This window comes from Gossypium hirsutum, chromosome D07 (genome assembly GCF_007990345.1).
Source record: "Gossypium hirsutum isolate 1008001.06 chromosome D07, Gossypium_hirsutum_v2.1, whole genome shotgun sequence".
In the NCBI taxonomy this organism is placed as follows: Eukaryota; Viridiplantae; Streptophyta; class Magnoliopsida; order Malvales; family Malvaceae; genus Gossypium; species Gossypium hirsutum.
The window spans coordinates 57,469,733-57,541,821 of NC_053443.1; the positions used below are offsets into that span (position 1 = coordinate 57,469,733).

Here is a 72,089-nt window from a genome sequence, read left to right on the forward strand (position 1 = left end):
TGAATGATAAAAAATTAGGTCAAACAAAAAATAAATTTTAAGCTAACCTATACCGTAGTTTAATTTTAATTATTTCGTGGATTCAATTCTAAGTGTTCACTTTTCAATCCAACATGAGTAAGTTAAAAAATTTTAAAATTTTATATTTTCAGTTGGATTATTTAATTGGATAAATTCTTTTTTTAGGTTTTAAGTGTATTAGATTAGTGATTTAATATAAACATAAACATATAAATAATTATTATTTAACATATATAATTAATATATTATTTTCTATAACATAATAAATATTCAAGCCAAGTCAGATCAGGCTCGAGTAAAAAATATATTGCCCAAGACTCGACCCATATAAAAAATATCTTAATTTTTACTCAAATACATTTTTCAAGCCTCATATTTTGTCCAATTTTTTTTATTTTTCAGACGAAGGTTAATTCAACCCATGAACAGTACTGATAGCTTTAGTTTTCACTAATATTAAACCTGCTACTAAATTGTGCATCCCATCTCACTAACTTCGAATCCATCTTGTCTCAATCCTGCTGGCTTTAATCCTGTAAGCTTCAGATCCCATAACCTTTCATTTATCTTATTAGATTCCTACTAAAAAAGAGATTAAATTTCTTCAACTCTTTAAAACTTTTTAGATTTTTTTTGGTTAAAGAAAAAGAAAAAGAATATATATCACTCCTTAACATATAGTTTCTTTTCTCATATTTGATTAAATTCTATAAGCAATATATATATATATATTCCCAAGACCTTGGAAGTGTTTTATTTTCTTCTTTTTTTAATAAAGTGAATTTATCTATTTTTTAAAAATCATTTTTTAGAATTCTTTTTCAACACAGCCTCAACTTTGCGGGCCGCTACATTCAAATGTCCAACTTTGAATCTAACTAACTTCGATCCCACTAGCTTTAATCCTGTTAGCTTATAAGGATGGATATTGTTGCGATTTCGCAACTCAATAAAAGTCTACAATGGATGGCTACATATGCAAGCTTCAATAACAAATCCTACTGTCAGTTTAGCATGACTAATTCCCAGGCTGTATAGAAAAGCTAGAAAGTAGACTGCAGTTTACCTCCTCCTGCGCTTCCTCTTCAAGCTAGGCATTGCGCTTAGACCACTGATGAATGTTGTTCCGACATCACTTGCCTCCCGAAGTGATGCACTTTCCTTGGAATCATCTTTATTTGCAGCATTCCGGTGGTTTAGATTCAGAGCATCATTTGCTTCATCAGGTGTCTTCCCTCCATTTTGAAGTTTATCCAGTAGTGATCCTTTAGCATTGACAGATGGTTCAGCTGAATCAATGTTATCGTCAGCTTTGTCCATAAAAGCAAAGCAGTTTGAAGACTCAGTAGCTTGTACAGGATCTTCATAGTTACCGGCATCTGGGTTACCGATCGTCTCACTTTCTTCCATGCAAAATCCACCTCCCATTTTCAGGTAATCATTGGCTGATCCGGTTTCAGAAAAGGGATTGACATCTTGGCTTGTATCAGGTTGATCAATGTCTCCTTCCATGCAAAATCCACCTCCCATTTTCAGGTAATCATTAGTTGGTTCAGTTTCAAGATCAACGTCTTGGTTAGCATCAGGTAGATCAGTTCCTCTCTCGTCCATACAAAATCCGCCTCCTGTTTCGAGATAGTCTCCATAGATGTTGTCAAGAGAAGGCTCTCTAGCTTCACACTGAATCTTTTCCTTTACATCTTCACCAGCTTCTTTCTCCATTGCATCTTCACCAGAGGATTCTTTATGGCTCAAGCCACCCTCGTCTTCTAGGTCCTTCACAGTGTAATTCACAGGGTTTCGAGTACGCATGGACTGAAGAAACGAATGGTGTTGAAGCAAATCATTATATCCCAAAAATGAATTCAATTGGAGTCCTTTTCAGGAGCAATTAAACCAAGAAAATGAAAATAGCTTACCCTTCGCACTTCCCGTGGCTGATCTAACTTCTCCCCATCAACTTCCTGGTTATCATTGCCGCTATCACCACCAGAAGAGCTGGTTTCAAACTGCTGAAAACCAGAACTTCCTTTACGCCTTCTTCCTTCCCCACCACCTCTACCTCTTCCATTCCCAGCTGATTGTTTGTTGGTTTTTCGCCTGCGCAACGTCTGCAGTTGTGGTTCTGGAGTTCTCATCTCAAATGAAACATCCTTTCCAGAGTTCTGCCGTTTCCTTGATGTCTTAGGCACTGATTTGTCCGTGGATTTACTCTGACATCGAGAAGCAATGTCCTCTTTCTTGTTTGAAGGTTCCCCTGATTTATCATCTCCACTTTGAACTGGACTAGCTCTTCTCTTTCTCCTACTTTTAGAAACTTGTTGCATGCCTTCATCTATCAACTCCGAGGATTGGTTTCCAGTGATTCCTTTAACAGCTTTCTTAATTCTCTTGCTACGTATTTTAGCAAATCTTTCATTGAAAGTGTAAAAGGCTTCCATTCGCAATTGAGTCTTCATTAAACAAGTACAAAATTGTATCAGGGATTTCATCTATGACAAGCCCTTGAATAAAAAAAAACCATGAACAGTCACCAGAACTGTTCGTGACTCTTTACTTGGTGCAGCTGCAAATGCTTTTGAGTGAATCATGTTGACATCATGTACATATGAGAAAGAGAAGTAATCTAACCTCTCGTTTTTCGTACTCTCTTAAAACAGGCAGTAGCAACTCATCTGATTTCTGACTACCCCATCCAAACTTCTCCCAGCACAGTCTGCATGCAATCGAAGCAAATCAGAAAATAATTACCACATACTTTCATATCCACATAGCAGACTCCAGTAAGAACCAAAAAGGTGTTTATATTTAGAATTGTTCTTAAAACGTTTGCTAAAAAGCAGAGCTTCAAACATACTTTAAGGGCATGTTTTTAAAAGATAAGATCAAACTGTAAGGTAACTCACTTGCGAAGAACAAAAAGATCTGGCCTTCCCCATGTGAATGGTTCAGTTGACTTATCTACTTGTGGCAAAGAATATGCAGAAATAACTGCTTCACTTGGGAATGATGAGGGTATGTGCCAGTTTTTGCTCACATTTCTCTGTTAATTATAGAATAATAAATTCATAAAACACAGAAAGAAAAATGATAATTTTGTGACAAGGCAATAGAAAATAATGAGGAAATAAGGTATTCACATGCTTATCCATGAAAATCTGCTTTATATCATCGGTACAATCTGTAGACTGCATGTTCTTGTCAGCTTGAAAACTGTTCTGGTCAAGTGAAGACGTTCCATTGTTGCTTTCAGATCCTCTCCTGCTGGTTTTTGTACCATTTACATCTTTTTCTGTGGATTTTGGCCCTCTTTTCCTTGCACTAGATCCTTCTTGCACATTGAGCTTCCCCAAGATAGTAGGATCAGGGGACTCAATCCACTCCCGGAATTTATGAAGTCCATCTTCTTCTGAGAATGCATTCACTACCTCAATAGCATTAACAATACCAATTCCACTGCAATTTAATGTACATCAGTGAGCGGACTTTCAATGCAGAAGATCATCAAACTAAGAACTAAATACTGACAATAAATGCAACCAATAAAAACATAAACAATTCCAAAAGAAGCAGATCTAGGAAAAGCGTTGGGAATGAAAAGGTAAAATTGTATTTCTTTTAATTCATGAATTCAGTAGAGTCAAAATGCCTCCATTATTCACCTAACCCCTTCAGTGTAGTCACTCCCAAGAAGCAATGCCATTCGCATTAACTTTTCCCTTGTCAAACCAAGTTCCTTCTCAATGTCCTGGACCAAGAGAGAGAGCACAAGAGAAACAAGTTAAACCAAAAAAAAAAAAAGAAAAAACAGAGGAAAAGGGAGGGGGGAGAAGAAGAGAAACCTAATAAACACACAAGCCCTAATAATGCAAAAAAGGTCAACAGTGAATGATCTTTCCAGGAAAAGAAAATAAAAATAAGAAAAAGAAACATAATCACAATAAGGCAAAAGATGCCCAGATTGTATATGTGATAAAGAAGCCAGAAGACCAAGGAAAAAGGAATAGGAAAATTATCAAAACCTTCGAAAAGTCCAAATCCACCCAACTGAATAGAGCCTTTTCACTGTTATGAAGCCCCCCCAAAAATGGTGTATAAAATTAATCTTACTCTATGAAAGAGTTACTTAAAATGAAAAGTAATTGAGGGACAAGAAGAAAATAAGAACTGCTTGATAGCTTTGTCGAATCCTGACCTGCATAAAGTAAGTCTCCACATATTTCCTATCATCAAATATATTCTTGTAAATACTTCGTGCCCCAAACAAGAATACATCAGAATCATCAGTGACAACACCATCAACAAGGTTTGTTAGCTCCATATAAGCACATTGAGCTTCTGCCTCCATCGGTGCAATAATGTAGGGTAAGCCAAACATTTGCAGCAGTTCCTGCAGAGCATTATGTCACCAAATATTAGGCAGAGAGCAACTAACATTCAAATACACCTAAATCTCTCAATATGAACCACATCAAGTTAGATACAGTTTTCATGTCTGTTCTCTACCATGTTATACCCCTTTTGTTAAGCAGCTAGCACACTAGAAAGTACATTATAAGAAGAAAGCTAACCAAACATGAGGGGCAGAGCACATTAATTCCAACTTTCAAGCAGAGTGTCTCATGGATTTTTATGTGCAAACTAAATGTTCAGAAATACATAATCATTAACTTTTTTGCCTAAGACCCTTTCCACAGTATTATAGACTTCCAATGCTATCTTACCAAATATTTGGCTTCCACAACATGTTAGTAATGACTCCAGAATCCATAAAGATAAATAACAAGCCAATGCAAGAGATCCGTTGATCATGAAAATGGATGTTCTAAAATGTAAACAGAAATTCAGAACAAACACCTGACACTCTGCGAACATTTCACTACTGACAGATTCTGCATTACGTTCAAGCTTCCTCTGCTCATCTACCATATTGATACATTCCTGATCTAGAATTAGCAGCTCCTCATCCAAGCTAGCCTTTGAGAACTTAATTTCTTCATTATCATTGCCCTTAATGGTAGACATGTCTGTATGCTGCTCTGCTTTGTTGACACAATTTTCATAAGTTATATCCCCTGACAGTTCTTGCTCAATGTGAAGATCAGATATTACTTTATTTGCAGATGACTGCACCGTGGGAATGGATAAGTTAACTGTGTCAACTGATTGCTGCGATGGTTTAGCTTCAAAATCAATTTTCTTATCTTGATCCAGAATTTCAGCTTCAATACTACTTTTATTGTCACTGACCAGGTTAGATGGTTCATCTTCAGAACCAGTTTTCTTATCAACCTGAATGGTATCAGGAATGTCACCACGTGCTGCATCAAAACTATGAGAATTATCCTTAAACCAACTGTCAGAGATGGTAGACAACCCGTCAACCTCCTTAGAAACATCCAAGTGTTTCCCAGTAGGAAAATCGACCTCCTTCTCCAGTGTTGCAACAAATTCTGCAGTTTCATGGTGCCTTGATTGCTCAGAATGAGAACCATCAGATCTTTCAGAAAATTTACTCAATATTGTCATGTTTTTATCAGAATTATGTACAGGTGATGGGCTCTCAGGAGAATTAAAGGTTTCTGATATACTTGGCTCATTCACAGTACATGGCTTCCGGGGTCTATCTAAATTTTCACAAGACTTATTCTGCCAATTAACAGCATCCCCTGGAAAACTACTTGCACCTGTATCACCTTTCTCGTGCAGAGATCCAAAATCTTCATCCAAGTTTTCTCCTAAGTTTTTTGATTCAATAACATCAGAAGGAAAAGAATTAGATTTTTCAACACCTACATCTGTTAGACTTCTCCTTATTGCCTCCTGTAGATCAGACTCCTCTTCCCAGTAACCTTTAGAGAGCATTCTACCTGATTCAACAGGTCCAGAGGAACTCTTGGGAGCATCAGAAGGCTCTTCCTCCCATTCCACTTCACTATCATCAGTAATATTGCTTTCCTTATTCAAAAGATTATGTTCAGCATTCATACCAGGAGTAACACCATCCCATTTTCCTTCAACCACTCCTTCCTCCCACTCAAAATCTGAATCAGAACCCGAAGGCTGCTTTCTCAAAGATTTTTCCTCAGGAGAAGGTAGTGTTACAGGTTCACCTGCTGCTAAGCGTGCAAAAATATCATCATCATCAAAATACTCCGTCTTTCCATCATCCTCAAAAGTTATTTCCATACAAGATTCAGTTTCAAAAGCAGACTGCTGATTGCTCTCATTCACATTTACAGATTCACCATTATCATCATGTGAAGTTTCTACAAACTGATTTCCATTAGATACACTCTTTGAAGCATCAATTTTGCTCTTATCTGGAACAGACTGCACATTCACACCCTTATTCAAATTTGTTCTTTCCTTCTCAATCTCTTTCATCAAATCTAAGTTCCTTTGTAAATCACGAGTCATACGAATTCCCATACCTCTCACTCTACTGACACGTATACGGCCTGTCGCATCAACATATGTCCCAACATCTTCATCAGGAGCACTAGTAGATTCATCAGGGACTGATTCTGCCGCCACATTGGACTTACAGCTTGATTTAACACTACCCAGAAAACCTGAAGGATGATCTGAATGTCTCTCTGGTTGCTTATCTTCATCAATCTCTTTTCTAGCAGACGTAAGTGCCCTGGAAAATTTAAGAACGTACTACCCGACATAGTTAAAATTCTTGTAAAAATGCCAAAAATTTAAAAATTAATGAATGAAAGAAAGAAAGAAAAGAGCCAGTCCTTGTTAGAAGAAGTAACAAATAGAGCATTAAATTCTGGTTTTAAATAATAAGTTCTTGGTCACATGGAAAACAACAAAATTACCACTTACTGTTTGTCTCCAGTAAATGATGATGAAAAAATAAATTCTCTGTTGGCTTCAGAAGCTATCCTGGAAGTCTGTACACCAGCAACCCCTCGCCCAGCAGCAGCTCTCTGAACTTCATCTATTTCTCGACGGAAAGCAACAGTTTTAAGATAAGACTGTATTTGTAGCTCAGAGAACTTTTCAGGTGCCTAGAGCAGAAAAGAATAAAAGAAATAAGACTCATAAGGCTCAAAAAAAGCTACCTAATCAGAGTGACTATGGTAAAAATTTCATCAGTGAAGTGGTTCTCATAGACATTATTAAGAAATTAAAATCAAATGGTATCCAAGCTACTGTCCAGCATCAACCGAACTTTCAGAAATATTTCCCAATTCTGGCTAAATTTGATGAAATATAAATATGTAGGCATACCAAAATTTTCCTGTGTTAGGTTGAACCTAATGTAATCATTAGCAATGAAACAAATCCTCTCTAAGTCTTCATGGTATTAGTGATATAAAATTAACTTGTTGCTTCCATCATACAGAAACAGCTCAGCACTCAATGTCTGGAAAGAGATGGGGCCAGCTTCTTAAATATAAACCAATAAATATGAATCTAGCTGAGGTTATTGAGTAAATGACAGTCCATCAAGTACACCTTCAGCAGAATCCTGTAGATTGGGTCATTCAATATGGTATGCATTCCCATTGGATATTACATCATCAAAGAATGTACCTTTTTAACTTTTTGATACTTTTGTCTATTTTCAGCCATCAATCTTTCCCGCATCTACAAAAAAGAACATTGCAACAATCATCAAAATATATTGTGAAGAAGCTAGAAATCCAGAAATGACAAGAACATATAACCATATTATATATATTTTTTCACCTGACCAAGAAGATCAAGTTGCAGAGATGGAGGCAAAGCAGCTAAAACAGCTGGATCAACATTCCCATGCATTGCTGGCTAATATTAAATGAAATTAAAAGGTCAATAAAGAAATATATAAAAATAAGCTGTCATGAAAGGACTAAATCAATAAAGAAATATATAAAAATAAGCTGTCATGAAAGGACTAAATTAATAAGATCAGGTAACCACACAGAAAGTCTTGATTTAGCAAATAGGGCAATAAAAAATTCCAAAATAATATTGTTCTCATTATTTTCCAAAGGGAAAACTTACAAGTATCATCTCTTCATCTTCATCACCATCGTCCTCAGAAGGGATGGCTGCAACTGATGTTGATGCATTAGCTAAATTGCTATCTTCCTGGGTTGCAAGAGATGCTGCCAACCTAAATTGACTCATTAAAACAATCAAAACAATCTAGTCAAGAAAAATAGTTCGTCTAAATTCAACTAAAAATGTTGCTTACATTTCATCCAGCTTTTCCTGACTGTAACTAGTTGATGTCATAGCATCATGTTCTGTGCCACTCCTCTCCTTGTTAGATTGATTCAGGTCATTTAATAAAATCTTCTTACCCTTAGCATCAGTCAGCAATTTAATCAAATACAGGATGTAATCGATATCAAGCATAATAATAAAAAATTTAAAATAATGAAAAAAATAAGTAGAAAACAAAACCTGGAAGACGGACACAACAAAATATCTCAACCAGCCTAAATACAGTTCCCTACCTGCTTAAGAAGCTGTCGTTGCATTGATTGTGGCAATGCCGCTAAAACATCAGGATCAATATTTCCATCAATATCTGGCTGCAAATGCATCAAGTACAATAATCACCATAAACTACATAAGTTGAAAATATCAAAAGCAATGAGCAGTTAAAACACACTTTATTTGACATCCCAAATATAAAGTACTTCTCCAACAAGAACTTGGATAATACTTCCATTAAAGTGGTTCAATCCAGCAGATAACCATGAAAAACAATACTTCCATAAAGATAGTAAATATAAGTATATAGATAGTAAGCTCTAACCAGTATTATCACTTCATCTTCATCTTCATCTTCATTGTGACCCCCATCCTTTCCAATACTAGGCACTTCCAATCTTTAAACAAAATAAAGAAATAAAAAAAATGAGAAAAAGAAAGCACATTTAACAACAAATATGGAAAAATATCCTTAAAACAAAAGGTGTCTATTCAACCGGCAGCTTACTTTTCTTTCAGCTTTACGTCACCTTCTTTTGTCAATTCCACGTTGGCATTACATCCCACAAAGTTAGTGTCAGATTGGTTATCTGAAGAAACCATCTTACGCTTATCCTTATTATTATTCTTTTGCATTTTCCTCTGGTTGTCAAGATCCTTTGCCAACTCTTTCAGTCTCATTTGCTTTAGCTATTAATCAATAAAACATAGAACAACAACCCAAAAATGAATAAAGTTTAATCCAAACAGGAAAAGGAACAAACATTTTCTCCACCACACATTAGAAATTATATCTTAACAAGGAAACAAATAGAAAATAAAAATGAATTAGCAATTTTCATTCAATTCAGTTGCTAGAAGTGTTTTTTTTTTCAATCTAAAACTTAAAAGATGCTATATTTTTAAGGACAACATTTGAATTCAATTATTCTTTTTTAATTAAATACTACTACTTTACTTTCATTTTGTCAACTAGTAAAAAACAATAGTAAATGACCAAATTTAGCCTAAAAAATCAGCATTTCAAATTACAAAGTTGATAATAATAATAAAATGGGGAAAAAAATAGTACTTGATTTAGGAGCAATTTTTCAGCCGTTTTACGGATCTTAGCCTGAGCGTTTTCTCTCTGTCGACGTCGAGCAATGACGGTGCGGCGCTTGAGAATAGGTGTGGCACCGTCGAAGACGAAAACAGGTTTAGTTTTTAGATATAAAAGTTTGCAAATTCTCCTAAAAAACCCTAACAAATGCGCGTTTCGAATCATTTCTCCCTTCTCATCTCGCATCGCTTTCATGAATTGAACCATCCAAATACTTGCATCTTCAAAAACAAAACACACACACACAAAGTAAATAATTTGTTAAAACAATTTAAAATTGCAAGTGTTAAGGATTCAGAGTTCACCGATGGCGAGTTTCTTTCCGGCTAGGGTTTCGACGGACACGCGGCGGCCGACGGGAGCTAGCAGTTCCCATAGACCGTGAACTCCCATTTTGGCTTGCTCAGTAAGAATTCAAAATCTTTTGTTTTTTTATCGCCGACTTGTATAAGTTTGACATGAAGTTGGTTACCATGGCCGCCAAGAGGCAGAACGATAAATAAACGACGCCGGTTAAGCTTTCTGGTGCTTTTTCATTTTCATTTTCACTTTTTTTTTTCATTAAAAAAATTTGTTTTAAGTAGACAAGTAGTACTATTAGCTTAAATTTTTAAAGGGATTTAATTTTTTTAATATAATTAATTGTATATGTTATTTATTTATGATTGAATCACTCATCCCATTGCTAAAATATAAAATTTAAAAAATTATATTTAATACCATAAAGTATTTATTATATTTATGGTAGTGTTTTTTAATATAAATACTTTTTAATATATTAGAAAACTTTTATTTTAACATTTTTTTAGTAAATTTAGTCATTATATTTTTAAAATAAAAATTAATTTAAAAAAGTCAAATATGGACAAGTCAAGTTGAGTATAGATTACTTATCTTAAATTGGATCGGGTTTGATAAAAAAATAAGTCATTTTTAGACTGAATCAGACTCAAATTTAAAAAATTGATCTAGATTCTAGACACTTTATATAAACCTAACCTAACTCAACTGGGCCCAACCCATTAACACCATTGATCGTTCGAAAAAAACATGTTGTACTAGTTAACTGACTGCGAGTGTTACATGATTTACATTTAATGGTGGGCCACATGTCAGGTTAGATATGCTCCATCAACTGTATGGGTGAAGAGCTTGAGGAAGATCCAAGAACTTGTGTCCTCGGGTAAGTATTTATTGTTCTATTTAGTGTTTTCCTTGATAGTAGTTTTAGGAGGAGTTGAATTTGAGTTTTTATAGCTTTTGAGTTGGAACTATAGACGTTTCAAACTCTTTGATCTCCTCTAAGGATACGGAGCCTCGTGCTCATGGTTCCAAGGTTCCTTGGGCATGTTGCCGGGGGAGACTTAACTCGTGGTTTGTTACAAACTCTTTAGACCTTTTGGGTATGCAAGAAGATCATGGTTAGTGCTCATACGAGGCTTTATCTCCAAGGCACACTCCGACACTCAAGTTAAACAGGTGGCTTATTAGATATTGCATGGATGCTTGGCAACTTGATGTCACGCATCTTGATGACTTAGAAAGTGTCAAGTGTCATTCATTTGTTGGTGGTCTAAGAGCTACACCAGTGAGTGTACGAGATCTTTTTTGAGTCTAGAAGTAAAGGGTTTCTGATAGGTCATATGAAATTCCGTCCCCAATAAAAATAATGTATTTTTAACAACCTAACTCAACTCAACCTCACCCCTTTGGTTTTATATTTGTTGTAACAAGACCCATATATCAGAAACACTGAAATCATAAGAAAAGTTTGACATTAGAAACTATAATAATATCAGCTTCAACTATCAAAGTATCATTAACAATGTAGCCTTTTGATCTGTCTTGTAAATCCCGCAGTGAAATGAAGTGTCGAGAACCGAATCCAATAGCTGATGCAGTAAACCAAGCTGAATCTATAAAAAGTGGGGGAAAGTTAAAAAATGTAATTTTATATATTAGAGAAGTATTTAAATTGTTAAAATTTATTTAAAGAAACCTTTGTATTTTTCTTTTAAGTTAAATAAATTTTTATTCTATAATTTTTATGTATAAAAAGCCTGTGTTGTAGGTTGAAATATTTTTTTATTTTAAATCATTTTGCATTTTATTGACACAAAAATTGGCATGACAAATCTATTAATTATTAATTCGATTGACATAAACATTGTTGTCAATGTAGGAGAATGTGGGTTCGAGTGCGCTCAACATTTATAGGTTGAGAAAATGTGATTTAGTAAATCCTATTTTAAATATTAAAAAATGTATACAAATGTTTATATCTATATTTATTTATATTAAGTTTTTAATTAGATTGGTATCACGGGGCAACCAAACATCAACTTAGGGTGAGTTTGGATGAGAGGTGTGTTTACCTATAGTTAGTGTAAAAACAGTGGTGGCAGTGAGATTAGGTAATATAGTGATACTGTACGGTGAGACAAAAAGTAAGTTAAACGCACCGCATCACGTCCAATCACCCATCCAAACCCACCATTAGTTGAGAATTATTAAAATATCTATTTATATACAAAGCAAGAAATATTAATACGAGAGTATTTTTGTCTTTTCATATTTTAATAGAATAATATTATGATAAGTTTTAAACTTTTAATTTAACCATTCAATCAAATAGTTTTGGTTTTAATATAATTTTTTTTAAATATACTTCTTACGTATATATTTTTTCACCAATATTGTGGAGTGTGTCCTAATCTAGTATCAATAATTTATTGGAAAAAAATACCTCTCTATCTCTCTCAATTTCAAAATTGAGAAAATGGATCTCTTTAAAAAAAATCAAAACAATTTAATCCTTATCAATTTTGAAAGTGAGCAACTAAGGACGATTAATCATGACATTAATGTCTTCCTTCAATTGTATATGTTTTTATTAGTATAGTAACAAATTTAGCATTCGATGTTTACATATTTTATCATTTTGGCCTTAATTCTAAATAATTCAACAAATTCAGCCTCAACATTTACCCATTTACACAAATGTTGCGGGATAAATTTGTTAAATGAGGACTAAATTGATAGAATATGTAAATTTTGAGGGCTAAATTTAGTATTATACCAATCAAAATCTTGTACAATTGATGGAAAATATTAGAAGTCGTGATTAATTGTCCTTAGTTGCTCACTTTCGAAATTGACAAAGATTAAATAACTTTGTTTTTTTTTTTTGAAAAGGACTAATTTACTTAATTTTGAAATTGAAAAAGAGATTAAAAAAGCCTTTTTACCTTTTTTTATGAATATTATATTTATTTCAATTATTATAATTCATATTATAATTATGTTACTTTCTATGTTTTATTTGAATTATTTTCACTATTATATTCAAAATTATGGGTGTAAAAGAAAAAGGTAAAATTACCTGTAAATTCCCTGGTGTTAATGGAATTGAAACTGTCTCTGACCCTAAACTTGTATTTTGCGTACACTTTTCCTTTAGGTGGAAGCTTTTGAGCCTCAACCAAACCCAAGAACACAGAAAGTGCAATGTTCTTTGCTGTTCCAATTCCTCTAGGGTAAACTATCAATTCCCTGTATTTTTAGTAACCAAAAAGAAAAAAAAAACACCAATAAGAGATGATATCTAAATAGACTCACGATTTAATTCCTAATATCGATTTGTATGGGTATAAACGAGATATTTGTGCTTGCAAACTACTTAAATTTGATTTAGTCATTATCAGGTTATTTAGCAAAATCGAACTAATGCTTGATTCAAGTAAATTGCAAGCATGATTGAGGTCTTGTTTTTAAAAAAAAAAAGATTAATACAATTTTTAGTCTCTTAATTTGACAATTAAGTCCACTTTGATATATATATAAATATATATTAGTTCACGTTGGTACCTAAACTTAGTAATTAAATTCATTTTGGTCCATGAACTTAGATTTCATTAAGAGTTGATGATGTGAGACAATCTTGGAATGTTACATCATCAAACTTGTACATTTGTCAAGTTTAAAAACCGCAATGAACGTTACTTGTCTCGTTCAGATACTAAATTGAATAATAAAAAATGCAGATACCAAAATAGACTTAATTGTTAAGTTCATGAACCAAAATTTATATTAATTTTTTTCATAATTAGTATTGAGAAAACGTAATTTGAACATAATAACCGAACTTGATGTCAAGCATGGAAATAATGACTATTTTTGTATTGCTTTCAATAAACAAACTTAATCTAGTTTATTCAAGCTTTATATTAAAATTTGAATTTTAAAATTGAAATCCGATCAAGCCGAGCTCGAATAGGGAATTATAGGGTTACCATTTTGAGTCTCCAATAGTTTGAACATCAGAGGTATAGCGTTCATAGAATGGCATTGAATACTTTTTGTTGATAGTGTAAAACTGTTGTACCAGCATTTGTATAGTTAGTTAGAAATTAAGTAACAATATGTAATTAGTTATAGTGTTAGTTACATTTTCTGTATATATTTACTGCATTTTTACTCAAAGGAATTAACAGTTATTCATTCAACTCTTTAAGCTTCTTTTCTTAACATGGTATCAGAGCTAAACCTTTTTCCTGATTATCTTTGATCTAGTTTTCTTCTTCATTCTTCTCTTCTCTTCTTTCTTTTTTTCTTCATGGCTAATCCTTCCTCTTTCAATTTGCCATTTGGCCATCCTCTTTATTTGCATCCTTCTGACATGCCAGGAATGCTTTTGGTTTCTCATCAGCTCACTGGAACTGAAAACTATTGCGTTTGGAGCAGGTCTATGCGTATCGCCCTTCTTGCCAAGAATAAGCTTGGTTTTATTGATGGTTCATGTTCCTGTGCTGACTTTGATGCTGATCTAATGCCTCATTGGGATAGATGCAATGCTTTGGTTCTTTCTTGGATCCTTAACACTGTTACTTAGGAACTTTCTGCTGGAATTGTTTTTGCGTCCAATGCTACCATTGTTTGGAAGGATCTTCAGGAACGATATGACAAGGTTGATGGTTCTCGTATTTACTATCTCTATCGTGCTATTTCCACTCACACTTAGGGAGCTTATTCTATTTCCACTTACTTTACTAAGCTTCGATTATTTTGGGATGAATATGATGTTCTTGTTCCTTCATCTACCTGCGATTGTGATCTTATTCGCCGAAATGCTCAACTTCAACAACAACGTCTTTTTCAGTTTTTGATGGGTTTAAATGAAACATATTCTAATGTTCGATCCCAGATCCTTTTGATGCAACCTTTGCCCACAGTTAATCAGGCTTACTCACTTGTCATGCGTGATGAAACTCAACGAGAACTTGCTTCTCCACTACCTGTCTCGGAACCTACTACTCTTCTTAGTCAGCAATCATCAACTTCTTCGGTTTCCAAGAAGCGTTCTGATTTGTCTTGTAGTTATTGTCAAAAACGGGGTCACATTCGAACCGACTGCTATCGCCTCAATGGCTTTCCTGCTGATTTCAAGTTCACCAAGAAGAAATCACCAACTGTCAATCAAGTTGTTGTTCCTACTTCTGATTCTCCTGCTATGACTGCTTCTTCACCATCTATTGTTTCGGCTCCTACATTTACTGCTGAACAGTATCAACAGATCTTGGACCTATTACACAAGAACTCTTCTGTGCAAGCTGTAGCTCACATGGTAGGTATATCTTATGCATCTGATCCGATTCATTGGATTCTTGATACTGGGGCTTCTAATCACATGACACATGCTTTTAATGCTTTAATTCAACCTGTTGCATGTGCTAACAACACTTTTGTTAAATTGCCTACTGGTAACACAGCCACCATCACTCATATTGGTACTCATAATCTTACACCTCATCACACTCTTAAAGATGTTCTTTACATTCCCTCATTCAATTTTAACCTTCTCTCCATTTCTAAACTCACCAAAGATCTCAATTGTTTTGTTTCCTTTTATCCTACATTTTGTGTTTTACAGGACCTTTGCAGTGGAAAGATGATGGGGATTGGTAAGGAACAAGATGGTCTTTATCTACTCCTCCCTCAACCCTCCTCAACTCCCACTTCCCTACCTCCTGTACATTCTTCAAATGTTACTTCTTTATCTGTTTTTAAGCATGTTGATTACCCTCTGTGGCATGCTAGACTTGGTCACACATCTTTTTCAAAGATGAATAAAATACGCTTTTTACATAATGGCTCTGTGCATTCTCATAACATTCAAACATGCACTGTCTGTCCATTAGCAAAACAAACACGATTACCCTTTCCACAAAGTACTTCAACAGAATCAAAACCTTTTACTCTTGTCCATGTCGATCTTTGGGGTCCTTATCGCACTTCAACTCATTCTGGTCATAGATATTTTTTAACCATTATTGATGACCATACTCGAATGACGTGGATATATCTGTTTTTAAGCATGTTGATTACCCTCTGTGGCATGCTAGACTTGGTCACACATCTTTTTCAAAGATGAATAAAATACGCTTTTTACATAATGGCTCTGTGCATTCTCATAACATTCAAACATGCACTGTCTGTCCATTAGCAAAACAAACACGCTTACCCTTTCCACAAAGTACTTCAACAGAATCAAAACCTTTTACTCTTGTCCATGTCGATCTTTGGGGTCCTTATCGCACTTCAACTCATTCTGGTCATAGATATTTTTTAACCATTATTGATGACCATACTCGAATGACGTGGATATATCTTTTAAAACTTAAGAGTGATGCCCTTTTTTACCTTAAGCAGTTTATTATGTTAGCCAAAACACAATTTTCTGGAATTGTTAAAATTGTTCGCAGTGACAATGGTCATGAATTTTTACTAAAGAAGGTACTTTCTTTTTTCAATCCCTTGGAATCATTCACCAATCATCTTGTGTCCACACACTTCAGCAAAACGGTGTGGCCGAACGCAAACACCGCCATCTTTTAGATGTTGCCCGAGCATTAAAATTTCAATCGCATGTACCTGTTAAGTTTTGGGGGGAATGTGTTTTAACAGCTTGTTACTTAATTAATAGGTTACCTTCTACAGTACTTCGCTGGAAAACACCTTTTGAGCTGCTGTATAATAGGCCACCAAATCTTTCTCACCTTAAAATTTTTGGTTGTCTTTGCTATGCCACAGTAACCAATCTGCATGATAAATTTTCTCCCAAAGCTACACCATCCATTTTTATGGGTTATTCTCAAGTCCAAAAAGGATATATCCTGTTCAATCCTGTTTCCCAAAAATTTTTTGTTAGTCGAGATGTTCTATTTCATGAATCTGTCTTTCCTTTTACAACACCCTCCAAAGATCAACCCCTCTTTCCCTTGGATGACAATACATTTGGTTCTTTGCATGATCCTGATTTTCTTTTTACCACTTCAACACCACCACCACCACCTTCCCTCCCTACTTCCTCTATTTCTTCTACCCTACCAACATCTTCCTTACCCTCTTATCCTTCTCGAAGAAGCACCCGAAACACCAAACCACCTGTCTGGATGCAAGATTACATTTGTCCTACTTCTTCATCATCTTCTCCTACTGCACACGGTCAGTATTCAATCTCCAACTTTATAACATGTCATCACTTACCTTTACACACTCAATGTTTCGTTGCTTCCATCTCTACCACCTCTGAACCTCGAACCTACCAAGAGGCCATTCAACATGATTGTTGGAAAGCTGCGATGCAACAGGAAATTCAAGCTTTAGAAGCAAACTCAACTTAGGAGGTTGTTCCACTCCCACCAGGAAAACGTCCCATTGGCTGCAAATGGGTGTTTCGAATCAAATACCATTCAGACGGCACTATTGAACACTATAAAGCCAGATTAGTGGCTAAAGGCTATAGTCAAAAGGAAGGTATTGATTTTCAGGACACGTTTTCCCCAGTTGTTAAGCAGGTTACAGTCCGAATTGTTATTGCTCTTGCTGCTTTATTTAACTGGCCTCTCATTCAAATGGATGTCTATAATGCATTTCTTCAAGGTGACCTTCATGAAGAAGTTTACATGCACTTACCTCAGGGATTTGGCACTCTAGGGGGCAATCATGTATGTAGACTGCTCAAATCCCTTTATGGATTAAAACAGGCCTCAAGACAATGGAATTTGAAGCTCAGTGAGGCTCTCATCAACACCGGTTATGTTCAAAGTAAGCATGACTACTCTATGTTCATCAAATCATCTGGTAGCAAAGTTGTTATTTTGCTCATTTATGTTGATGATCTCTTGATCACTGGGAATGACAAATCCTTAATTGAAGACTTACAAGCAACTCTTCATCAGAATTTCAAAATGAAGAATTTGGGTACTCTCAAGTATTTCCTTGGCATAGAAATAGCAAGATCTAAAGAGGGTATCATTATGAATCAGAAAAAATATGTTCTTGAACTTATTAATGATCTTGGTTTGACAAATGCAAAGCCTGCAAATACACCCTTGGAGCAGAATCTAAAAATGACAAGTCTGGAATATGATGCAGCACTAGACATACACGATGCAGATACAGAATTAGAAGATGCAAGCATATATCAAAGATTAATAGGAAGACTCCTATATCTCACCAATACTAGACCAGATATTGCATTTGGAGTACAGCACCTTAGTCAGTTTATGCAGAAACCGAAGAAGGAACATTATGAGGCTGCTTTGCGTATTGTGAGATACCTCAAGAAGAATCCTGGTCAAGGTATTTTTCTCACAGCAGAAGGAACGACAGATATACATGCATATTGTGACTCTGATTGGGCTTCATGCAACATGACTAGAAAGTCAGTTACAGGATATTGTGTCAAATTGGAAAATTCTTTGATTTCCTGGAAATCCAAGAAACAGAATACGGTATCTAGATCATCTGCAGAAGCAGAATACAGAAGTATGGCTACCACAGTTGCAGAGCTAGTCTGGTTGAAAGGTTTATTAGCTGAGTTGGGAGTTAAAATTTCAAAACCAATGTTGTTACATTGTGACAATCAAGCTGCCCTTCAAATAGCTTCAAATCCGGTCTTCCATGAAAGAACAAAGCACATTGAGATAGATTGTCATTTTATTCGAGAGAAAATTCAAAAAGGTGACGTGGAAACAAAGCACATCTCAACAAATGAACAAATGGCAGATTTACTCACTAAAGGATTAAGCATTCCTCAGCACAAATACTTAGTGACCAAGTTGGGAATGAAAGACATTTTTCATCCTCCAACTTGAGGGGGCATGTTGATAGTGTAAAACTGTTGTACCAGCATTTGTATAGTTAGTTAGAAATTAACTAACAGTATGTAATTAGTTATAGTGTTAGTTACATTTTCTGTATATATTTACTGCATTTTTACTCAAAGGAATTAACAGTTATTCATTCAACTCTTTAAGCTTCTTTTCTTAACACTTTTGGAGTTGGAAGGTTATGGTATTGTTGGGTGGCTGCTTCATCATTGAAAGACGTTCCAATTTCCCTGTTTGTTTGATCACAAATACTTCAACCCCAAATGAGCAACAATCATCAACCAGGTATCCATTTGAAGTTTCATTAAAATGATCCAAAGATAGCAATTGAGCAATGCCCCATTCAGTTTTCATTTGATAATATCGTTTAATCACCCCATCACTTTCTGCCAATATTAAAACAACAACAAATGTTTATTAGAAATATTATTCATGAGCCAAATCCCATTTGGATAGGTATTCACCTAATCTATAAAATTGTTGATACATGGTACCAATAAGAGTAGAGAGGAGCAAAAATGTTGAGGCAATTCACTCAAACAGGGCAGAAAACTGTCACAAAGAGAGATGGAGAGAGTTCCATGTACTCTTTAGGTGGAGTGGAAAGGTTTTTATATGAGGGCCTGAGGTGCCATGTGGGAAAGTCTCATTGGTAAAGGTACGTATGTCACGTGGTGGAAATGTTGCGCTGGCGAGAGTGTCCACAGAGGTGATATAACAATTGCACTCCACCAAAAGAGGATAGGAACTCTACTTTCTCTCTAATCCCTCTTCTCTCTTAACAGCTCTCCACTTTCTCTAGATGAATCGACTTAACACCTTTGCTTATCTCCCTACCCTTATTAATACTCGAAACATATTAAAAATAATTCATAAACCAACATCAATTCGAGCTATAAACATGTTCAATTTTTTGCATGCATGCACGTATAAAAGAGATACACCTTCAATGGTTAAGTATTTGTCACGAATTTGATCAAGAATGAAGAACCTAAAGTTAACATTTACTTCCCAAGTACGAGGAAAATATTGGGTGTCTTCAATTTGTAAGTAAAGAGAGATGAAGCCTTCGCCATTGCTTTTCTTGTTTCCACTGGGGTAGAGTGACAACCTCCTGTAGAAAAAAAAATGATGAATTATGTTTGCCCATCTAACCTAGATTTATATACAAGAAATTCTTATGTAAAACAGAAAAGCTACCATTTATAATTCTGAACATCAAATGCATGGGATTCATACTTCTCCACCCCTGTATCAACCAATAAAGAGAATGACTCTATACTGAATATATAGTGAGCTGGTGGAACATCTCTTGTAATTCTTCTTATTTCTACAAAACATCATCAACAATTTTAGTCATGATATTAACAAGTTTAAAAGAATACCGAAACAAAAAGAATTTTTTGATTAAAATGTATTTATTTGATCGATCATTCAAATAAATCGTTAAATTATTTTAGAAAAAAAAATCAAAACATACCAGGTTTTCTCAGAAACTCTTCCATGAAAAAAAATTTTATCGCACTTAGGATATTTAAGTTTTAAATTATACATGAAATATTGTTTCTTTTTGTAAAAGAGCCTTAGGTATTCCATTGGATTCTTAACTTGCAAAACTTCATAAAAAAGACCTCTTTGAGAGGATATTCTTGTCCCATAAACACAAATGACTTAAGGAAATGCCTATGAACATCTAACCCATTTTGCTTAACTTCTTTGCATTTAAAAAGGAATAAAAACAACTTCTTTATTTCAACCATTAGAATCTTATCTTAAGAATAAGGCAAAAGAATTTTATGCTACTTATATATAAAACAAAAAAACACAAATACAACTGTGAAAAATTTACAATTACATTTAAGTTAAGAATAGTAAAATTATACCAATAACTTTTTGATTTAGGGATAAAATTATTTATTATTTGATATAAGAGCTGGGTTTAATTTTTAGCAATCTCACCTCTTACCTTCAATTATAAAAAAAATTTTAAAACACTTTATTTTTTAATGCAAAATTCTCTAAAATAAACATTAAAAACATCAATAATTATTTTATATATTGATGATGGTTTTTTTTTTGGTTTTGTTTAAAAAAGTGAGTATTCTAAAATATTACATAATAATTAATCTAGGAACAGATAAACCAGTAAGGTCTTCATGTAGCACATTCTGAGTAAAATTAGGGGTTGGGACCAAAGGTGAAAGCCAATGTCCATTTCTTCTGCAATTTTTGCTAAACAATCAGCCAACCTATTGCATTCACGATACACATGAGTTAAACTAGAATTCCAATCACACCTCAACAAATCTCGAGTTGCATTTACGACGTGCGATTTCGGCTGATTAATTATCACATTTCCCTTAATATGGTGCAACGCTTCCAAACAATCTGATTCTAACAACACATCTCAACAATCAAGCTTCCAAGTCTGTTCAAGACCATCAAGTATGCCCTAGAGTTCTACCTCACATGCACTACACAGCCCTATGTTCTTTGTAAATTCCAAACACCACAAACCATCTGCATCTTAGTTCACACCACCAGCCATACATATTCCAAATTCCAAATTCTAGCCACCATCCACATTAATTTTTCATTTTCCCACCGGTGGTGGGGACCATGAAAGTTGTGTCCATCTTCTTCAATAGAGGTGATCATGGGTTGGGCTACCCAGCCCGACAGCCTGTCAAAAAAATGGGAGGGTTCGGGTAAAAATATAGGCCCGAAATATAAGTTTGGGAAAAAAATGCCCGTTTAGAAAACGGGTCGGGCCTCGGGTAAAACTTTTTTTGCCCGAGCCCAACCAGGCTCGGCCCGAATTATATATTAAATATATATATATATATTTTAATCAAATATACTTTTTAACTTTCCTGTTTTTAATCAAATTTTTTATTTTGCAGGTTTTTGATGCTATTTTGGTGTTGTAAAATTTAATATGGGCCGAGTTCGGACTTAGCAATTTTCTTTTGTGCTGGACTTGGGCCTAAAATTTTGTCTGAGCCCAACCCAAACTCGGCCGGGCCCGACTCGTAATCACCTCTATTCTCCAACTCCTTGTGGACCCTTGCCCATGATTCAGTCGACTGACATATATAATATCATCTTTATATCTCATGCAACGACAAATGAATCCTTCATTACCCACATAATCAACTTTAAAAATACAATATTTTTTTCCCTCAAAGGCCAGCATGTGACCGCAAAAAGAAAAGGAAAAAAGAGACTGATATGATTTTTTAGCCTCATATAAAATTAAAAGCATTAGATGCAATCTTTTTCTTTTGTTAAGAGAATGGCATGTTGTTTGAGTTCGACCAAACCGTTCAGTCAAATTAGGAATTAATTTGAGTATCAATTTAGAGAGAAACATAAAATCAATTGATTTACGAATCGGTACAAATCAATTTAATCAGGTTAAAAAATCAATTGAACTATTTTTTTATTAATTTTTTAATGATTTATTCAATCAAACCATACAAATTAATTAAACCAACAAATCTTATTGGGCTAAGAATCCAAATTTAAAAGCCTTTATTACTTACTTGATTCCAATTCTAGGAAATTACAACAACAACAAAAATGTCATTTTCAGTTCATTTTCATCCTTTGTCATGCCTAAGTTTTATAAACTTAAATCTCCATCAAAATAAAGGAGAAATATTTTTTTAAAAAAATCAAATATAAAATTAAACCGATAAGGTCTGTAGGTCACGGCTTCAATTCCTTTAATTACTAGAATATATATAGATTGAAGCAAAGAGTTTAGTAAACAAAAAAAAAACTAATATTAAACAAATAATCTTAATTTAAATAAATATTGAATATAAAAACTATATTAATAAAAATTAATCGGGCACTAACTCAATTGAGTATAACAAAAATACCCTTATTTTACAAAGTAAATTGTATTATTTTAAACCTGGTTTTATCTTTCTTATATTTTTATATAAAAAAATCATACACATAATAATATTTGAACTCAAACCTCGATAATTTTCAATATTTGTACCTTACATTCAATTGAAGCCTTATTTGTTTTTTCACCCAAATCATGAGTATACTATAATCTGATATACATTTAATCAAATAAACATTAAATTTATAATAGAAAAAGAAAAAAAATTGACATTGTCTTCTAATTGACATTTTTTTTTTATGTTCTTCATGTCTGTTTTACATTCTATGTTCGGGATTCATAGCTACCCTTCTCAACAATATTGTCTCCAGAATTTAAACTTGTATCTCCTCTTAAAAATATATCTTACCATTTTATTATTAACGGCTTGTAATTGACATTTTATCATTAACTAAAATAAAAATGTAAATAATATAGTAAAAAAAAAGTTTACATCTTATTCCATCCACAATAAATCAGAATTAAATGTTGACATATGATGTCGAAATTATTTTTAATTTCAAAAAAAAAAAGACAAAAAAGAAAGACAAAGTTTAAAACACACTGAAAACCTTCTGTATGATGATGAATATTCTCCATTAGAAAAAGACAACATTAAAAGTTCAATCTTCCCTACTGTTGCCGGCTTAAGTAAAATTTGAAGGCAAAATGGCTTAAATTTCCAGCTCTATAACATTAATCCAATCCATAAAACTACAAATTCTTGTTGTATATTCAGTCAATGAATCATTACCATTTATTTTGTAATAATTACCTCGAGATTTCCTCCATCTTCCACAATCAAAACAATGAAATCCACTCTCATTAAACTCTAACTTGAATTACAAGCTTGTTTGAATCAAAGTTCCATCCAAAAAAAAAACATGAAACCAATCTCAAAGAGTATTGTTATGTTCTCAGGTTATATTGCTTTGGGATTGGTCATTATTGGTTTAATTCTTTGCAGGCTGAAAAAGAAGAAAAGAGAGAGACTTGAAGCACCAAGTCCATGTAAGGTAGCATCAGTTGATGATATTGTTGATACCAAGCCTAGTTTTACGTCGACGGATTTTAAGACCGACGTAAGTAAATCCGATTATTCGATCTATTCAACCGAAAGTGCATTCGTCCCGTCTTCATTAGTGGTTCTAACCAGTCCTATAATAAGTGATTTGAAGTTTGAGGACTTGCTTAGTGCACCAGCTGAGTTGCTTGGGAGAGGCAAACATGGTACCCTATATCGAGTTATCTTCGAAAACGGGATGGTTTTGGCTGTTAAAAGGATTAAAGGTTGGATGATTTCGACCGATGAGTTTAAACATAGGATGCAGAGGCTAGATCAAGCGAAGCATTTGAACGTCCTGCCGGCTCTCGCCTTCTATTGTTCCATACATGAGAAGCTTCTGGTTTATGAATATCAGCCTAATGGAAGTCTCTTCAGTCTTCTCCATGGTAACTATACTCATTTCTTCATTAAAAAATGTGACAATACATGTATGTATGTATGCAGGCCATGACATGATTGCTTCTTTCATGCATGTATAGGTGTGCTGGTAGAGTCCAATAGTCACATAAGCTACACTCAAGTACAACATCATGTAACCAATGTTAAAAATGTTTGTAGTTTGCAAGGCTAGTAAACCCACAAACAGAAACACAATATAAAAAAATAAATATTAAATTATTTATTTATTTATTGGGCTTAACTTGAGCCATTAGGACTTGTCTGGTGTTATAATAATAATTTTTATTTTCTAAAATCGAAGAGACAATATTTTTTTTTATGAAATAATGTAATGGAAAAGCATACCTTATGTCAAAAGGTATGTACCAAAGGACATTTTTTGTGTGTGTGTGCAACGATTCGGTACCTATACAAAACTCAGATTATGTCATTTTCACGACTTTGCTTTGTTGTTTTATGATTTGTTGTATCTTAGAAGCAAAATAAAAATTCAAAGAAAGTGAATCACGCCTCAAATCGTATTTTACTTTACTTAACAAAAAATTCCTACAATTATCTAAACATGATAAACATTTTTAGCAACTAGCTGCATATGTATTCCAGGAAAGCAACCGAGACGAAAATTCGAATGGGCCAGCAGACTCAAAATTGCAGCCAAAATTGCAGAGGCATTGGCATACATGCACCGGGAACTGTACGTTGATGGCATCCCTCACGGTAACTTAAAATCCACAAACATCTTGCTGAAAAACAACATGGAACCTTGCATAAGTGAATATGGACTTATGGTCATGGATCCTCAAGATCCCTCTTCAAGCCTTAATGGCCTAAATTCAATGCAACAACAAACCAAGGGCACTTCAACCAATGGTTTCAAAGCAGACATATATGGCTTTGGTGTGATTCTGCTTGAGCTACTAACTGGAAAGCTGGTCCAAAATGATGGTATTGATTTAACTTCATGGGTTCATTCAGTGGTTCGCGAAGAATGGACCGTCGAAGTTTTCGATAAGTCGATAATTTTAGACGGTGCGAGTGAAGAGAGGATGCTGAATTTGCTGCAAGTGGCTATCAAATGTGTTAATCAGGCTCCTGAGTCTAGGCCAAGCATTAGCCAAGTTGTCTCCATGATTAACACCATAAAGGAAGAAGATGATAAATCACTAGTCTATGAACCATAAGAAAACAGATTATGAAGGAAATTTGCCAGTTCCCCATGTTTTCTTCGAAATCTTTCATTTACAGTTAGTCCAGCTTTGAGTAATATTAGATTTTGCTGAGAATATTTGTACTGTGAGCTGAATAATTGACCAGCAACTCCTGCTTTTACTTCCATATAATATATATATATAATGCTACATTGTATTGCATTGAAGAATTCAGATAACTGAACTATAGAATCTCCTGGCTGCTAAGATTATAAAAACATCAACTAAATATGTGTCGGACATAGACTTCAAGCTTGTGAATAGGATAAATATCATTTAGAAATTATTGATCGTAAATATAGGTAGTTAGCACATGTGATTAGTTAGCTTTAAAGTAGTTAATTAGTTTGATTTTCACCATTGTATATAAACTAGAGATTATAACTTTATTTGGGTGAATGAAAATACTATGCATTTCAACATATCAAGAACTTGGTAACCTCTAAGGTGAGATCTTATTAGAGTGGGATAATTTGGGATTCTTTTTAAATCAATGATTCTGGGTAAAAGATAGAAATGAGAAAACTGTAGATATTTGATCGAACGACATCAAAAATTAGAAAATTGTGCTAAAGACCTTGAACTTTTTAAATGAGTTACAGAATACATTATTTTTATCCAAAACCAGTTTCTCACATTCTTTAATGTTAAAACTAGTTAAATTAATTAAAAGGTAAACTCACGTGCAAATCTTACATAAATTTGTGTTTTTCTTTTATGGTACCAAAAACTTGGTATTAAGATGTGAAGTACATCCAACTGGCAATAGAGGAAGTGCCCAACACTACAAGTGACATAGAATCATGAGTTTGAGCACTTACGTTACGAGTGCTGTGTTAGTCAATCAAAGAATTATGGAAACTTGAGACATATCCTTCCACAAAATGAATACATACAATGAATGATTCTCATAAAATATATACAGTTAGAATCTACCCTTCAATGGTTTTATTCAAAAAGGTGAATCATAATATCCAATAATTCTAGAATTGAATGTTTAAACAGTATATTTATACCTACAAAATATTATTTATTTGATTATTAATAAGTAGTTGACTGCAATGATAAAATATACTGTACTTTTAAGGGGAGTACTCAAGTTTAAACCTTATAAACGATATTATTAAAAAGGACAATTAAGAACCCAAATATGGATCATAAAGCAGACATGAAGAATATAAAAAATATATATTTATTTAGTTGGATAGGAAATATTATTTTGGATATGTTATCATGAAATCAAATAGGGAATATTTGACTTGATTAATATACAAGTTTAATCGATTTTTTCCTTTATTTTTTATTAATAATTAAAGTTGAACAGTAGCACAAATATAAATAATTTAATTTGAAGCCATATATATGAAAACTGTTTTGAGCAATTCGATTTCTAAACACAATTGCAAAATCACTATTTGTGGTGTGTTATGAAAACTGTTGGAAACTTTGATTCCATTTTTCACTTCATGTTCAAATAGGAGATACAACAACAGTTGTGGTGCTATCAAAGTTCTTTGGTTGGCATGTTTGATTGTTACATGGACCTTGATTATATCTTGTTTAAACCAATAAATGAGGATAATTTCATACAAAGTGAGGAGCCCAAGCTTATCCATTCAACAACTTTTAAAAAAGAGTTTAAAATATAGGACCCTATCTTTACCTCTTAAAGAGTTTTAAAGTTGTTGGGAGACTTTTCTATGAAGGCTCTTACAAGACAATTACTTAAGATAATTCATGAGATAATTTCAGCTTTTATATGAGAGTTTAAAGCTTACCAAACACAGTTGGATGATCACTTGAAAAAGCTTATAAATATGTAGCAGTGTGGTGTCTCTGTTTATCAAATTTCGGAGTGTTTTTGTCAACTGTTTTGTTGTAATTTGTAACAAACTGAGTTCGACTTTGGAGCTGCAATTGTTCATTGTGAGGGATTAGATTGGGTTAAGCTATAACTATACCAAATAAATTGTTGAGTGAAAATCATTTTCTAAGCAAATCTCCATAGACATAGGATTGTTGATCCGAACTGCGTTAACAAATATTTTGTGTTATTTATCTCCTTACTTTGCTTCTTGTTTTACCTTATAATAAATTGTTACTTCCCAGATTTGTTCCAACAGAAGTTCGAACAACAAAGTTGAAACGAGTGCAAGTTGAAGGCTTTTTCAAAAATCTTTTGAACTCCTTTTCAATACCTACGATTTTACCCTGCATGCATATCAATCACCTTCAGTAACAACCCTTTCCCTCCCACCCCACTGCAAAACTCAACCCTCATCAATCATCCCTAGCCTACATTATTTTCTCTTTAAGCTCACTAGATGGAAGAAGCCAATAAAGTATAAAGAGCTACGACGAGCATCTAGAAACTAGGAAATTTATTGATCGGCCCAAAGGAAAGTTGATATTTAATAAAATTATATGTACGACTGTGATAATAAACATGTGACAGTTATTTGGCTTTACATGTGAGTAATAATTCAACTCAAAGGAAGATTTATTGCTCGACATGTTCTTATTGTCAATGTTTGATTGCTTCAACAAGATATCACTTACAAGTTAATATTTTATCCAAAGATAAAATATCAATGTAGTGACCAATATCTTGAGATGGGATTTACCATTATTCAAATTATTTTGGTTTAAAATTTGAGGTCTTATACTAGTTTGTTTTAATTGATTCAACTACTATTATACTGGTCAACGTCACTACATGCATTGAAACATTCAGGGGCACTATGTCAAGTAAGATTATCTCGGCTAAGAATTTCATGGTCAACATTGAAAAGGGGTTTTTCAAGAATGAAAAGGCTTGATACGTTCAAGTAATATCACTACATGCATTAAAACATTCATAGGCATGTGGCAAGTAAAAAACAACAAAAGGATTGATGTTTTTCTTGTGGTGCGAAAGATGCACTACTTAATTTTGTTTGTTCTAAGGTTAATTTGACTTCGGTATCTAGACACACTTGGTGGATAGATTTTGGTGCAACAACTCACAATATTAGTGTGTCTATACAAGATTGTCGGAACTAGCGAAAGCCTAATGATGTGAAAGATACATCTATATAGGTGACAATAATTCGGTAGAAGTTGAAGCAATAGAGACTTTTAGATTATTATCAAGGATTTGATTTTATTTGGATTTGAATGAGACTTTTTTTGTACCATCTTTTAAGCAGAACTTGATTTTCATTTCAAAATTGGACAAATTCGATTATTTTTTTTCATCTGGAAATGAAAATCTTAGCCTCTTTCACAATTCAAATTTGGCTGGTTCCAGTTCTTTATCAAGTTATGATAATCTATATTTACTTGATATTATTGCTTCATTTAATAAATCTTCGCAAACTATTGTAATAGGTAAGAAACACAAATTAATCGCTAATAATTCGGCTTTGTTGTAGCACAAGAGATTAGGTTATTTCTCTAAAAGGAGATTTGAGAACTTGTGTCCAACAGTATTCTTAATCCATTTGATTTTTTTTTCCAGATAGTTCTAAGGGTTACAAATTTTATAGTCCCATTATTACGGTTATTTTAAGACTGATAATGCTCATTTTTTGAGGATGTAACACGCCAAACTCGACCCTTTAGCAGGATTCGAGTATGACATGTCACATCAGAGAAAACATTTATCTTTAAAACTATTTTTGGCGTATACTCTATAAAACTAAGGTTTGTATTAAACATTTAATAAAATAATAAAATAACTATAAGCCATGTGGCGTATAAACTTTAATAAGATAATTTTCATCATATGAATTATAACATTGGAAAACCATTTCATAACTCAAATAAAGCTTCATTAAAACATAGTTTATCAACACAGGTTTTGAATACAAATTCTTTCCAAAATACAATTAGACATCACCCCTATTATCATGCATAATACAAAACAACAAAAGTCTCACAGCAGTAGATGCCCTCTGGCGTAGTCTAATAAAATGCCTTCCTTCAACAGTAGGCCTAAAAAGGAAAATGGAAACGAGGTACGTTCAAAAGAACTTAGTGAGTTCCAAAAGTCTTATCAATAACCACTAATACTTCAAGCAGATCACATCAAAGAGTCAAGCACAATCACAAAGTTTGCCAGATGGCGAGTACCATACACAGACAACCTATCCGTCGGTTTACTATTCCTTTAGCACATACATTACCCCCATATGACCATACAGATAAACCTTCTTCATGCCAGCCACATACCCAATTCCTTAGTCAGATTCATATCATAAATTTTGTTCATATTCCTTTGTTTGTATCATTTGTCGTAATTTGTCAATCTGGTTTGCAACATACATTTGCCCTACTAGAGGCTACACAATTATTTTCATGTATCGCGATCTGCCAATTCAATGTACATTCCATTGAAGGCATCACCATGAATATTTCCTTAAAATCATTTCCATGATTCAATCCATATCATTCTTATCAAAACTAGAAGGTAGTGGCTTAAACATGAAGAATGGTTCTCACACTTTAACACATACATTACAGGCCCATACAACTCTGAACAATCACTTTTCATATACACACTTTACCTTTATAGAGCATAAGTACTTACCTTACATGAAATATAAAATAGGAATACCACACACATGGAAGTATGAAAAAACTCACCAAAAATACAACACAATCTATATAGTAGGACCTTTGTCTTTATCATTCGAACCTTTTACAGTGTCTTGAGCTAAAACATAAATAACTAAACTTATAGAATTATTACACCATTGAACCTAAACATGCATGCAAGAAACATTAACATTTAACCTAGAACCAATAAGCTTTCTTCCTTACATACTAATATGATACTTATGCATTCAGAGTTAAAAATACGTAAATAACTATGAAAATAACTTAGGGTTCATCAATATTTACCAGAGAGCTAAAACAAACGTAGGAGTTGGTTGAATACAACGAACCCAACTTCAAATAGGTTTTTAGACTTAAGCTTTTCAGAGAATGTAGAGGAAATCAAGAAGAAGATGAATGTAAAGAAAATGCAAAGTTTTTCAGTAAAGACACTGATATCCTTATATACCAAAGCACGAAAACAAGGTTTAGTGAAAGGATCAAATTATTCCACTAACACTCTTGATTTTCGTGATTAAGTGTAATTATCATCATTTAAGTCTTATCAACTAAAGTGCCTTAGTTCTATTCTAACTAGTTCTCACTTGGCTAACTAAATAATCTTATAAAATAATAAACAAATATATTAACTACAAACTTAACTAATTTGACTAAACTTTTGGGTGGCATATACTCAACAAAAGAATTTGCCAACCCAAAGATCTCGCCAAAACACGCTATTCACCAAAACAAAGGATTCACCAATTGGCACATAGATAAAATATTATACTTAGACAAAATTGACATTTTACTTTCTTAGAGCTACGCTTAATACCATAACAAAATAAGCAGTAACCAAATATAGAAACTTTTTCGGGTGAGCTGTTACAAAGGATGTTGAGTTTATGGGGGGAAGAAAAAGAATTAAGGACATTGTCTTTAAAGAAAAACATGTTGATATTCCTTAATACATTTTTTTATTGCTATTGATAGCAACAGACCATTATACCTAATATTGTTGAAGTAGTAACATTGGATCAAGACAATGTCATTGAACCTCTTCATCAAGTAACAAACGCTACAACCTCAAGAATGAATGTCATTAAAAAGGTTTACTACAAAAAGAGTTATAATGGCTTTAGTGGAATATTTTTACCTTGAGTTGCAATCAGATGGATGTTAATTCAATGGTTTCACAATGGTAACATTGGTGAGGCGATTTATAATGCAACTAGAAAACGTTGTGTCCAATTATGCAAAGTTAATGGTTTGCAAATTAAAGAAATCCATCTACGGGCTTAAGCGAGTCCCTCGTCAGTGGTGTTACAATATTTACCAAGTGATTATCTCATTTGGTTTTGAGATGGCCTTGGTTAATGAATGTATATATCACAAGTCCACTAGGAGTAAGCATAGTCTCAATCAGTGCCTCAAGAATGATTTTGAGATTATAGAAATGCATAAGATTCCCTACATTCAACAGTGGGAAGTCTAATGTATGTTCAGGTTTGTATGCGTTTGGATATTGCGTACATTGTTGGGGTGTGCAATTATTTGAGCAATTCGGGTATGGATAATTGGAAAGCAACCAAACAATTCATACATTATCTTCACAAAAAAAATATTACGTGCTCACATATTGGAGGTCTAATAAGTTAGAGATTGTCAGGTATACAGACTCTGATTTTAAAGGAATATGGATGCAAAATTGTCACTAAGGTGCAAATTGTGACAACAAATTGAAGTCCTTTATTCCAATAACAACAAGAGCACATCAAAGTCAAAGCATATAGACTTTAAATTCCTAGTTGTTAAAGTAAGAGTTTAGAGTGGTCAGGTGTCTATAAAGCATATTGGAACAAACTCCATAATTGCAAATCTGCTTACTAAAGAACTACCACCTAAGGTTTTTCATGAGCACACTACTCATATGGGTGTAATGTCATTTGAGGATATCCAATTTTAATTGATTCAGGTATGCTTCCGCATTTAGTTTTATTCTAGTATTGTTCTTGATGATCTGACATGACAGATCCTGATTTATAGTTTATTAAACTTTGTATCAGACTCCTACAGTTTTAACATGGCATCCCTCACCAACACCCTTGGATCTCCTTGTTTGACTTTTGGCACCATTCATTTTCTCATCGGGCGTTATGATGACACTTTAATCTATAGAATTTGAGCTTGCCCTTTCAATAAAGGCATCGACCTATATGACTTCAAGGAGTACTTGCACCACTCTTAAAAATCTATTCAAATAAATTTAAATTATAAAAATCATTTATACTAAACCCATTTGATTGATCAAGTAACTTAGTCCAACTCAATTCCAAAAAAATCCTGCAAATATATCAATCATGTTTATAAACTTGTCATAATATATGGTAGTATCAACCATTGGCAATAGATACAATAAGAGGGTGCTTGGTTAATGGAATGTAGGATTCCTTTTGGTAATAGGAATACCAAAATGTAAGATTACTGTGCACATTACGTATGTTACATTACCATATTTGGTTCGTTTGGTTGGAATATAAAATTTATTTTTTGATTGACAAAATGTAAACCTAAAACCACATTTCACTAAATTATTCTTATTATAGAATTTGTTCTTTTTTAACAAATTTTATTTCTTTAACATTAATTAAAAGATATTGATATGAAACTTCACGAAACTCTTTCATTGAATTCTAAAGCTTCATATTCTCATTTTTGTACAACATAAAGCATTTAACATAGTATTATTATAACAATTATTATCTGGTACATTATCAGTGGAAGTAAAATTTTTATAAGCAGGATAAAAATGATGATAAGTGTCTCATTTATTTATTGTTTAGATTTCTTTGGTTAAATAGCAAATAATAATCTTTATTATGATTAATATATTAATTCTCCTTCAAGTACAAACCTTGCCCAATTTTTTTTTTTTACAAATTTTATCCCATTATTTAAATACAAAAATCTTGATTCTTTTATTTTATCACTACATATCATTTTCTTTTTATTAAAAATATTTGAGATAATTTTTAAGTTTAGTTAATATATTATTTATATCAAATATGATAACCAATAACTTATCAATTTTTTTAATGTATTATGTTAAAATATTTTATTTTAATAATTATAGAAACATATTTACATAATATATTTATGATGTCATAAAATGAAGGGATAAAATTGTCTAAAATTTTAAAAAAGAAAAGACAAAATGTCAAAAATAAAAATTACGTATGGAATCTTATATTACGAGATATATTGAGATTCATGATGTATTCTAAGACCTTGACACTATTAAGAATACAAAATTATCGAATTACGAAACAAACGTAGAGAATATAAAATGACTTAAATTAAAAATCCTAAAAAAAAAAGAGAGTAAATTTAATAAAATGTATAAATTTTGATTTAAAAGAAAAAGGTTGTACCACTTAAATCAATTCCAACTACACCTTGATTTAAATGACTTGACAATCATTGAAAGCATGAAATCAAACTACTAATCAACATTTTGTCACTTCTTCCATTACTTTAAGTAATTAAATTTCATTTTTCCTACAAATTGACCACACAATAAATAATACCATTAGCTTTTAGTGACTATAACAACTCCATCTTCATCATCATGTTCTACAAATTGAAATAATTTAAAGAAAGGAAACCCTAAATTATGTGGACTGCCCAACTAAACAATTATATGTCTTGTTTCACTTTTGGTTAATATGCAAAGTAGTCCTTGTACTATATTACTTTTATTGTATTAGTATTTAAATTAAATTAAATTCACAACTACAAACCTAAGCTCATATTCTGTAACTTCTTTTATGTAAAAGTGAAGGAGTGACACATGGCAATGTAGGGTTGATAGGGTATAAAAGGAGGCACAAAGATGGTGTAGTAGGGTAAAAATACTATAGGGGTGCTTATATTAGGAGTCAGATTGTATTTTGCCCTATCTATTGAGAAAATAATAAATACGTTAGATGAAAGAGCAAACTGGTCATTCTACTAAAAGTTTCATCCATTTATGCTATTAAAAATTAGCATGAGATACACGTGATACGCCACGTATAACTGTTTGGTTATTTTGTCAGCCATGTTAGTTTTTAACAGTAGAAATAGATTAAAATTTTAATTGAAAGACCCAACTTACTATTTGATTTAACGTACATAAACTAATTTGCCCATTTTTTACTAAATGAGACAAAATGCAATTTATCTCTTAATATAAAGTTCTCCGTAATACTTTTACCGAGATAAAAGACATTTATTTCGAACAAAATAACTCGGTAAAATAAAGACCAAACAATCAAATACGTAAGTCTTTAACTTAATGAAACTAATTTATCGGGGTAACTTGTCAGTCGAACACAAATTTGAGTTTTTATTCCCAAATAATTTTTTACTTTAAATACTAATATGAACAACATATATAATTCAAGGATCAAAATAAATATTAACCCTTCTATTATCTTCCTTACGCCATCCAACTAATGTCTTATCCTCGTCTAAATCCTTCACCTAATTTGCCTTCTAATATTAAGATAAAGATTTAAAAAGAAGTTTTCCACATATTCCAAACCAACATTTTTTTTTATATATTCATGTCTATTTTACGGTTTACATTTGAGGTATGTGATTATTCTTCTCAACAATAATATTTCCAAAATTCAAATATACATTTTTTTATTGGGAGTAGGGACGAAGGCAAGGGAGCACAGAGTGGTCTTGCCCTCCTCCCCAAATAGTAGTTTTGTCATTTAACTCTTTAAATTTTTATGAAATTATATGTTAGTATAATGGTAAAATTACACTTTAACTCTCAATAATTTATTATTCATCTTTAATTCTCTTAAAGTAAGTTTTTAACTTCGTTCCTAATTAGGAATACAATGTATTTTACCATTAGAAAATAAACGTAAGATATGTATGTGTATATCCTATAGTTAAACAAGAAACACACAAGAAATGTGACAAATAAACTATATTTGGAGCACAACAAAACCCCCCAAAAGTTGGCTACTAAAACAGGATAGTAATAAAATGGTGACAAGATGAACAACTGAAGTAGAGTTTCTTATGTTCAAAAGAATAAAAAGAGTAGAGCTTCTTAATCTTTGCTTAAATGGGTTATTTGATGGAGACCAATGAAGCATTGATTGCATGATCATAGGAACTTGGTTGGATTTTGATTATACAAGAAAAGGGGTAGGTTGCTGTATTTTTTTATGATTTTTTTAAGTCATATTTTCACCAACCATATAAAAAATTATTTAATAAATAAGTTTAGTTTTTAAATTTTATAAAATGGTTAATAAGAATTTGTAAATAATGTGTAGATTCTTACTCCATATTTTAATTATATCATGTATAAACCCTGTCCTAATATATTTTAATTTCAGTTCGAATGTGTATTATAATAGTTAATTATGGTTATAAGTATTCAGCTCTATAATTAGAATTATACTTCTATTTGTAACTTAAAAAAACCATGTAATAATCTATTAATATATATATAATTAATCTATGCATAAACTTATAAAATTATCAATAAATAAAACAATAAAATAACACTTTCACCTTAAATTTATAATCTAATTTCAACCCTAATAAATTTTATTATGTCACCCATCTCTGTGTAAGCCTTGGTAGTTCAATTCATAGAATTAAATTATTCAATTAAAATATTAAATATTTGACTTTTTGGTAAATTAAATATGTGATTTGATATTGAATTAATATCATATATGGTAAGAAAATATCTAACATGGCAATAAATTAACAAAAAGTCGTATTTAGCATAGACTTGTTCATAGATTGGGCCATCCAATCTAGCCCGAAGGCTCGCTCAAAAAGTGAGAATGTTTGAGTAAAAATATAGACTTAAAAAATGAGACTGACAAAAAAAAGAATAATGCCCTTTTAAAAACAGGTTGGGCATTGGGTAAAGCTTTTTCGGCCCAGCCCAAATATGTAAAAAAAAAATTACAGTTTCTTTTTGTTGTTTTTTACTCTTTTTTTTTTGCTTTTTTTTACTATTTTGTTACCATTTCACTATTATATTGTTACCATTTTGTTGTTATTATATAACTCTTATTTTATTGTTAATTTTGTTACTATTTTAGAGTTATTTGCTTGTTAATTTGCACCTATCTTAGTGTTATTTAAGTATACATATGTTTTTTAAATTTATTTTCAATTTGTTGAGAAACATTTATTTTAATGTTTTTAGAATTTTTTATTTATTATATTTTTTTAAAAAAATATATAAAAAATAATATGAGATGAGTTAAGCCAAACCCGAGTTTTAGCATTTTTATTCGGGTCGAAATTGGACAAAATTTTAAGCCCATTTTTCGGGTTAAGCCCAGGCCTAAAACTTTGGTTGGGCTCGGCCAAACCCATGATCACCTCTAAATTTAGCTTAGTGGTATTGTTTTTATTGCATGATTAAATTTTTAAAAAATTAAAATTTTATCATTTAGGCGATAAAAAATCATTTATGAGAATAAATTTAATAAAAATAATAAAGAAAAAGGTTAAAATATTCTTTATAAATTTGAAATTTAATCCCTCTATTTTTATTTCTAGAAATTAAATCTTTATACTTTTCGAGTTTTAAAACTCGGGTTCAATTATTAACGTCACTTTAAAAACAATTTTGTTAAATTCACTGATGTAATATTTTGAAATTAGAAAATACTCACTCAGTAACCATATAACAAAACAATGTTGTAATGAACCTGAATTTAACAGAAAAACTTTAACGGTGTTAGCAATTGGACTTACATTTTTAAATTTGAAAAGTATTTAGACTATATTCCTTGAAATAAACATAGGGGATTAAATTCTAAATGTACAAAAAGTACGGAGACTTAAAGCACATTTTAACCCCCAAAAACTATATATTAAATCTTAGCTCAAGTGATATCGTTGTTATTGCAACAATTAAAAAAACGTAAGGTCGAGTGTGACTTGAAGGTTATAGGTAAAAGTAAACTTTATATAAAAAATTAGGTAAAAATACCATGGAGTCCCCTGTATTAGGAATTATATTGCATTTTGCCTCCTCTACAAAAAAATGACAAATTAGTTCATATACGTTAGTTCAAAGAGCATATTGGTCATTTCTGTTAAAAATTTCATCCATTTGTATAGTTAAAAATCGGCATAACTGATGAAATAAACAGAAAAATATATATGACATGCCATTTGTACATCATACTGACGCACATGGTAGAAATAGATGAAAATTTTAATGGGAAGACCAATTTGCTCTTTAGTTTAACTTAGAGAGCCTAATTTGCTATTTTTTAATAGAAAAGAGCAAAATGTAATCTAACTTTTAATATAAGAACTTTCATAATACTTTTATCAAAAAAAAATTATGTTGATTGAACCAAACTCAACTTTTCAACACTAATAATACCAACAATAATAAGATTAGAAAAATATGGAAATATGTAGAGTTGATGCATGTGAACTTGTGATTGTATTGTTCAAATGTTTGGACTTTATGTATAAGAAAAAAGTCTAAATAAATCAATATCCTAATAATACAAGAAATCTTGAATAAGGGGCCATGCCATTAATGTGATTAAAATACTTTTAATGTTAGGCACTATATTTAATGAAGCCTAATTTGAAAGAGCTTGGAATACTCAGTACCGAAAGAGGACTTAACCAAACTGTCAGCTGCCCTTTTCGCGTCTCTGCTAATGCAACGGAACACCAAACTGTGCTCCCACGGCAGCTTTAGGCCATCGTACATCGCCCATGCCTCGTATCGCATCACAGCACAATGACCAAACTTTTAGTTGTATCCAAGCTTGAGAAAATTGAGACAGAATGTTTAGTTCAATTAATAGCTTTCTTAAATGAGTATTTATTTTTAGTGCAGTACATTTAATTTTTTTTATCTCAATTTATAATATTTAATTTTATTATATCGTTGATTAAAAGTGTAGACACGTCAATCTAAAAGTAATGTCAAATCCTAAACTAAAATCCCAAATTCAGTAAATGAAATTAATACACTTTTTAGACATTTTAGCTCAACCTCTTGGAAAAAATTGAAAAACCAAACATAAATAGGACAGCATCAATATTGTCTGCTTGTGGTTGACCATTTTGAATCCCACGCGCTCCCATTGGAAAGTGGGGCCGAAATTCCAGCTCTTTCCTTTGTTACCCTTTATACTTTAACCTCTTTTCACTTTGGAAACTACAGCTGCTCTTCTGCCACTCTCTCCCCTCCTCTTGCTACTGCCCTTTTTTCTCTGTTGCACCAAAAACTAGAAGGGAAGGGTAGGACTCACTTTTTGTAGAGAACAAAGCAAAAAAATTAGAAGAAAAAAAAAAACCCAAAAACCAAAGTGTTTTTGACATTGGCTTTTTGATAAATACTTGTATTAGATAGGTACCCTTGTTTACTTTCCTCTCTTTTTTCTTCCATTTTCAAGGCTTTTCTTGGGGGTAAATTTCAAAGACTAGAACAAAAAAGAAGAGGGTTTTGGTTTTGGAGGATATAGGTGAAAAGAAAGACAAGGAAATTTGTGGAGTATATGGAGTTCTTGTGTTTGTGAAAAGGAAAGGTTCTTGTTTTGAGCATTGTTTTAAAGCTAAAATATGAGGTGAGTTATGGTTTTGAAGTGCAGCTTTATGATCTGTGGGATGTTAGAAAGCAAAGAAAAGAATTGGTTTTTGGAGCATAATAACCATTTGAAGATGTCTTGGGTTCGTCATCATAATCATCTGCAAATCAAGCAAAAAGATGGTTACTTTCAGTATCCACCACCTCTCCCTCCATCATCATCGTCATCATCATCTTCAAACCCTTCACCATCATCTTCTGGTACTAAAATTAGTCCTGCTGTTCTTTTCATTATAGTAATTTTAGCTGTTCTATTTTTCATCTCTGGTCTCCTCCACCTGCTTGTTAGATTTCTTATAAAACATCCATCTTCATCTACATCTTCACAATCTAATAGATACCCTGAAATATCTACCTCTGATGCTCTTCAAAGACAGCTACAACAACTGTTTCATCTCCATGATTCTGGTTTAGATCAAGCTTTTATTGATGCTTTACCTGTTTTTCAATACAAAGAAATAGTTGGTTTAAAAGAGCCCTTCGATTGTGCTGTTTGTTTGTGTGAATTTTCTGAGAAAGATAAACTGAGGTTGCTTCCTATGTGTAGCCATGCTTTTCATATAAACTGTATTGACACCTGGCTCTTGTCAAACTCAACATGCCCTCTTTGTAGAGGTACCCTTTTCACTCCTGGGTTTTCAATGGAGAATCCAGTTTTTGATTTTGATGACTTAAGGGAAGATGAAGGGTGTGTTGGTAATGGTGAAAATGGATATACCCCTAGTCAAAAAACAGTGGAAATGGAAGAAATTGTTGTTGACAAAGGGGTTTTACCTGTTAGGCTTGGGAAATTCAGAAGGATAAATGGTGAACCAGATGAAGCAGGTGGTGAAACCAGTAGCAGCAACTTAGATGCAAGGAGGTGTTTTTCAATGGGTTCTTATCAATATGTGCTGGCCAAGTCAGATCTAAGGGTTACCCTCTCTGGTGGTCAACAACACCATAGCCATGATATTAAGCATTCATCAGCTGAAAGAGATGCAGAAGAGAAAAAGATCAGTAATATGAGTAAAGGTGAAAGCTTTTCAGTTTCAAAGATCTGGCTTTGGTCTAAGAAAGGCAAATTCTCAACTTCATCAGAATCCCAAACTGGTATGACATCTTCTCTTAACTCAGACTTGCCATGGCTGAAGAAAACACAAGAACAATGAAAGCTTATTATGCTTTTAGTTCTTATGTCACATGTTTCTTGTTCTGAAATCTGAAACTTAAAAAAAAAAAAAAAAGGGAGAAGAACTACTCACCATAGCCATTTGCTTTTGTTTTAAAAACATGAATGGAATGAGAGGATTAGAATTCATGTAGGAAAAAAGGGCCATTCGTTGTACTACTCAAACTCATGTCATATTTATGTAAAACAAGATATTTCATACAAATATTTTCTATGGTTATGCATATCTTAGGGATCTAATATCATTTGTTCTTTTAGTATCATCACAGCTTTGTGTGGTTACCTCACTGGTTAATTCTTCATGTAGAAGGTTATGGTAAGTAAAATTGTATGTTTTAAGGTTGAAATGGTTCTAATTTTTCCATAAAATTTCCCCTTGGATCATATTTTTATCTCATATTTCATGATGGTTAAAAACAATTACTTTAGGATGATGGAGTCCCTTGTAGAAGAATACATTTTGCCTTTCTTTACTCAAAAAAATGAACAAATTAATCTCTCTATATTAGATCAAAGAGCAAATTAATTCTTCTGTGTCAAAAATTTTATCTATTTCTAATGTTAAAAATTAGTTTTTAAACCTTAGAATGAGGTGCTTGTCAAGTGTAATTATTTAGTTATTCCATTTGTCATGTCAATTTTTAATAGCAGAAATGAATAAAATTTTAGTAGAAATGATTTTTTTTAATCTAATATATAAAGATTAATTTATTAATTTTTTTTAATAATATGAGTTTTAATAGCTTTTCTGGATGATGTGATATCCTAAAATGGTGCATGAGTTGGTAATTTTGTAGGGACTGTGAGCTGCAGTCTCTCTGTTTCCCTTTTGGATTTTTGATATAAAATATCTTATTTCACTCTTTTTGGTCAAATGTTATGTACTTAATTGAGTAGTTTCAATGCAAAACTAGGATGATGTCTCATAAATTCAGGTAATCATAATTCGACTTCAAGATGCAAAATGATATATACATAGACATAAAACAAATATATATCTATATAAACACAAAATAATTGTTTAAATGCATAAATGATAACAAACAGGGTTGATTTATGTAATTTTTTTAGCCTTTTCTGTTTTATAAATATTTTAATCAGCCCTTTTGGGAGAATGTGCACTCAAATCTGTTTATGCAGATTGATTAAAGGGTAATGATGGTGGGATCCATGAAAGCAAGCTGTGCAAAAAGTTTTTTTATTTTTTTTTATTTTTTTATGTATAATCTTGTAATCAGACCCTTTAATTCAAAATCTTGCCTTATAGCAGTAGAATGCACAGCTAAATTGTGGGTCATGTTTTTGTTCTTCCCATGTGCCCCTTGTTGCATTAACACTAAACAATTCCCAGTTTTTTAATGATGATTTTGGATCCTACATATCAACATTAAAATCTAATATAAAATATGAAGATAAAAATATTTTATAACATGTAAAAATATATGAATTTGACACAAATATCTTTGTAGTTGGATATAGTTAATAATTAAGCTTTATTGAAAAGCGCTTTTGAAAAGTATTGTGATTGGTATTATTATCAAAACATAGTTGATGATAACGGAAAATAAAAAAAAAGTTAATAAGTTATTTAATATTTAAATAATTTAATGCAATAATGTGTAAATTTGTACCTCAATGTGGGCATTATAGATGGTGAAATTGCTGCAAGATTGAGGAAGTGTTTACACTTTAAATAGGAATCTAAGGGTCAAAGGGAGAGCAGAAAGAAAGAAAGATGAAACCAATGATGAAAATAAATATTTAGGGTATATCTGTTGTTTAAACAATAGAAGAATATGGCATAGATCCTTACATATCATATAAAACTCTCCCACCCCACATGAGTTGAGAGGAAGTGTCCAACAAAGGCTATTGAGAAGCAGAGATGATCATGCAATCATCTCCTAAGATCCAAAGGAAGCAGAAGACAGGCAGAGCAGCCAATGAGAATGTGTTAAAATTATTGGTGGGTTCCACATTGGGGCCTGTTAGAATCATGTGAGGACTTATTTCATTTGACTAATATTAATTTGGTACACTTTTGTCTATTTCACAAAGGGTTAAGCCCAACCCACTTTCAAAATTTTCACACCCAAATGTCAACATGACTGAAATCAAGTATATGATATTGCCAAAATCTAGAAGGCTAATTTTATTTAAAAATTAATTTTTCTTTAAAAAATTTCATTTATTTTTGTTATTAAAAATTATTTTTATATATTAATATAAGATACATGTTACACGTTATGTGCCACTATTTGCTTATTTCGTCACAATAAAATTTTTAATAAAAATAATGAAATAACTTTTTTATTTAATATGTAAAATATAATTTTACTCTTGCTCTGATTCTTTTGAATTTTCTATTTCACAGAATTAATTAAGCTAAATAATGGTATATATGCAACATGATGAGGTTCAGAAAAGTCGATAATATTGTCTTAAAAGATGAGACATAGTGATTAGACAACTGCCATAGCTAGATTGACAGCATAAACCAAAATGTGGATGGCTCTTATTAGAGAAGTTAGAAATCTTCCATTAATCAATCGATTTAATTTGGTCAGAGGTTGAATAATAATATTTTAAAAATTAATTATCAGTTAATTCGATTTAAAATTAAGTAATTAATTAAATTAATTAAATTAATCGAAATTAATAATTAATAATACAAATTATATATAGTTTTAATTCAGTTAATTCGAATAATTCAATTAAATGAACATTATAAATTTATTTATTTTTATATATATTTTATTCTTGTTTTAACCAAAAAAACAAAAAAAAATATAAATTTCGGTTAACCAACTGAACTAACCGAAATATTTTGGTTCGGTTAATTTTTTTTAAAATTAGTTTAATTAACGGTTAAAAGATTAAAAGATTCAATTAATTTGGTTAATACTAAATCAATTCAATTAACCGTTTAAATCAAACAAACAAATAATGCAAAGCTATTACTAATTTATTCTATTCAAGCAATAAAGCTATGTAATATCTATTATATATCTTTTTCATTCCTAACATATAACTATTACGTTACTATTATATTCCATTCCAGTGAACCAAACCTACTATTAAGGTTGTTTTAATCTTGTATCTGAATTAAGACTAGGCTCCCATGCTTGATAGTTGTGAGTCGGCTTATTCAAAGGGCTAAGTTATTGGCCTAAATTCAAAGGCCTCCTCGAAATTGAGGGCTTAGATAAAAACATTAGGCTTAAAAATATGTTTGAGTAAAAAATTAAACTTGATTAAAATATGAATATGCTTGGACAAAATTGTAAGCTTATATTTTGTGTTAAACCAGACTTGGACGAATATAAAATGTGTTAATATTATTTTTAAGTTGGGGCCGACTCATGAGCTCCTTTAGTTGCAATTGTTATCGCTATTGAAAAAGAAGATGCTTTTCTAAGAGTTAAAGTTTAGCATGATTCTAATTTCATTTATCTCAATCCCACCCCTATGATTTGACCTATTTAATTAAAAGAATGAAAAGAGAGAAATGTGTGGGGGTTTTGAGATTTGTATTGCAATACCATTGACTTAAAAAGTATTTAAAAAGAAATTCAGAAAAAATATATTAAAAATTAGCTAACAGGAAACCTGTGAGTCTTTCTTCTTCTTTTTTCATGCTGCGATTCACAACTTGTGGTAAAACACAAATAATTATGTTTTTTTTGTCACTTAATTATGAAAAATTATAAAGTGGTCATCTAATTATTAGAAAATTTCTTTCTTTAGTCACTTAACTATGAAAAATTATAAAATAATCACTCAACTATCCGATTTTGTCTTTTTTGGACACCCAATTATATTAGATTTTTGGGTGTTTTAATTTTTACATTAGTCAATTGATGACCAAAAATGAAAAGAATTCATAATTAGATTACCTCTAGTGTAATTTACTATTTAAAAAATTATGTATATTATAAATTGATTTTTATATTTTTGAAATCAAAATTAAATAAAATAATATATTATTGTTAAATACTAATTAGTAATTTGAAAAATCTTGTTAAAAGCGAATCTTTTAATAGATCAAGGCTAGTCTGGGTATTAAAAAAAGAGTTTCATTTCTTTATAAACTAAAATTAAAATTAAAATATTTTTATGTTGAATAAATGGTTAATATATATATGCAGGATTTGTATTTATTATTTGAATTTTTTTTTACACCTAATTGATATTTTCTACTATTCTCGAATTAACAGTTGCATAAAAAGTGAGCTCTAATTCAAAGAATCGAACACAAGACAAAACCAAACAGAAAATTTTCAACTCTCTGAATCTATATTATAATTAGTAGATGATGAGAATTATAATCACTCTTAGTCCCACGCTGCCACCCCTAGCCCTATTTGGGTCCATATCACTACCTCATACCTCATCCAATTTTTAAACCTTACTTTTTTTTTTATTTTAAGTAAAAAAAAAAGGTAGGCTCAAATATTTAATTAACCAAATAATTAAATAAATCTCCAAATTAATTATCAATTTAATTAAATAATTTATATAACTCAAATCTAATTTCGTGAAAATTATTTCGACTTTCTTATATTAAAATTTACATACAAATTTATATAATTATTGGAATGAAATTCAACTATAATACCTACATTTTAATTTTCTCTTTAAACTTAATTATTTTTGTTTACTCATCCAATTAAATTCCCAAAAAATTAAATTAATTACAAGTCATGTTACATCATTTCACTTTTTATGTTGTGTCCCAACTTCATATTCTAACCTCAGTTGGAAAAAGTGTTACGTAGAGCTTTACATATCTATCAGATTCTTTTTTCAGCATTAATATTTTAAAAAAGGTTTTCAATTTTAAAATAATTTATTATTAAAAAGATATAGTTCTCGCAACATCGTGCTCCCTACATACTAGAGATCTCTATCTACGTAGTCATTCATGCCTTGGCTATATGTGGATGATTTTAATGAACTAGTCGGAGCTTTGAAAAACCTGGGACCAAATTGCACGACAATCAAGAAATGGAGAATTTTCGTTTGACATTAGATGATTATAGGCTACGTCATATTGGTTTTCATGGGAGGTGGTACACTTAGGAAAAAGGTTTTTCAGCTTAAACCAGTGCCCGAGAGGGGCTTAACAGAGGTGGTGGGAGTTATTTCCAAACTATCGTTTAGATCATTATGACATTTTGGTTAATATAATGAGGTTGAGGCAAAATCAAGACGCCAATTGTGGTGAACTCATTCGATGAATTTGGACTGGACAAAAGTAGTGAAAGTGCCTTAGATACGGTGGTTTGTAAAGAAGCTTAGATGTGAAGGTGGGATTAGGGTCGAAGGAAGGAACGTAGCAACACCATTGATACTCATAAAAAAAACAATTGCCGATAATGGTAATTTGTTAAAAGCCAAAGAGGTTCATCTAACCTTAAATGAACTTTGAGAAAGATGACTAGTATTGGAGAGTACTGTAGGCAAGTGTCATGAGTCGTGCAAATGAGGACGCGGTCAAGGCACATTTTGATAATCTATCTTGTTCACTGGTGATCATTTGGCCCAACAGAACTGACTCACTGCTTGGAAAGACTAAAGACCCATCTACTTAGTCTGGTGAAAATGTAAACACTCCAATAATTTATATTTTACTAGGGTGAATATTTTGTAATCCTAAGGAATAAGATTGTATAGAGTTTAAATTCCTCAAGACTCTCATCTTATAGATAAACTTTAATGTTGATCATCAATGTAATTTGTAACAATCCGTTTTTCAGTGGTGTCAAAAATAATGGTTTCGGGACCACAAATCCGACGAGTAAGTTCGTAAATATTATTATTTAATATTTACGAGTCAAATATAGTTTTAAAAAGATTTTTTATATGATAATTTATACTATTCGAATGATTAATTAAGTTCAAGTGGTAAGACCCTAAGGTTAAGTGGTTTTAGAAAATGAGGTATGCGGACCTTGTTCTATAAACCGAGCCGTAAATATTTTTACGGAGTGTCATTAAGGTGGTATTAAAGTTTATTAATAAATTTTATCGTTTCAATAGTTAATTAATTAAAAAGGACTAAATCGTGAAAGATGTAAAATTTGATCACTATTTAGTTTGATTGATTAAATGGCTTATTAAATAAAGTTAAAGGGACTTGAATAATAATTAAACCCATTCAAGGAGTTAGTGGACAATTATGGGCATGAATTTGGTGTTTTATTTAATTATTAACTAAGGGTAAAATGGTAATTTAATAATTAAATTAAATTAAATCAAATTAAGCCAAAATGTTTCACCATCTTTTACATTTCTTCATCACCGAATTGAAAAGGGAGAAGAAGCCATTTTTGAGCATGGAGGTTTTGGCAAGTTCAAATTCTAGATTGCTATGTAATTTTAGCCCTGTTTCTAATAATTTTTATGATTTTGAGATCGTTACAACTAGGTCCAGCTAGCCCGTACCTTTGATTTTAAAACTGTTAAAGAATTTGAATGTTGCCATTGATGAATCTAGTGATTTTTCATGTTAAATGATGAATTTGAGATATTAGTTGCTATTTAAAAGTATTTTGTTAAGTGATTATTGATAAATTTATCTATTAGGGACTAAATTGTTAAAATAATAAAAGTAGAAGGGTTTGATGTGAAATTTTTATAAATATGGGCTGTATTGGAAGTTATGAACATTCATCTAGGCTTAAATTTGGGTAAAAATGGTTAATTTGCATATTTTAGGCTTAGGGACTAAATTGAATAAAAGTAAAATGTTAAGGGTAATTTTGTAAAAATGTCAAAAATGACTAAATTGCATAGAATAATTTTCTTACTATATAAATTAATAAATGGAATGAATTTATTAATTTAGATCAAGATTGAGTGGAAAAATCAAGGAAAATGGTAAATTACCAAAAAGCCCCTGTACTTCAACATTTTTGCGATTTGACCAGGTAAGTTCGTACGGTTTAAAATTTAATATAAATATGAATTTTTGAGTAGATTATCATGGAACAATTTATATATTTATTTTTAATTGTTGATAACAAATGGTAAATTGATATATATTATTGAATTTGATGCTCGGTTTGGATTGAACGTGAGATAGAGTACAATCATGATTTGGTGTGTTATGAGGATTTGAAGTGGAGATGGTATTGGAGGGAGATATTATTATATTACCCGAGTGAACCGAGGTTCAGCATTTGTTGCGAACTCTCATGTTATACTCTCTATCTGGTGTGTTTCAATTGGATTAGCTCTTATGAGCTTCTGTCTGGTGTGTTTCGATTGGATTAGCTCTTATGAGCTTCTGTCTGGTAGGTTCGGTTGATCTGATGATGAAATCTTATCCATAAGTCGTTCTTCGAATTGAAATTTTGCTAAGGTAATTTGTTTAATGAATTTGATGAATTTGCTATTCAATTGAGTATTCAATTGATTTATATCATGAAAACTATGAAAAAAGAATGAAAAGAAAATGTTAAATGAAGCTATGTCTAAGTTCATGAAATTGATGATTTCAAGTGAGGTTATTCATGTTTAATAACTTATCTTATGTTAATTCAAGTGAATTATGAATTGATGCACTAACATGTGTTGTTGATGATGCTTAGGCTTGTGCCAAGCTATTGGTTGGATTGTATTATGTTTACTTTTAAAGTTATGCATTGAAATGGTAAGTGTCCACATGGAAATATGCTTATGTTCATAAAAGGGTGGTGAGAATCAAAGTATGTATTTTCTAATAAAATGGTTTATCATGTGGGTGATGTTTATGCTTATGTCTTGTATTATGCAAATGAGACAAGTAAGAAAAGGTAACGAAACAGTAAGTTCAGAGTTAAGATGTAAAATGATGAAAAATGGATTGATGAGTTTAATGATGTATTTATATGGGATAAACTTACATATTGCTATGGATGAATTTACTTAGTTCATGAACAAATATATAATTGTTAATTGAATTTATGCTAAGTAAATGAAATAGAAAGTAAGTAAATGGAATGGTAAGAAAGTAAATGGAGTGGTTTATAATATTATGAAAAGGTTAATGATTGAGTAATATGTTTTACAAATTCTTTCATGTTAGGAATGAAAAATATATGTGATATTGGTGAATTTGCCCATTTATGAGTTGATGGTTAAAAAAGGTTGATAAACTTTGTGGAATTGGTTTAGGTTTATAATTACCCCCATAAAGTTCATTATTAAATGGCATGTAATGTTTAAAGTTTATACAAGCTTACTAAGCATTAATTGCTTACGTAGTTATTTTTCCTTTACTTTCCAGATTACCGAAAGCTCGATCAGAGACCTATCACACTATCCAGCGATTATATCGATAGTTTTTGATATCTTGATCAAGGTTATAATGGCATGTATAGGTGGACTTTTGTTTGATGAATTTGGCTTGTAAAAATGGTTATATGGTTAGTGTACTTTTGGCATTTGATGTCTTAATGGTTGTTGTTTTTATTGCTAAATTGATGCATGATTTAAATAGCCAAAGTGGCATGTGTGGGCATGGTTGAAATGTGGTCAATTAGGTTATGTGTTGATATGGAATTTAGTTAAGGTTGTTTGGATGAAACATGATCATTTTGATGCAAAAGTAAATGAATGCTTGGTTGTGATTGAGGTGCCTAAATGGCATATTGGTTGAATGGATTTATGGTATATTGAAATGGTCTTATTATGCATATTTTGGCATGTTTTGTGTCTTGATCATAAGTTCATTTGGCTTGTAAGTACTTGTTGAAATTGCTTAAAGAAAAGGTTGGATTTTGGCCTATTTCTTGTCCACAAGGTCTAAGACAAAGGCATGTGTCTCAATCGTGTGTGACACACGGCCAGACAACACAGTCGTGTGTCCCTTGTGGGTCATAAAGGTTGCTATTTCGATTGTTACACAGTCTGACACACAAGCGTGTGGCTTGGCCGAGTGACCCAAGTCAGAGAGTTACATGGGCTGGGACTCGACCGTGTGTCCCTATTTCAATTGTTACACAGCTTGAGACACGGGCATGTGTCTCAGCCTTGTGAGTCACGCGGCCATGTGACCTCTGCAATCCAAATTTTTCAACTTTTTCCTAAACTTTTCAAATGTTTCCGATTTAGCCCCAGACTATTTCTATAGTATTTTTGGGGCCTTGAGGGCTCGATTAAGAGACGTTATATATTTGAATGTAATTAGATTATTTTTGCATGATGCTTGAATTAAATGATTTACTATTATGTTTGCTCGGTAATGCTTAATAACCCTGTTTCAACGACGGATACAGGTTAAGGATGTTATATTTAGTTAAATTGTATTGTTTTATCCGGGGGAACTGAACAATAAATAGAGGCATTCCCTTCCTTTGTAATCACTTCATTTTTAAGTAAGAAAATATATTTGAGAGCATTTACTCAAATACCTTGTGTGAATAGCTTTCTTGTGGCATTTTTGTTCAAGTCAAGTTCCACTATCTTTTGAGTTGCTTTTGCTTTATTTCAGTGCCTTACAGAATTATCCTTTGTGAATTCTCACTTTCAAAAGTTACGCTAACTTAGGAGGATTTGAAGTTAAATTTTTGCGTAAGGTCACGCGGTTCGCAAGACTAAATTTCTAGCCCCGTGATAGTTGATATCCGAGCTAAGGTTTGAAGGCACCGATTGAGATGATGAAAGGAGTAGACGAGCAGATGATCTACCGTAATTTTATATGTCAAATTAGGTTATCCATTACACTTAAAGAGCTTATTCTTAAGCAATTTAGGTGTCTTTTTGTTACTTTTATTGATTTTTAACTTTTGTTATTAATAAAGTGTTTTTGTTAGTTTTATGCCATTTTTTAAACCTAAATTGGTCAAACGTATCATGGGGAACTAATAATATGATTTAGTAGTGTAGGAAGTTGACAATGACCCAAGCTTGGGGAAATCACCTTTAGAATGGGGTATCATGATATTGAACCATGGGGGTCGTAATACTCCTGACAGTGCTGAAGTGAAGGAAATTGAGACCAATTCCAACGATATCGCGATACCAAGGATGGGTATCATCATACCAAGACCCCCCAAGACTCCTAAGTTTGATACTACCTAGGGTATCACGATACTAGAGCCTAGGTATCACGATACGCTGCCTTACAAAGAGAAAAATGATTGTAGAGGTAGTTTTTGTCCAACACCAGCACCAATTAAAATACAACATCAAGGCCATTATCGTCCAAAATTTTGGTTTGGAATAAGTTGTTAAAAGCCACTTTTGGCTAAGAAGAACAGTAAGCTACTTTATTTTTGTTCGTTTATATTTTTAACTTAAGGTTAGAGTAGCCTTCTTCATATTTTTAAGGTTTAGCATCAAAATTTTATGGTTTTTAGTGGTGTTGGTAGTTAGTTAGTTAAGTTTCACTATAGCTTAGTCTTAATTGTTGTTTAGTACTCAAACTTGCTTTGTATTTTCAGTTTAACCCTTAATCATTAATATAGTTAAACTCCATTTTCTTTTCTTTGATAAAAATCTTATTTTTAGTGTTATTTTGTTCCACCATTGTTGCCACATTTATCTTCTTCAAGCAATTATCAAGAAAACACTAAGACTTTTTTAACCCTATATTTGTGCTAATGTTAATGCATGATTAGATTTAAGACTTTGTAGGACTTATTTTTGTGTAGTTAGGAGTTTAGACTAAAACATTAGAAATTTTGGGGTATATTATAGTGGTATCGTGATATCCATTGGTCAACACCACCATGGACAGTAAAGAGAGGCAAAAACACCTTTCGATATTGCGATACTGACCCTCTAGTATCGCGATATCCCAAATAGTTTCATATTTTAGCTTTGACCTGAAAACATGCAATGGTATCAAGATACAGACTCCTTGGTATCGCAATACCTAGGACAGTTTCAAATGGGAGGGACCAAAACACTCAAGGATATTACGATACCCAACTGTGGTATTGTGATACCCCTATTGGGTTTTGCAAAAAACCTGTTTTGGGTATTGCACCCACGTGTTTTATCCACATTTAACCTTAAAACTCACCCAAACCCCCCCAAATTCTTTTCATTTTTAGCCCTAGTCTCCCAAATTTCCTTCCCTAGTGTAACATCCCTAACCCGTCTCTGTCGTCGAATCAAGGTTACAGAGCATTACTGTACAAATCAAAACATTTATCATCGAAATAGAAACTAATATACAATTATACATTAGCATTAGATAACAAAATTTATTTATAGCAAAAATACTTTTATGGCATTAAATCAAGCCTAAAAGACTTTAAAAATAGTTTAGGAACAATCACGGACTAATTCCAAACAAATCAGAAAAATTTGGAAAAACATGAAAAATCAGGAAACAAGGATCACACGGCCATGTGGACATTCGAACTATGGGAAACACAGTCGTGTCCTAACCCATATGTCAAACTGTGTAACTCATTGACTTGGGTCACACGACCGTGTCGCAAGCCGTGTGCCAGGCCGTGTGAAGCCTGCACCTGAAAATAAAACAACACACGGCCGTGTAAAGTGACCGTGTATGGCACATGGCTGTGTGATATCCCGTGTCCCAAGTCGTATGCTCCAAAATCAACCCTTAAAACAAGACAACTCAAAGCCTATTCTTGCATTACAAGACACCCTTCTTCCCACACATACATGTAAACAAAAACACACATTAAACACCTACAAAACACGTCATTCAATTATCCTAATTGCTCTAACCAATATATCATTCAAAGGCACCACAAGTCAAACATTGATTCAACACATTTCAAGCCATTTTCATACCTTGAACATATACGATACAAACACACAATTGACATGCTTCGATGCTATAAATATGACATCTATTTACTTGACCTTCAAATGACCAAATACACATATTAACTTAAGTATTTTACAAGGCCAAAATAAACGTATACACAAGTTTCGCATCAACCAAAACATCTCAACTTACCAAGTAGTAAACTCGCATATGTATTCAAACTTATACTTGCCAAACGCACATCACACACTCACCAATTAGTTAATTCATTCTCAAATTACACCACTCAATCACATTCCTGCACAAGACACACACATAAGAGACCAAACTCGCTTATTAACACAAGCATATATCAACTTTTTTTCAAAACACATATATATACGCAAGTATGTTAAGCATAGTCTAAATTTCCTTTTCCTATACACAACACCTCACAAGATTAGTAGGTGAAGCAATGCACATATAAATTTAACCAAATAAGGCATATAACATCTCAAGCTTTTCAAATCATCAATCACTTTCATCATATACTATATACTTTCATTTCCATTACCTTTCACACCTCAAATTTCATATATCATACATAATATAGCATAGTAAATCATGACATATACCTAATAAGCATTTAGGTTTTATATATCATCCATCACACACACACACACACACACACACACACACACATATATATATATCCATTTCACATTCTACACATTTGAATCCACATAGTCAGTAGATAATAAGTAAACATAACATATATTAAGAAATAAATTTCATGCTTATTTCATCCATCACATGATAAATTTTTATCCTTTTCATTGCATATGTGCATATCCATCTTTCAATTTCATATGAACATTAGTACATTAAGTTTTTATATTGAACCGTATAAAATAGCATTGGATACTCGGGAATACTCACACATAGTATACCTTTTCATGTAACCGTAACATTTCCTTTCCATTAGTGCTCACGCGAGCTGTAAAATGGGTTTGCTCACACGAGCTGTATGCCGGAATGTTAGCTACTCGATGCTACTCACACGAGCTATGGAGTATCCGCAACAAATGCAGGACCTCAGCCATCGGTAAAGCATTCAAAACTAGCACCCAAAACCATATAACCCTAATGACATGTCATTCGTATCCTAAGTATTCACAAGGTTCAAATGAGACTTTTACATCTCAAATCCCTTATTTCAATCGCATTATAACATTTTTGTATACCATCATGAATTTCACATTTATAAATTACAACTTTAAGTCAACTAACCTTCTAATAATATCCATAATATCAATTATCAAATCAAGATCATAATTCACATAATTATACATAGTAACTCATCCAAAACATCAAATGAAAAATTTAATCTCTATACGAACTTCCCTAAACTCATAACAACTTCTAACACGATCAAACCATTATTCCGCTATTTTGACTTTTTCGCGATTTGTGTCCGTTCGAATTGTTTCTTGATCTAGATAAATATTTCTATTCAATTAACCCCATTCTAGCATTTAAAATAATCAATTTAACTTATAACCCTTAATAATAAAAATTTATAAAATTGCCCTCATTTTTTTACCTTTTATGCAATTTAGTCCCTAAACTCGAAACTTGCAATTTCACCATTTTTAACCATAAATTATGCTAACTGATTTTTCCCCAATCTTATAATAGCTCATATTTATCAATAATTTACAATATTTTCCTTAAATTTTACCATTTTCATAAATAAGTCCCTAAACCTTTAAATCGTCAAAATTACTTAACAAAATATATCCATTTAACAACCAAGCTTAACAATCTATCATAAAACTTCAAAAACATATTAAATTCATCCGTGACACAGTTTATAATGTCTAACCGTTTTACAATCTGAATTAGCTAGATTAAGCTAATACGAACTCAAAAACACAAAAATTACTAAAAATTAACCTCAAAAATATAACCATGCACAAGTGTCACGGACTTAGGATTTTTGCCTCACAATCCGTGCGGCCTTAGGCAGTTTCTTGCTTTAAAAACTCCTAAGTCAGCCTAACTCCCACAATTTGAGGATTCAATAGAATTCCCCTTTGAAAACCAACACAAACGAAAGCAACTCAACGATCAAACAAAGGCGAACGAAGAACGAAATAAGAACAAGCCACGAAATATCAAGGACACAAGAGAGAATAATGTTTGAGTGAATACTCTCAAGAACTCTTATTATTCCTCAAAACTCAAGTGATTTACAATGAGGGAAGAGGTCTCTTATTTATAGTTGAGCCTCCCCAAATCCAACGGTGCAAAATTAAGTACATCAACGGCTATGATTAAAGGCCACCTACCACCAAACCTTTAAGAATATAAAATCATATCTTCTAAGATTACATATCTTATCTAAGATATGTAATCTTATAAAATAATATATTATATTTGTCTAACTTGTAGATGGGCCTTCAATCTCTTCAAGCAACGGGCCGGTCTGATTGGGCCAAATGACCTCCTGCCTTCTTGATGGTTCACACAGATGTGTCATGGTTGCGGGCTCCCATGCGCAACCCATGACATTCTTCCCCACCAAATCTAGCGACGCCCTCGTCGCGTCCTCTGCATGGTATCGATCTATCTTGTCTTGGAATTGCCACAAGGCTTCAGCAGGTTCCCAACTCATCTCACTATCCGGGAATCCCTTCCATCGGACTAAGTATTCGCGCCGCGGTCGGTAGTGCTTACGTCTGACCATACGATCCGCTTCGATGTTCTCGACCTCTCGATCATAGGCGACTTTTACCCCCATTGGTGCTCGTTCAGACTTGCTTCGATTTGGGTCTTCTCTATCTTCATGGAATGGTTTAAGCATACTCACGTGGAATACTGGATGAACTTTAAGCTTTTCAGGCAACTCGAGCTTGTAGGCCACCTTGCCTACCTTCTTCACAATTCGAAATGGCCCCTCGTACCGCCGAACGAGTCCTTTGTGCAACCCATCATGTCGTAAAATCAGGTGTAGTTTCGCAAGAACTGGTTCACCTACCTGAAATTGTACGTCCCTTCGATTTCGATCCGCCCATTTCTTATTGCGCTTACTTGCCTTGTGAAGACAAGCTCTAGCCAAATCGTTTTGCTCTTGCCAATCTTTCGCAAATCGATAGGCTGCTGGATTCGGTCCCCCATAATGAGTCGCAACAGCATTGGGTGTAAGTGGTTGTTGTCCTGTTACTATCTCGAACGGACTCTGGTTTGTCGCCCCACTTCTTTGCAAATTGTAAGAAAACTGAGCCACATCTAGCAACTTTGGCCAGTCCCTTTGTGTGGCACTCACATAGTGCCGTAGATATATCTCCAACAACGCATTCACTCGTTCAGTTTGCCCATCGGTTTGTGGATGCATGCTGGTTGAAAAGTTTAAGTTTGAACCCATTAACTTGAACAACTCCGTCCAAAATCGTCCCGTGAATCGCCCATCTCGATCGCTGATGATAGATTGTGGCACTCCCCAATACTTCACCACATGTCTAAGAAACAAGCGAGCAGCCTCCTCAGCAGGACACTCCTTGGTTGTGGGGATAAAAGTTGCATACTTCGAAAACCTGTCCACTACAACAAAAATGTTTGCAAATCCATCAGATTTAGGCAAACCTACAATAAAGTCCATGGATAAACTCTCCCATGGGCGCTCCGGAATAGGTAAAGGCTGTAGCAACCCAGCAGGAGCCTTCAACTCAATTTTATCTTGTTGGCACACCAAACAAGTTTTCACATAAGTCTCCACATCGTCACTCATGTGAGGCCAATAAAATCGATCCTCCAAGAGAGCTAAAGTGCGGTGCATGCCTGGATGTCCAGCCCATCTTGAATCATGACATTCCTTCATGACTTCCTTTCGCAAGTTCCCATGTTGGGGCACATATAGACGTTGTCCTTGAGTGTATAATAATTCTCCCTCGAGCCAAAATCGCCTCGTTTTTCCCTCTTTAGCAAGCTCAATCAAATTTTTGGCCGTGGAATCGTGGGACAACCCTTCTTGAATGCGCTCCAATAAGGGACTATTGGGTTGGCTTATCGTTGCAAATTCCATCTTTTGGCTAAGCGCATCAGCTACAATGTTGGCACTCCCCGGCTTGTACTCCATGCTAAAATCAAACTCTGCTAGGAAAACCTGCCAACGAGCCTGTTTGGGGGACAACTTTTTCTGGGTTAGGAAATAACTATTTGCAACATTATCAGTGAATGCCACGAACCTGGAACCCAGCAAATAGTGCCTCCATGTGCGCAAACAATGCACCACAGCAGTCATCTCTTTTTCTTGGACCGTGTATCTCCGTTCTGTCTCATTCAGCTTTCGACTCTTGAAAGCAATTGGATGTCCTTCTTGCATCAATACTCCCCCAATTGCATAGTATGAGGCATCCGTGCGCACCTCGTACGCCTTTGTAAAATCCGGTAAAGCAAGTACAGGTTCACTCACCATTGCTTGCTTTACTTGGTCAAAAGCTTTCTCACACCGAGAGTCCCAGTCCCATACTTTGCCCTTTTTCAATAAGTCCGTCAAGGGTGTAGTGATCTTGGAGTAGCCTTCAATGAAACGTCGATAGTAGTTTGCTAAACCAAGAAAGGACCGCAATTCCGTTACCTTGGTTGGTGGCTCCCAATTGGAAATTGCTCGGACTTTGCTTGCATCCATTCTGATCATGCCACCTCCTACAATATGGCCAAGAAAAGGCACCTCTCGTTGGGCAAATGAGCATTTTTCCTCTTTGACATACAGCTCATTTTCCTGTAGGACTTGGAACACCTCTCTCAGATGTCCAACATGCTCCTCAAGCGTCTTACTATACACCACAATGTCGTCAAGATAAACAACCACAAAGCGATCTAAGAAAGGTTGTAATACCTTATTCATTAGGGTACAAAATGTTGCCGGAGCATTTGTCAACCCGAACGGCATCACCAAGAATTCAAAAGACCCATACCGAGTCACACAGGCTGTTTTGGGCTCATCCCCTTCGGCTACTCTCACTTGGTAGTACCCCGATCGCAAATCCAACTTAGTAAACCATCTCGCGCTACCAAGTTGATCGAACAGATCTGCAATGAGAGGAATGGGATACCTGTTCTTCACAGTGATCTTGTTTAAGGCCCTATAGTCAATGCACAATCTTAAGGACCCATCATGCTTCCTTTGGAATAACACCGGCGCTCCAAATGGGGCTTTGGAAGGTTTAATAAACCCGGCATCTAGAAGTTCCCTTAACTGCTTCCTCAATTCCTCCAACTCAGGCGGAGACATTCGATATGGTGCCCTTGCTGGTGGCTCAGTATTAGGCAACAACTCAATCTTGTGATCTACCTCCCTCTTTGGTGGCAATGTCTTGGGCAACTCTGTGGGCATTACATCTTGAAAAGACTGCAACAACTGCTTCACTTCTTTTGGGATTTCTTCCTCGAATTTCTCCTCCACATTGTTCCTTAAGGTGGCTAAATAGGAGACTTCGTTTCTACGTACTCCTTTGGCAAATTGGATTGCCGACAATGTTTTGCCTTCCATGTTTCCCTTTCTTTTCATTCGCACCATATAACGATGGTTCGAATCAGAGATCATCATGTAGTTCTCGGAAGGATGAATATACGCATTAAGTCGGTCAAACAAACTCAATCCTACCACAAAATCATAATCATCAAGTGGGATTACCTTAATGGTTGCCTTGCCTGTCCACTCGCCAAGTTTGAGTTCCACCCTTTTAGCCACACCCGTTATGGGAATACTTTCTGAGTTTACCGTTTTTATTCGACCCGAATCTTCCTCCACTTTGAGACCGAGTTCCTTCGCCATCTCTTTAGACATGAACAAATCAGATGCACCAGTATCAACAAGGGCATTCAATTTTCTGTCTGCCACGATGATGTCCACAAACATCAGCCCATTACTCGTCTTGTCTTCAACACCGCCCAATATCGTACCAAGACTTTTGGTGTCAGGATTGGCCTCTTCGCGTGCTTCCATAGCATTGAAAGCGGCCCTCTTTGGACAAACACTCAACCGATGTGGACCTTGGCAAAGAAAGCATCTCATTGGCTCTTTCTTATCCCCTGGTCTACCATTATAATTCCTTAGGGCTTCGCCACTCCTTTCTGTTTGCTCTTTGTCTCCCCCACCATTGCCTTTGGGTCTTGGCTTGGTTTTGGAAGCATCATTATTGTCAAACTTTCTCCCACCAGCTTCGTAGAAGTTCTCTGCCTCAGCCATAGCTACAGTCAAATCGGTGATGCCTAGGCGGCGCAACTCTTGCTTAGCCCACATTCTTAGCCCATCCTCAAACATATAAAATGCTTCCTTCTCATTCAAGTCTGAGATCTGAAGCATCAGCTCACTAAACTCTCGCACATAATCTCGAATAGTGCCTTGTTGCGTAAGCCAACGCAACTTAGCACGAGCCTCCTTTTCAGCATGCTGCGGATAAAACTACTTCTTTAACTCTCCTTGGAACTCCTCCCAAGTCCCAATGGCCGTTCCTCCACGTCTCTCATCCGTGGACCTACGTCGCCACCATAAGAGAGCAACATCAGTAAAGTAAATCGAAGCAGTGTTTACCTTAGTGGCATCATCCTCAATGCCCATTGCTCGAAAATATTGCTCCAATTCCCACAGGAAGTTGTCCACTTCTCTCGCAGACCTAGCCCCCTTGAACTTCTCGGGTTTTGGAACATCTACATGGCGTTGCTTCGATCCTGAAGTCAACATCCCATTTCCCAGAGCGACCTTACAAATTGTGAGCTCCCCCTTAAGCTCAGCAATCTCCTCTTTCATGGCAGTCACCAGGGCCTCAAGAGCTTCGTCCCTTACCGTCAGCTTGTCCGAAGTGGATCTAAGAGTGTCAAGCACGAATACTCTGCTGTCTTCCCTCAGTTCCTCCATACGGGTTAGGACCACTTCGAGTGTCTCCCTCATGTCACCAACAGACTCCTCGAGATTGACCACTCGATTTTCCAAGCTCGACAACATGTCCCTCGATCGACTAGCCTTCCTGGCCCTCCCACGGGTCTCCATTGGCTCATTCTCACCAACTTCTCTCGACATCCTTCAATAGTGCTTTCGAAAGACTGGCTCTGATACCAACTGTCACGGACTTAGGATTTTTGCCTCACAATCCGTGCGGCCTTAGGCAGTTTCTTGCTTTAAAAACTCCTAAGTCAGCCTAACTCCCACAATTTGAGGATTCAATAGAATTCCCCTTTGAAAACCAACACAAACGAAAGCAACTCAACGATCAAACAAAGGCGAACGAAGAACGAAATAAGAACAAGCCACGAAATCTCAAGAACACAAGAGAGAATAATGTTTGAGTGAATACTCTCAAGAACTCTTATTATTCCTCAAAACTCAAGTGATTTACAATGAGGGAAGAGGTCTCTTATTTATAGTTGAGCCTCCCCAAATCCAACGGTGCAAAATTAAGTACATCAACGGCTATGATTAAAGGCCACCTACCACCAAACCTTTAAGAATATAAAATCATATCTTCTAAGATTACATATCTTATCTAAGATATGTAATCTTATAAAATAATATATTATATTTGTCTAACTTGTAGATGGGCCTTCAATCTCTTCAAGCAACGGGCCGGTCTGATTGGGCCAAATGACCTCCTGCCTTCTTGATGGTTCACACAGATGTGTCATGGTTGCGGGCTCCCATGCGCAACCCATGACACAAGGGAGAGCTTGGCCGAACCTCACACCCTAAAAAATGGTGGTTTTTCGGCACCAAGAAGATGAACATAAACAAAATAATAAAGATTTTACCTTTTTGTTTCTTAATATATAGTTTACTTTATTTTTATTTATTTTAACATATAAAATAAATCAAATTAAGGCACCAACAGTACCTAACATGAAATTATGGAATAATAGCCACATAAAAACTTACAACTTTAGTAATTTAACAATTTAACCCCTTTAACTATTAGATTTTAACTTTTGTATCTTTTTCAATTTAGTCCTTTTTACTTACTTAACTATTTAAACCTTAAAATTTCTTAACCAAATTTTAATACCACCCTAATAACCTTCTGTAAATATTTAATAGAAGTATTTACAGGCTCGGTTTATAGAAACAAGGTCCCGATATCTCATTTTCTAAAACCTCCTCCGTTGTCGGAGTTTGTTTCGAACAAATTTAAATCAAAAGAGGCCGAAAAATTCTTTTTGATGCTTCAAGGACAAACATTCATCTTTGAATGTGGCTTTGACCCGACCTCTTCCTTATGTGAGGAAATATGGGATCTAGTCAGATTTCAAAAGTGGCACAATTTTTGTTTGTTGCCGAAAGCACCTGCGATCATACCAATTGTTTAATCTAGAGTGGGTGAATTAAATAAAGTCAACATCATTAAACCATTTTCAACAACAATATTGTTATTTAATTAAACTCAATCTCCCTAAAAATTTTTGAAAAAGAGAGAGACTAAAACGTTGTTTGATAAAATGTTGAAATAATTTAATTAACTAAAAATTAATATTTTTAGCAACTTAAATTTTTTAAATATGTTTGATCTTCTAAAAAAAAGTGAAAATGGTGAGTAGATAAGGGACCTCCTTATAGCTTAATAGAGAATAAAATCAATGATTTTTTTTTGTTTTATTTTATTTCATTTAAGATTATATTATCCTTTATAATTGTATTCAATATTTAATTTTAAATAAAATACCAAACTATTTTATAACTTAAAATTCAATACTTAATTTTTCAGTACTTATTTTTTCAACACTTATCTTTTTTTCAGCACTTAATTTTTTTAGTTTATCAAACATAACCTTATTCAAATATTCTTTATGAGGAATCTTGATTTTTTTTCACGAAAGTAAATACGAATGGCTTCTCTCTCTCTTTCAGTTAACACTTTTCTTCTCAATTTAAGATGAAAATAAGACAATGAGAAAAACTCGTAATAAATAAGGTTATATATAATTGAGAAATCACTGAGAACACCATCCAAACTGGACATTCAATGCTGAGATTACACCTATAAAAAAATTTTAACAGATAGACAAATTTAATTTTTGATCTAACGTATAAAAATTGTTTTATTTAAACTTAATAAAATAAATAAAATACAAACTAGCTCAGAGTAAAGGGTATGTATGGATTAGTTTTTATTTATATATTAATACATAATTTAGTATTTTATTTACATTTCATAGTAAAATTAAATTTTACAATTATGATCCATTACTAAAATTTTGAGAAAAATGTGAAAGCGATTTAAGACTATTCTATAAAACATAACTTTGAAGTCAAGAAAAATTTTTAAAAATTCTACATAGAAGATGAAAAGGAAGTTGCCCAATGCCAAATGGTCCTCCACTAACCATCTTTCTAAAGAATTGACCCTCCAAATTTTCTCTTTTACTCTTACATGAATTTGCTTGCATGTTTCTTTGGACTCACAATTCCTTGTCAAAAGATAATCATACAAATAGAAAATTGGTGTACTTCAACCTAAAAGACTATTTAAGTATGCTTTTTTTTATTATTTAATGTTGATTTATTAATAAAAATAAATAGTTCGGTCAAACCTAAGACAAACAAGCTTTACCCTTTTCTATATTCCTATATAAATCACAACCATGCAAAGTGGCTAACTAGTTAAATCTCAAAACCAAACTTTAAGCCTTTGAAATATCCCACTTTTCATGGAGATGAAGCACAAAGCCCTCCACTTCTTTCTACTACTCATCATGTTCTTAAGCTTCATGTTGTTGCCTACCACACCGGAAGCTCGTCGGTTTGCTCTGAATCATGGCGATAATGCTGTCGTGAAGGCTAACCCTAGCCGACGAGAGGGTGGCGGATTTGATCTTGAAAAAGTTTTTCAAGTTCTCGATCTTCTCAAGATGAAAGATTCATCAGGGCAAAGTGGTAAAGGAGAAGGGCATTGAAATGTAGTCATCCAATATGGTTATTGTTGTTGAGGTTTAAGATAATAATAAAGGTGTTGTAACAAAGATATGATGATTGAAAATAAATTCCTTTAAGTTGGCCATTTCAAATGGGTCATTAACTCATTGTACAACATTTATTAGAAGAAATAAAGATTTCATATTTCATAGTTAACTTTTATTTTTTTAAGTTGAGAATATATGCATTGAATATATTCTATATATAGAGTACTAGGACTAATCTTCATTTGTATAAAGTGGTGGTTAAATTTTTTGTATACTGATTTGAACTCTGTTACCCTTATCCTTCATTCCTAATACTGTATAAAAAAAAATACAAAAACTGATCACTTGCGTCGGAGACCTATTCAATAACTAAGCTTGAAACAATATTTTTATAATCCAAATAATTCAAGTTACTATTTAATTAATAAAATAAATTTACTTCCCAATATCATTATCCAATACTTTGATTTTATGTTACTTGAATTTGGATAGGAAGAGTACAAATTTAGTAAGTCAGAATTCAAAAGTAAATAAAATTGATGTAAATGTTGAAATTTGAGGGTAAATTTTTAAGGTTTATTCACATTAGAGTCAAGCATTTCGAAATGACCATATAAAGGTCAAATTTTTTTATGAAAATGTTCAAATGAAGACTAAACCTTTCAAATTGGTCGAACAAAGGCTAAACTTTGTCAAAAAAATGCTCAAATAAGGACTTTTCAAATTATATTGTTATTTTCTTTCCTTTTATTTTCAAATAAGATCTTATTTAACTCTCATGTGTTCTATTCTAAACACATCAATATTCACCTAATTTTTACTACAAACTGAGCTGAAGTGCATCAAAACCACATATTTGAACACTTTTATAAAGGTTTTCTCCTTACATGACCATTTTGAAAGATTAAACCTTTAATAAGCAACTCCTAAAAGATTAAGCCTAAAATGAAAAGAAAAGAAAAGAAACCAAAGAGAAGAAGAGAGGAAATTGGGTTGATTTGTATATTCAGCCAAGAGTGTTAAAGGGGGATATCAAATGGAATATGACCCAAGTTGTAGGAGTTTGACCTAAGAGTGATTCAAGTTCTATCACATCTCGGTATAGTAACATCACTTGTATACTTAAAGATTTAGATCACTCACAGTAAATAAAATTTGTTTACTCTCTCAAATGCACTCAAAATATGTTTCGCTATGAACAAATAAGTGTTCTCAATATTAGTACAATACATATACAAGTCTCTCAAATATATAGGAGTTTTGAGACTTAAGTAACATACTAGAGTTCAATTACAATAAATCCCCCCATTAAACAACAACTAAAATAGCAAGATACAAAATAATAACAAAGACCAACGTAAAGTGGATTGTTAGAGATATCTTCAATGCTATTCCGGTTCAAATGAAAACCCACGTGTACTTCATGTTAACTATTTTTAGATTTTTATTAACTTTTTATATTATTTTGAATTTTAAATATTTTTTTATTTTTAAATTTATTTGTTGACATGACATATAAAGCAAATAGTGTTATGTCAGCATAAAAGTATATGTGGACTACCATACAGGTTGTCACACCAACATCGTTAAAGAAAATTAATATTTTAGTTACCATTTCTATTAAAAAATGATTTAACTCTTTTCTGAAAAGTTAAGAGTTAAATTTAACCAAAAAAAAGAATAATGATCAAATTAACAAAAGATGTGTAGCCAGAATTGTCCATACGTAAAATCATAATTATTGATACGGGCATTTTTCACATAAAAAGAGACTCTTTTGTTACAATAGAAGCAGAAGTATGTGGATTATTTAAGAATCGAAGTCGATTTGCTTTATAAATTAAAAGAAAATATCAATGAACTTCTATGAAATGGTTTCACAGGATTCAGTCAATTGTCTTGACCGTGGGATATCATTGAGAAATAAGAATCCATGTTATCAAAAGATTTCCTTCGATTATTTCTAATATGGAATGAATCAATCATCCACTTAGTATCTTATTGTCCAAAAATGGTAATATTGTTTGGCAACGCCATTTGCATGTAATATATGATATCCGATAATTGCTTCCGATCGTGCTAGCAAATTATTATAAGATATATGTATATAATATTTTACCCTTGAAACAAGTTAACCTACTTGCAACACTGAAGGTGAAGCTAAATAGATTAAATTCTGTTTAGTCCCTATACTTTGTAAAATTATAGATTTAGTCTCTATATTTTAATTTAATCAATTTTAGTCTCTTTATTTTTCAAACCAAACAGTAATTATTAAATCTGCTTGTTTAAATTCAATTACTACTCATTTACTTTATGTATAGTTGTAAATTTTGTTCATATTTTTCAATTGGGTCATTCTAAGTTACAAAATTTAAATTTTTAATTTTGACGCAAATGATAGTCATTTATCCTTTAACTGAATTTTTAGTGATTAATATGTGAAAATAACAAGTTGACATAGCATTACATATAATAATATGTTTAGCACATCAAATTTTGGAAATAACAAAACTTAACTTAATGAATTTAACGGTTATCTTGGTGAGGACTGGATTTTTAAAATTTAAAAAGTGTAACGACTAAAAATGATCAAATTAAAGAACAAAAATTAAATCCATTGCTTTCGTAAAATTACTACTAGCAGAATTTAACCAACTAAATATATCAACTCAAATATCCAACACTATTCTAACAAAAAATCAAACCAATTTCAAATGAAAAAAGAAAATCTAAAGGGTTCTCTTGATTTATAGATCAAACAGAAAAACATATTTTACATCCTTCTATGTAAACAAACATGGAAACTAACATATCCCAAGTAAAAAAAAAAAACCTTCATCATCCATAGTCCTACATCTCCCCATGTTCATAGCATAGATATGAACTTTGAAACTTCTTTTGTTCTGCTGTCATTTGATTATGAGTAAAGTTATAAGCCAGATGGTCAATAGCCATGGGAGTATCCCATATAATTCAAACGAGGTCGAAGGTTATGATGACTATAAGTCGTATCCCCGTAGTCTACGGCCTTTATCACCACGGCTTCATGCCTTCCATCCTGTTCTTGAACTGCCCCGAAAACAATCTCGTTTGTCTCACAGTTCTTCTCATAATATGTTTGTGAATTTGTTGAATAATGCTTCTGCAGACGCTGTTGTTGCTGCGGCTGCTGCTGCTGTGGTGGTGGCTGTCGATGATGTTGATGCGTCTGCATTTGCTGCTGTTGCGGATAATCAGCATCCCATCCATTATAGTGAGGCCTGCTTTGCTTGACATGGTGTTTTCTTTCAAGGTCTTTGGCCGGAAATGGGTAAGTTCTCTTCGGTGTTGGTGTTCGAGTATCTAAGGACGGGGGCTCATCTTCATTGGGAATGACAAAGCTCTCTTGCATAGGCCATCCTCTTGAATGCATGGTTGGCTGCTGGTACTGATGTTGAAGCTGATAATACTGAGGCTTCCTTCTGAATCCAGAAAATAATCCCCCGAATATTTCAGCCATGGTTGAACCCGTATTAAGGACAAGCCTACCAATTGAACCAAAGAAGCCCTCTTCCACTTTTTCTGGTTCATCTTCGGCAGGAATTAATGGAGGCCTGACTGATTTAGGAGGCCTTTGATACGGTGCCATAGGTGCCACCATAGCTCCTCTCTTTATTGGAGTTCTCGAATCCTACAAAGATCGGAACTTGCTCGGTCATATCACATGGAATTCATATAAACACTGAAAAGAATAAAAAGAACGGTAACCCGAGAAAGGAGAGAATTTGAAAATCTCCAACCTTCAATCCATTGGCAAAAAGCATAAAACATTAGGTCACTTACATCATGGGAAGAGAACATTGCTTGTACCCTATGCTGTAGCAAGGCAAGCATGTAACCGAAGAAGGCAGCAGCAACAAGCACTGCTATACCTGCAACGATCAACCTATATCTTAAAAAGATCTTCACGATCTCGAAAGGAAACAAAATCAAGAATAGTTCAAAAGTGAAGTACCTAAATGAAAACTGCCATCATACTGATACGAACAATCATCATCATTTAGTTGAATCTCCCGGATGGCCAGGTTTCCTCTATCTACAACCAAGAGAGAGCAACTACTTCCAATGTAAACCACATCAAAATCATTCGAAAATTTTGCATCTTCACTCGGACCATCAACATGGCCTCCTCCTCTGCTCCATTTTCCTCCTCCAGCAATAGTTGTAACCCCTGCATAAGAAGTTATGTTAGAATAGCATTTATATTTCACGGAACTCGAACCTACAAAATTTTGAACAATGCCTGAAAATAACCTGATTCGCTGATCTTTCTGATAGCCATATTCATCGTGTCTGCGATGTATATATTTCCACTGTCATCCACCGTGAGCCCTTTCGGGTGATTCATTCTAGCTTCTCGTGGTTTCCCATCTACGTGCCCCGAGTACCCTTCGGATGATCCAGCAACCAACTTAGGTCTGCTATCTGTAGTTTTGCATACAATATCAGCAACCAATAAGAAAACCGATATGTTGTATGAATATTAACCGAACACCAAGATAACGAACAAGAAGAAATCAAAGAAAATCAAATCCATACATTAGAACTCTAAAGTAAACTTGAACGGCTCATGGTTCGAATTAACACAGTATTTAAGCTTCATAAAGAAGCTCAAAGGTGTCCAAACATTAGTCAAATATTGTTCAAAAAGTGGAAGTACATACACATGAGGCTTAGATCATGTATTAGAAAGATAAAAGACTGGAAACATGTGTAAATTAGAAGTTTTTAGTGTTCAATAGACAATGTCAGCTTTGTATAAAAAAAAGCAAAAAGATTAAATCTTCAAAAAGATATAACCTATGTTACTTTGATTCAATTGGATACAGATTCTTCAAGAACATAAGATCTAACTATCCTTGGTAAAAGTATCATGGAGGCCCTTGTACTAAAAGTTAGATTGCATTTTGCCCCCTCTACTCAAAAAATGGGCAAATTAGTCCTTGTATGTTAGATCAAAGAGCAAATTGATCCTTCTATTAAAAATTTTATCCATTTCTACTGTAGAATCCGGTCCTTGTAGCCATGCTAGTTTTTAAAAGTAGAAATGGATGAAATTCTTAATAAAAAGGAGCAGTTTACTCCATTTTTTTAATAAAGGGTGCAAAACGCAATCTGACTCCAAGGGCTACCATGGTACTTTTACCAACTATCCTTTTAAAAGTCGAGTCTTCTCCTATACAAAAGTGGATCAAACACATTAACAACCTTGATTAAGCAATAAGGTAAGAATCTATTAACAATTTACAAGAAAAGTGCCTCATTGAACAAAATCAATCAAAAGAGCCAAAATTTCAATTTCAATCAAAAGGAATTTGGATTTTAAGTTTGACATTGGACACATATCTAAAACCCCAAATCAAAAAGTTTCTTCAAGAATTGACTTACACCTAGACAATGGCATTGAAATCTTGTAAATGTTACTATTTTCAGCATCCAATACCAAGAGTTCTCCATTAGGGGAAACTTCAACAGAGAATGGTTCAATCCCAAGCTTACTTCCATCAAAAACTGTTTCCACAGTGTATCCACTTTCAAATTTCATCATTGAACGGGTTGAAACAGCTAAAAAAACAAATCCCATTAACCCCATTAGCTTAAAAAACCCAAAAGGCAAAGGAAACTGGAATTTTGATAGCAAAATTAAAGTGAAATTACCTGTTTTAGGCTCTGATTTTAGTGACAATAGCCATTTAACAAGAACAGACACCACATTTGAAACAACTGAAGTTACAATTTCTGCAAAAGTAAAAAAAAAAAACAAAACAAAAAGATCAAAATGCAAAGCAAAATTTAAAACAAATTACAAATGGTGAAACCTTAAAGACTTACTTGCAGGTGGGGTAGCAGAAACTGAAGAAAACCCATTAAAAAGAACCAAAAAAATGAGAGTAAAAACAACCCATTTCTTCACCATTGCCTAACTTTAATTCAAGCATCAAAGATATAAGCTTTGTTTTAACAAAACAATGGCTTTACTATATATATATAACATTAAGGAGAAAGACCCCACAGAAATATTGTTTTGTTTACATAATAGTCAGTAGAAACCTTTTTTTGAAAGAGACAAAGATGAGAGTCGTGATTATGGGAAGTGTTTTAAATAACAAAAAGAAGGGAACTCTGTTCAATAAAAAGAAGTAAAAGCAGAGAGAGAGAGAGAACCTTAGACCATATATAATGAAATAAAAGAATCATATTCTCTGCTCTGCTTTCTCTTTAATTTCTTTTTCCTCTCATTTAATACACACCTTTTCCATGAAAATTTAAACTTTATGTTAAATTTAAAACAAATTTATTAAAAAATTAACAGTCTCAAATTTTGAAATCCGAAATATTAAAATATAATGACTGAATTTTTAATTTCTAAAAATATAGAGGGTTATAATAGATTTTAACCTTTTTTATTTCTTTGTGCTTCACATTGGTCAAAGGCGTAATTGAATCACACTCAAATATAACTCAAAAATTGAAGTTTAAAGGTTAATTCGAGTATGAATTTTACTTATATGATAAAATCAGTGCCATTAATTCCATTTTCCAAGTTTAATTCATCAATCAAATATTAAGATTCTAATTCCTTGTACTTTGACAAATTTAAAATTTAGTTCTTATACTAAAAAAATTAAAAAAACAAGTCATTTTGTTTTTTATTTAAAAATTTCAACGCAGTTACCCTCATATGACGTGTCATATAACTAATAAAAAATAAACATGTTAAGTTGACAAATTGTAACAAACACTACCAATGTAGATAGTGATAGGATTAGGATTTTGAAATTGAAAACGTAAAAGGATTGGATTTTAAATTTTTAAAAGTACAAAGACTAAGGGCCCCTTTGAATAAGTGTTTACCTTTATTATCATTTTTACACTAACCGTAAGTAAACGTACCGCCTATCTAAAAATGCCCTAAATCACAAATTCTATAAATAAATAAATAAAAATAGTGGTAGTAACAACCATAGTAGCATGTGCTGAGGGGTTTGATGTAAACCAAGTATCTGCCATTATGGAATCATTTTCAGTATTTTATCTTGCAATTCTTTTCTTTGCAAAGACGTTTATTTGGCTTACTTTTTCATGGGTTTTGATTGAATCCATCCATGCTTTTCTATAACCCTATAACCTCAATTTCACCCTTACTTTTATTTTTGTGAATTGCACCTAGACTTATAGATCGTCGGGTCAGGAACCCATCCATAAAGTGGGAGGGTTTGGGCAAAAATATAAGTTCAAAAATTAAGTTTAGCCAAAAATAAAGCTCATTTTCTAAACAGGCTAGGCCTCGGGTAAATTTTTTTTAACCCAAGCCCGGCCTGGCCCGAGTTTGTAAAAAAAAGTATTGCTATCTTTTTATTATTTTGCCACTGTATTTCATTGTTTTGATATCATTTTCGCCATTATATTGCTACTATTTTTTATTATTGTTTGCATATTATATAATTATTGTTTTATTGTTAACTTTGCTACTATTTTAGAGGTATATGCTTGCTAAGTTGCATTTATATTATTGTTATTTAAGTATATATATTTTTTAAAATTTCATTGGTTGGGAAACATTTATTTTAATATTTTTAGTGTATTTGATGTATTATATTTTTTAAATTTATTTTTATATAAAAAAAGTTTAATACGATGAGGCCGGGCCGAGCTAGAATTTTAGTATTTTTATCCGCGTAGAGCTTTGGCAGAATTTTAAGCCCAATTTTTGAGTCGGGCCAAAAAAGGACCTAAATTTTTTACTTGACCCGGTCCATGGACAGCTCTATTTGCACCCTTTAATCTTTCAATTTTTTTTATCAAATAGACCAAAATTGGAGTGGTTGATAATTGACTAAACATCAACTATATTCGTAACCATATGACGCACCATGCATAAAGTGAGATAAAATTTTAAAAAGTATTTTTTTTAATTTTAAGTTTTTTAAAAAATTATTTTATTTTTTAATTTTAAATTTTTTAAAATTAATTTAAAAAATTGTAAAAAAAATTTGTTTCTCTCTCTTCCTTATACAAATCTCATTACTTCTAATATCGAATCTAGAGGAGGCTAGCAAGTGTTCCGGCTTTCCTTAAATTATGTTAAATTATATTTTGACCCCTGTAAATTTTGAAAATTTTTATTTTAATCATTATAATTAATATTTAGAGATAAAATAATTTGCGGTTGGTCCCCTAAATTTTTTAATTTGATTTTATTTTCTATTTCATTTCCACAGTTTTTACATTTGACTCTGTTTTTTTAATGATAAATCTGGTAACAATTTTAGTTTAAAACTCATTAATTTTATGAACTTAATATTTATATTACATTCTAAATCAATTAAATAAATATACTTACACTAATTATGGTATTGGTATTTCTAATTTTATGTTAAAAATAAAAAGATAAATTTCAAATTTACACATTAACTTCGATTTAATATGTAATGTGAAATATGAATTTTTGTTCGGTACAATTGTACAAATGAAACTTTAATTTTGATTTAACTATACATATTTTAAAAAAATAAAATACATCAATTTATTTTCATGCAACATAAATATAATTATTTATATATGAAATATATATAAATGTAAAATAATACTACGTCGATAAAGGTGTTATTGTTTTGTAAAAATCAAAATATAATGTATACAATTGCACAAAATTAAAAACTCGTATGTCAACATTATAATTTTTTAATATTAGCAAACTATTTTATAAGCTTTTGGTAAATATATTAAGGCCCAACAAACCCCTGAAGTGAAGCGACTAGCAAGAACGTTTGGGGTGTCAGCTGTTGAGCTCTTTATCCAAACCCAACGAAAACCTCCCAAGGAAGTGGTGTGCTTGGGCTTACCCCAACAAAAACCTCCCACTATAAATTAATTTTATGTACTACTTTATAGGGTAAAATTTGTGTAATAATGCTCTCTATGCTTTTAATATATAAATAGGACATGATGGTTTGTTAGAAGTACCTCGCTTATAAAGATTTCCCCACCATGATCTTGCCACATAGCAGTCTCGAGACCTTAGACCTGGTCAAGGACAACACAACACTTCATTAAGTTAAATTCTACTAACATACGAGTATTTAGTATATGAAACTCATTTAGCTTATCTCATCAAGTACATGTGTTGAGCCTTTCCTTGCATAGCTCACATGTGAGATCTTACATAGCATGTCTTTGTCACATTATTGCCCATAATGGAACGTGTCAAATAACGTAGGTTGAGAGAAGGTCACCCTTGCATATAAATACCTTCCTTAAACCATGAGTAACCATGAGTAATGAGACTCTTTCACTCTCTCCCTTTTTCATCTATATCTCCTTCCTCCTCTCAACTAAACTTAAAATCTCTCAACTTCTAGCTTAAGATTCTCCGTACTCCATCATGTAAACCGTTATCTTAGTCTCTTTTTTCATTTTGCCTCAACGTACAATTAAATCAAAATTAATGTTTAATATAATACAATTTCAGCAAATCCTATATTAACTAAGATTATCTAGAAAAAGAGTCAAACTCAACTCAACTCTTAGCAAAAGGACCGATCTCTCTCCTACAAGTATCGTTCTTTCATAAGGCACGATTTATTTTATTAAATGTGAGTATCTTGTACACTAGTACTGTATTTTTTTAACTCCACAAGTAAAGTTATAAATTTGACGCGTGTCTTATTTATTTTATATATTTCTTTTATTTTACTTTTTTTTAACTATACTTTATATACATTTGTCATCAATCCGAACTGTCGAATTTTTAAAAAATTCTAGTGATGGTGTAACAAATATTTCCCTTTAATAAAATAATTACCATTTTTTTTATCTAAACTCAATTGATAGTTTAAATCGAGGAGGCAAACGTTTCATTGCATAGCATATTAACGCAACTGAATCAAATTAGTGAAAGAAACGTTACAAACATTTATTTGAAACGCTCATGATGTGCTAGTGCCATGCAAACTTTATAGGCATTCTGACAAACACCTGGTGCGCTAGGCCATTTTTCGATACTGTTTTTCATTTAACGAGCATGAAATCTACCATTAGCAACATGTCCAAAAAACACTATCTCATGGTCTCCTAGTGTGCAAAGTCACTGAGCTGTCCAAATAATCTTCCAGTCAGGCAAACATAACAGGCATTTTAACAAACACCTAGTGTGCTATGCCTTTTTTTTTTCTTTCAAAATCGATTACTTCACATTGAAGCATGGAATCTACCACCGTACATCAACAGCATGACATATTTCCCATTTCGAAATGAGCCACGGAGATATGAAACAGGACGAATTAAACACTGATGTGGAAGTAATACGAACCGTGAGAATTGTCAGGACATTACCAAAAATAACTTCTGTCTGAAACGATGAAGACAAAATGGTAAAAAAGGTTACCGCCAAGTCTCCCGTTATGTCTTAGCTATATATTTACTATTAACACTGTTTGATAAGAGATATATTTAATTTTTGGATTAAATCACTCTTTCGGAGTTAAATATAACGAGGGATTTAAATTTTTTTATTCAAGTTAGACCTTAAATTTGATAATTATTCTTACATCGAGGTTTAAATTTTTTTTGTCTAAGTTAATCTTTGAAATTAGATCTTAATATGAAAAAAATTATCAAATTCATAATTTAATTTAGACTAAAAAAATTTTAAGCCCCAACA

General features: G+C 32.8%; 6 protein-coding genes across 9 annotated transcripts; 2 read left to right on the forward strand and 4 right to left on the reverse strand.

The window, feature by feature from the left end:
• Nucleotides 1–915: 915 nt before the first annotated feature.
• Nucleotides 916–10,172, reverse strand: LOC107958580 (DNA repair protein UVH3). Of its 4 annotated transcripts, XM_016894390.2 has the most exons (18): nucleotides 9,874–10,172; nucleotides 9,539–9,789; nucleotides 8,975–9,156; nucleotides 8,792–8,864; nucleotides 8,487–8,564; nucleotides 8,222–8,331; nucleotides 8,029–8,140; nucleotides 7,732–7,809; nucleotides 7,576–7,629; nucleotides 6,862–7,046; nucleotides 4,879–6,667; nucleotides 4,217–4,411; nucleotides 3,684–3,769; nucleotides 3,162–3,477; nucleotides 2,928–3,064; nucleotides 2,653–2,737; nucleotides 1,941–2,474; nucleotides 916–1,836 (listed from the first exon to the last, which is right to left on the reverse strand). In XM_016894390.2, the coding sequence occupies exons 1-18, from the start codon at nucleotides 9,959–9,961 to the stop codon at nucleotides 1,084–1,086; spliced, it is 5,106 nt and encodes a 1,701-aa protein (XP_016749879.2). In that variant the 5' UTR covers nucleotides 9,962–10,172; the 3' UTR covers nucleotides 916–1,083. The 4 variants fall into 4 exon arrangements, with proteins under 4 accessions (XP_016749879.2, XP_040953944.1, XP_016749882.2 ...); XM_041098010.1 differs by lacking the exons at nucleotides 8,792–8,864; nucleotides 8,975–9,156; nucleotides 9,539–9,789; nucleotides 9,874–10,172 and having other exon boundaries at nucleotides 8,029–8,132; nucleotides 8,222–8,322; nucleotides 8,487–8,565; XM_016894393.2 differs by lacking the exons at nucleotides 8,792–8,864; nucleotides 8,975–9,156; nucleotides 9,539–9,789; nucleotides 9,874–10,172 and having other exon boundaries at nucleotides 8,029–8,132; nucleotides 8,487–8,511.
• Nucleotides 10,173–11,326: 1,154 nt separating this feature from the next.
• Nucleotides 11,327–13,958, reverse strand: LOC107960779 (MATH domain and coiled-coil domain-containing protein At1g31390-like). The gene is made up of 3 exons (XM_016897059.1): nucleotides 13,861–13,958; nucleotides 12,951–13,120; nucleotides 11,327–11,484 (listed from the first exon to the last, which is right to left on the reverse strand). The coding sequence occupies exons 1-3, from the start codon at nucleotides 13,956–13,958 to the stop codon at nucleotides 11,327–11,329; spliced, it is 426 nt and encodes a 141-aa protein (XP_016752548.1).
• Nucleotides 13,959–18,897: 4,939 nt separating this feature from the next.
• Nucleotides 18,898–20,246, reverse strand: LOC107960778 (MATH domain and coiled-coil domain-containing protein At3g58200-like). The gene is made up of 4 exons (XM_016897058.2): nucleotides 20,222–20,246; nucleotides 19,942–20,071; nucleotides 19,686–19,855; nucleotides 18,898–19,127 (listed from the first exon to the last, which is right to left on the reverse strand). The coding sequence occupies exons 1-4, from the start codon at nucleotides 20,244–20,246 to the stop codon at nucleotides 18,898–18,900; spliced, it is 555 nt and encodes a 184-aa protein (XP_016752547.1).
• Nucleotides 20,247–23,340: 3,094 nt separating this feature from the next.
• On the forward strand, nucleotides 23,341–25,617 carry LOC107958579 (probable inactive receptor kinase At2g26730). The gene is made up of 2 exons (XM_016894389.2): nucleotides 23,341–24,091; nucleotides 24,708–25,617. Exons 1-2 carry the CDS (start codon nucleotides 23,524–23,526, stop codon nucleotides 25,283–25,285), a joined length of 1,146 nt encoding a protein of 381 aa, XP_016749878.1. The 5' UTR covers nucleotides 23,341–23,523; the 3' UTR covers nucleotides 25,286–25,617.
• Nucleotides 25,618–38,108: 12,491 nt separating this feature from the next.
• LOC107958577 (RING-H2 finger protein ATL46) lies at nucleotides 38,109–39,922 on the forward strand. Its single transcript, XM_016894388.2, has one exon. It carries the CDS (start codon nucleotides 38,534–38,536, stop codon nucleotides 39,695–39,697), a length of 1,164 nt encoding a protein of 387 aa, XP_016749877.1. The 5' UTR covers nucleotides 38,109–38,533; the 3' UTR covers nucleotides 39,698–39,922.
• A 24,180-nt stretch (nucleotides 39,923–64,102) lies between these two features.
• Nucleotides 64,103–67,681, reverse strand: LOC107958576 (uncharacterized). Its single transcript, XM_016894387.2, has 7 exons — nucleotides 67,259–67,681; nucleotides 67,085–67,165; nucleotides 66,815–66,991; nucleotides 65,681–65,851; nucleotides 65,382–65,597; nucleotides 65,210–65,298; nucleotides 64,103–65,057 (listed from the first exon to the last, which is right to left on the reverse strand). Exons 1-7 carry the CDS (start codon nucleotides 67,341–67,343, stop codon nucleotides 64,332–64,334), a joined length of 1,545 nt encoding a protein of 514 aa, XP_016749876.1. The 5' UTR covers nucleotides 67,344–67,681; the 3' UTR covers nucleotides 64,103–64,331.
• Nucleotides 67,682–72,089: the final 4,408 nt, after the last annotated feature.

Coding starts and splice junctions, on each gene's coding strand:
- LOC107958580 (XM_016894390.2), bottom strand. CDS start 9,961: ATGGGAGTTCACGGTCTATGGGAACTGCTAGCTCCCGTCGGCCGCCGC. Junction 9,790..9,873: donor CGGAAAGAAACTCGCCATCG/GTGAACTCTGAA, acceptor TTGTTTTTGAAG/ATGCAAGTATTTGGATGGTT. Junction 2,475..2,652: donor GAGAGTACGAAAAACGAGAG/GTTAGATTACTT, acceptor TGTTTAATGAAG/ACTCAATTGCGAATGGAAGC.
- LOC107960779 (XM_016897059.1), bottom strand. CDS start 13,958: ATGCTGGTACAACAGTTTTACACTATCAACAAAAAGTATTCAATGCCA. Junction 13,121..13,860: donor ACTATTGGAGACTCAAAATG/GTAACCCTATAA, acceptor CTAAAAATACAG/GGAATTGATAGTTTACCCTA. Junction 11,485..12,950: donor TAACACCAGGGAATTTACAG/GTAATTTTACCT, acceptor CACTTTTTATAG/ATTCAGCTTGGTTTACTGCA.
- LOC107960778 (XM_016897058.2), bottom strand. CDS start 20,246: ATGGAAGAGTTTCTGAGAAAACCTG. Junction 20,072..20,221: donor AGAGTTTCTGAGAAAACCTG/GTATGTTTTGAT, acceptor GATGTTTTGTAG/AAATAAGAAGAATTACAAGA. Junction 19,128..19,685: donor CAAATACTTAACCATTGAAG/GTGTATCTCTTT, acceptor TAATATTGGCAG/AAAGTGATGGGGTGATTAAA.
- LOC107958579 (XM_016894389.2), top strand. CDS start 23,524: ATGAAACCAATCTCAAAGAGTATTGTTATGTTCTCAGGTTATATTGCT. Junction 24,092..24,707: donor TCTCTTCAGTCTTCTCCATG/GTAACTATACTC, acceptor TATGTATTCCAG/GAAAGCAACCGAGACGAAAA.
- LOC107958577 (XM_016894388.2), top strand. CDS start 38,534: ATGGTTTTGAAGTGCAGCTTTATGATCTGTGGGATGTTAGAAAGCAAA.
- LOC107958576 (XM_016894387.2), bottom strand. CDS start 67,343: ATGGTGAAGAAATGGGTTGTTTTTACTCTCATTTTTTTGGTTCTTTTT. Junction 67,166..67,258: donor TTCTGCTACCCCACCTGCAA/GTAAGTCTTTAA, acceptor TTACTTTTGCAG/AAATTGTAACTTCAGTTGTT. Junction 65,299..65,381: donor TGATGGCAGTTTTCATTTAG/GTACTTCACTTT, acceptor TGATCGTTGCAG/GTATAGCAGTGCTTGTTGCT.